This window comes from Miscanthus floridulus, chromosome 15 (assembly GCF_019320115.1).
Source record: "Miscanthus floridulus cultivar M001 chromosome 15, ASM1932011v1, whole genome shotgun sequence".
NCBI classification, from domain to species: domain Eukaryota; kingdom Viridiplantae; phylum Streptophyta; class Magnoliopsida; order Poales; family Poaceae; genus Miscanthus; species Miscanthus floridulus.
In genome coordinates this window covers 22985329-23056930 of record NC_089594.1, presented here as the reverse complement: position 1 = coordinate 23056930, position 71602 = coordinate 22985329, and the positions used below count along the sequence as shown (strand labels likewise).

The window sequence follows — 71602 nt, the reverse complement described above, 5'->3', positions numbered from 1 at the left end:
AGGGTTTACCACCAGACGCTGTGCTGTGTCCGGTCGAGGTGGACTGGACGCGTCCGGTCGAGGAAAACCGGTTTTCAACCCTTACTGTACTCGACCGGACGCTAAGGCTCCAGCGTCCAGTCAGTTTTGCCAGAGCGTCCGGTTAGGTTCGTAGCCGTTGACATCTAACGAATAGCATTTGAAGCCAGTGATGTGTGGCGTCCATTAGTGGACCGGACGCTGAGTCCAGGGTCTGGTCAGTTGGACCAGAGCATCCAGTCAGAGCGCAGTGTACCCAGTGAAGGGGTATAACGGCTCTATTTCATGGGGGCTTCTATTTAAGCCCCATGGCCGGCTATGGCTCATATCTTTGGCCATTTTCATTGACATAGCAACCTTGTGAGCCTAGCCAAAGTCCTCCCACTCATCTCCATCATTGATTCATCATCATAGTGAGATTGGGAGTGAATCCAAGTGCATTGCTTGAGTGATTGCATCTAGAGTCACTTGGTGATCGTGTTTCGCTGCGAATTTCGCTTGTTACTCTTGGTGGTTGCCGCCACCTAGATGACTTGGAGCAGCGAGGATCGTTGAGCGGAGGTGGTGATTGTCTCTGGCTCCGATCATGGTGATTGTGAGGGGTTCTTGACCTTTCCCCGGCGGAGAGCCAAAAGGTACTCTAGTGAATTGCTCGTGGCCCGTGTGATCCTCATCTTGTGTTGGTTGTGCGGCACCCTATTGATGGTTTGACGTGTGAAGCCAATTAGCGCGTGAACCTCCAAGTGAGTGAATCACCACAACGAGGACTAGCTTGCCGGCAAGCAAGTGAACCTTGGTAAAAATCATTGTGTTCATCTTTGATTCCAAGGTGATTGGTCTTCATCGTTATTCATCTTTGTGATTGATTGGTTCATCATCTACACGGTGGTATAACTATCCTAATCACTCTCTTTACATTATCACAAACTAGTTGACAAGCTCTTTAGTGTAGCTAGTTGTGAGAGCTTGCTTGGTTGGTTGGTGTGGCTCTTTAGTTAGCTTTTGAGAGCACACTAACATAGGGTAGTGTCATACCTCTTGTGTGAATTGACACTATCTAAACTAGAATTGTGGTAGGAGGCTTGCATTTTGAGTAGGCTAGTGCAACACTCGCTTCGCCTCATAATTGTCTAACCATTTTGTTAAGTGTTGTTGTAGAAACTTTATTAGGCTATTCACCCCCCCCTCTAGCCATTAGGACCTTTCACAAGGTACTAAGTTATCTATTGTTATCAATAACAAGTATGAAGTATGGCATAATTATTATAGCAACTACCGGTATTCTTACTCCTAATGCTAATTTACGTTATATATGATAAAGCAAGGATAATAGCTACTCTATTTACCATCCTACTCGAGGGCTACAAAATTTATAGCAAGTACATAATAATCTAATGAGCCTAATGTAAAATTTTCATAGCCATATCTATCACCAATCTACCACAAAAATTCCTACAATTATTCATCCACATAATACTAAGCTCTCTAGTTTGAATTTATGACCCCATCACCATCATAGCTAATTGTAATCTAACTATACTAACAGGTAGATGGCATTTTTGTGAACCTAACAAAATTGGTTTTACTATTTTTGGACAACTACACAATTTACTACAATTTCTCAAAGTTCAACTCAAACTAATATTGAATAAACATTCATGAATTTAGTAGAAAATCAAAACTGATTCCTATCTCATGGCCCAACACGAGTGGCTCGTCCCAACTTGGCGCAACGTGTGCGCGCACGGCGTGGCCCACATGGGGGCACGGCCTAGCCGGACGTCGATGGCCCACGGTGGGAAGGACCCGCACGCCGGTCAATATGCAAAAATGCCCTTAGACTACTCTGTAATCACCCGAGTGCTAAGCGCATTGTTCCACCAATCTAACTCTTATAGCTACACCCTCAGAAAATTCTACCTTCACAACAGCGATACCCTCGACACCCACGCGCGCTACGGCATGGCGGCGCTGGCACCGGTGGCTATGCCAGCCATAGCATACCTTCCCTGCCCTAACCTAGGAGTGAACGCGAAGCGCTGGGCGAAGGAAGCGTGAGCCAGGACACTGCAGCGAGGTTAGACCACAGTAGCGGAGATCATGCAGCCACAACGACGGTGTTCTGGTGAATGATAGCAAAGCCAAGGCAAAAGAGGTAACTAGTGAGCTCAAGTGACTCATCATGGAACCCCATGAGGCGGTGGCTCTTTTGGAGATGGTCCGAGCCGAGCTGGCCATGTGCCCACGGGCGGTGCGGTGGCACATGGTAATGGCACGGCCATGTCAGGGAAGGCTGGGCTATGGTAGCACTTCAAATGAGGTGCACAGGGTGCTTAGCACATGGAGACGAGGCTAGCAGCGCAAAGAATTGCCACGTGATGCTTTGGATACGTGGCTTGCTGACGGCGCATGCCCATCCGGTCTTAAGGACCCGGCGGAGCGGCAGCTCCAAATTGGAGCACGGCGAGGCCAGGTTCACTACAAGGTGGGGTCGGTTGGGTGGCTAGATATACCATGGAGCCGATGGCGGAGTTAATTGCACTACGATGGCTTCACTACGGTGAAATTGGAGGAGGAGTCATGGCGACATGGTGACTGGGAAACATGGAAATTAGGCGTGGCTTGGCTCGGCGTTGTCGTGGACGTCAACACAAAGCATAGGCACGCACGGCGATGGGGAACATCAGGGCATGCACAAGATGTTGGTCTCACTGCCCAGCACGCTAGCCGATGGCGGCTCAGCACTGAGCGCCGTAGAGGATGGCAGGTCCAAAAAACGATGGCGTAGCATGGCAGCGGATATGGACATGATGGTGAAGTTAGGCAGCCATCCCATGTGTGTGTAGCCACGAGGCGTCAATGACAATAGTGGCCGCATAGACGGTGTGTGTGAGCGCACTTGGCGAGCAGCGACACCCGTTCGGTGAGGCGGAAGTGAACAGAAGGCGTGGGTGGACGCGACGGTGGCAGAAGCAACCATGCCCATTGGTGCAGTGCGTGTGCATGTGTGTGCCAGTGCACAGTAGCAGTGCGGCAGCGCCAGATGGTGCACAGTGTGAGCAACGCAACGGCGAGCAGTAGCCTTGGGCGGACGTGATGGGGGGGGGGCAGAGCAACCAGGGATGGCCGGGCCCGGCGCGCGCGCATGTCATGTGCTAGAACATGGTAGCTGGAGACCTTGGTCGGTAGCACAGAGCTAACACATGGTGTGCGCATGCAGGCATGATGGGCGGCCGGTGTGGCATGCCGAGAGCCGGGTGGTGACCGCGCCCCAGGCGCTGGCATTGCTAAATGCATGACTTCATGCTTTTTAAAGCCATTCAAAAACTCAAACCCGACGATTCAAAAGTCAAACCAGTTATTCTACACTCAAGAGAGTCTAGGGCCATCGACTAGGCCAAAGCATCATGCCACCTCTTAACCTGATCGCTCTACAAAAATTGCCGAACATGGCTTCGTCGACCCATTTATAGACTTACGCGAAATGACTAAACCTCGAACGGTTTCACGTCGAATTCCATTTTTGAGCTATTTGATATACTAGCTAGCAAACCTTGTTCTCGACCGCACATATTTCATCATCGCCTATGAAGTTTGGGCTACCAACTTTACTATGTTCCGTCGATACGTTTCGTAGCATTTCTGTTTGATAAAAATTCACTTAGAATCCTAAATGATACAAAGAGACGTGAAATGTAACATTTGTTTCTTGTTTCAAATGAGCGTTTCAAGTTTCGAATATTGATGTATACCCTATATTATGCACAGTTACACACAAGTTGATGCTCATGCAATGTTTTAGCAAAAATAGTATAGTGTAACACCGAGAGTGTTACAGGTAGCCAAAGAGCTTCTCTCTACAAAGAGGGATTGGGCTATATCCCCAAGAAAGGTAAGGCGGTCTTTGCTCCTCACAAGACTAGTTTTGTGAAGAACAATGGTCGGTTTTATACTAGTTGCAAGCAAGTTGGTCATAAAGAGCATGAGTGCAAGAACAAGAGCAAAAATGCTAATGTATCCTCTATTAAACTTGATTCTTTCTATATGCTTATCAAGGGTGCAAATGGTGTAAAGGCTAAGTTCATTGGTAAACCATGGATGGGCTCAAAGAAGAAAGCCATTTGGGTGTCAAAGAGCTTGGTCACTAACCTTCAAGGACCCAAGCAAGTTTGGGTACCTAAAAAGAATTGATCTTCTTTTGTAGGTCAATTACAAAGCTAGAGGAAGGCATTGGGTTCTTGATAGTGGGTGCACTCAACACATGACCGGTGATGTAAGAATGTTCAACTCAATCAACATCAATGGCAATGATGGTTATGATAGTATCATATTTGGTGATAATAGCAAAGGCAAGGTCAAAGGGCTTTGTAAGATTGCAATATCCAATGACATGAGCATTTCCAATGTGTTGCTAGTAGAGAGCTTAAACTTCAATTTGCTATCCGTGGCTCAATTATGTGATCTTGGATTCAAATGCATATTTGGGGTAGATGATGTAGAGATCATAAGTATAGATGGCTCTAACTTGATCTTCAAAGGCTTTAGATATGAGAATCTATACTTGGTTGATTTCAATGCTAGTGAAGCTAAATTATCTACATGTTTGTTCACTAAGTCTAGCATGGGTTGGTTATGGCATAGAATGTTTGGTCATGTTGGAATAAAACAATTGAATAGATTGGTTAAGCATGACTTAGTTAGAGGCTTGAAAGATGTTGTGTTTGAAAAGGATAAGCTTTGTAGCTCTTGTCAAGCCGGCAAACAAGTTGGAAACACCCATCCTAAGAAAAGCATGATGAGCACTAGTAAAGCATTTGAGTTGTTGCATATGGACTTGTTTGGGCCAACACAATACACTAGCATTGGTGGTAACAAATATGGCTTTGTAATAGTGGATGATTACACTAGATACATATGAGTATTCTTTCTAGTGGACAAAAGTGATGTATTTCCAACATTCAAATCATTTGTCAATGGCATTCACAATGAGTTTGAAACAACCATCAAGAGAGTTAGAAGTAACAATGATAGTGAGTTCAAGAACACTAGAATTGATGAGTTGTGTGATGAATTTGGAATTAGACATCAATTCTCGACCAAGTACACTCCACAATCAAATGGTCTTGTTGAGAGGAAGAATATGACTCTCATTGATATGGTAAGATCTATGCTTAGTGAGTACAATATGAGTCAATCTTTTTGGGCTGAAGCTATCAACATGGCTTGCTATTGCAACAACCGTCTCTATTGTCACCCATTGAAAGAGAAGACACCATATGAGCTCTTGAATGGTAGAAAGCCCAACATTGCATATTTTCAGGTCTTCGGTTGCAAATGCTATATCTTAAAGAAAGGCACTAGATTGGGCAAGTTTGACAAGAAATGTGATGAAGGATTCCTACTTGGTTATTCCACCACAAGCAAAGCATATAGAGTTTGGAATTTTGATAGTGGTACTTTTGAGGAAGTTCATGATATTGAATTTGATGAAACTAAGGGTTCACAAGTAGAGAATGAGAACTTAGAAGATGTTAGAGGCATTCAACTTTCAAATATCATGAAGAACATGGATGTTGGTGAAGAGGTCTAGGCAAGTGAATGATGATAAAGATGATCAAGTACAAGTGCTCTCTAACTCAAATGTGCAAGATGATACAAATCAAGCTAGTACAAGTGGTTCTCATGAAAATGAATAAGAACAAGTGGCTAGTACATCATCTCAACCCAATAATCAAGCAAGTGCAAGCAATCAAGTTCCAATCCTCCAACCAACCAATATTGCAAGGGATCATTCATTGGACACTATCATTGGTGATATTTCAAGAGGTGTGCAAACTAGATCAAGATTGGCTTCATTTTGAGAGCATTTCTCATTTGTGTTATCCATTGAACCAAAGAAGATAGATAAAGCATTGAACGATGTTGATTGGGTGAATGCTATGCATGAAGAATTGAATAATTTCACAAGAAATCAAGTATGGGAATTAGTAGAGACCAAAGGGACACAATGTGATTGGAACCAAATGGGTCTTTAGAAACAAGCAAGATCAAGATGGGATAGTAGTAAGGAACAAAGCAAGATTGGTAGTATAAGGCTATACACAAGTTGAAGGTCTTGACTTTAGAGAAATATATGCCCCGGTTGCTAGATTAGAAGCAATTAGAATCTTGCTAGCCTATGCTTGTCCCACAACATCAAGCTCTATCAAATAGATATTAAGAGTACATTTCTCAATGGTTATATCAATGAAGAAGTATATGTTGAGCAACCTCTTGATTTTGAAGATAACAAGAAGCCCAACCATGTGTACAAGTTGAAGAAGGCATTGTATGGCTTGAAGTAAGCACCTAGAGCATGGTACGAGAGATTGAGGGACTTCCTACTATCTAAATGGTTCATGATAGGCAAGGTTAACACCACTCTTTTCATCAAGAAGATTGGAAAGGATTTATTTGTATTGCAAATCTATGTTGATGACATCATATTTGGATCAACCAATCAAGACTTATGTGAAGAGTTTGGAAAAATGATGGCTAATGAGTTTGAGATGTCCATGATTGGAGAGTTAAGTTACTTCCTTAGTCTTCAAATCAAGCAATTGAAGAATAGTACTTTTGTGAGTCAAGGCAAGTATATCAAGGACATGATCAAGAAGTTTGGCATGAGTGATAGTAAAGCCATTAGCACACTAATAGGAACAAATGACAACTTGGATAGTGATGCAAGTGGAAATATGGTGGATCAAAAATTGTATCGGTCTATGATTGGAAGCCTACTCTATGTGACCTCATCAAGGCCGGATGTCATGTTTAGTGTATGCATGTGTGCAAGATTTCAAGCCTCACCAAGAGAAAGTCATTTGAGGGCTATAAAGATAATATTGAGGTACTTAAAGCATACACCAAATGTTGGTTTATGGTATCCCAAAGGAGCAAAGTTTGAGCTAGTTGGTTACTCCAACTCGGATTATGCGGGATGCAAGGTTGAAAGGAAGAGCACCTCGGGCACATGTCAATTATTGGGAAGATCACTTGTCTCATGGTCATCAAAGAAGCAAAATAGTGTTGCATTATCAACCGCCGAAGCCAAATACATATCCACCGGTAGTTGTTGTGCACAAGTACTTTGGATAAAGGCCACTTTGAGTGACTTTGGAATCAAGTTCAAGAAAGTGCCATTGCTATATGACAATAAGAGTGCAATCAAGTTGACCAACAATCCAGTTCAACATGCAAGAACAAAGCACATTGATGCCCACCGCCATTTCATAAGAGATCACCAACAAAAAGAGGACATTTGCATTAAGAGTATAGGCACCGAAGATCAACTTGCCGATATATTCACTAAGCCATTGGATGAGAAAAGGTTTTGCAAGCTAAGGAATGAGTTGAACATATTGGATTTCTCAAATATGTGTTGATGCACCCCCACTCATAAGACATGCCTCTCCTTCGAGTAATCCAAGGTAAAAGTTGATTGGCATAGCATACTTTCTTGCTAAGGACATGTTTAGTGCATCTAGACATCTTTCACATTTATTCATGAAAATCAAATGAATTTAATGATTATATGGTACCACTATCGCTTCTATGCTTGTTTTGATCTAGTGGTAGCATATGACATGTTTGTGGGCTTGCTATAATAGAACCAACCAATTATACGAGATTAAGTAAGGAAATCTTCCACCGAAGCAGATAATTTAGCAAACTTAAGCCCATATAACCCGGTAGTCCATGAAACCACGAAGGATTTCAAACCAATCGACATACAAACCAAGATCGTACAAGTTTAGCAATTACCATCACATGTTACATAAAGTTCACAATGATAGTTGGATACATCAGAGTTTAGAACATAAAGTTATTACAACCCAAGTTCAAACTGAAATAGCAGAAGCAAATAATTTTAAAGCCACATAGACACTTTTGATTCAGATACAGTGCCAGTAGGTAGTCATCTCCAACAAAAGCATCATATGAGAGATACGGAGTGACCATTGCCCTTGGTCCTAGTTGTCGCCCATCGTCGGGTATAGACAGTTAATGCAATAATCGTAGTACATTTGACCATCTGCAACAACAATGGGAACAACGCCCTGAGTATGAGAAGGTACTCAGCTAGACTTACCCGTCTTAAACCAAAATAAAGCGGCACCAATGATTATGCAAGGCTTTCTTTAGTGGGCTAGCTGACTTGTTTGCGAAAAGCATAAGCTATCATGAAGAAACCATTTTAAGTGCTTTGCATCATCTTTATTAGGACCTATCCATCTAGGTAAGCACCTGTACTATAGCAATCACTTGATTAACCAATAACATCCAGTTACCAACTTAGATTTAGCATATCCCATACCATTCAGATAACCATCAGTGTTCCATCATAATTACTACGATGCTGTAGCTCGAGTCAAGTGCTCACTATCCAGGAGCGATGGTGATTCAAATCGATTCCTAACCAGCTGGTGATTTATTCCTCACACAAACCACACTCACCGATCAAGTGAGCTACAGATCACCAATGACACTTTCCAAGTAGCCGCGGGATAACAGTCATGGACTGCACTACCCAGGGACCGCCCGACAGCCAGGATGCACCTTGGGCTCACTCTTCGCGTCCCCGTTATACCCCCTTCAGCACCAGTCTGCCAATCCGAGTTTATCCCAGCTCGAATAGTGTCACTAGCTTCGCGGTCGAAAGGTACTTTATTCGGCCAGCTAAATGTGAGGCATGTGTTCAATATGATAAGAGGGACGAGCAACGATCGGTCTTTAATCAACATAGACGAAAAACTAACAGCACCCTAGAACCCTGTTTGGTTGCCTCCAACTTTTTCCGTCCGGTCTCCAATTATCCATCACACATGGTTAATTCTAGGATATCATTCTTTCCATAGCTAAATTCTTCCAGTAACCACCTATAAATGTAGGTGACCGGAAATCACCGATCGCTATCGGTCTAAGCAAGGCTAAGCAGTTATTCGATCCTGACCTAATAGGGTAAATAGGTAATAAGGTAGGCAAGGATAATAATAAATGCATCAACGGTTTCAATCAACTCCTACAACTTAATGCAACAATATATAAACTCATATATATAGAAAGAATTGCTTTTATAAAGTAGAAGGCTTAGAATGCTCCGGGACTTGCCTCGTTCGAACGAACTAGGTTGATGATCCACGCACTCGGGTAAGTCCTCTCCTTGCTCCTCTTCCTCTGGCACCTCCTGTGCCTGGATTTCTTATGGATCTGTCCCGGTCTGCTCTTCCTGAACTGCTACTAGCAACTCCTCCTGCGATCCTATATGATGCAGATGTCTAAGTGCTCATGCATAGGTGCATCGGAGAGATGACATGTAATGATCATGATGCATAGAATGTAGATGAACATATTTACTTTATTGGACATAGTAGAAGTAAAGCTCTTCTACAAGGTAGCCAACATCATCCTAGAACATGTACTACTATACTACTACTACAACCACTGTACTAACATGCCAAGTCACCACAACAAGCTAAGATGTTTCAAAGATACACCAAAGCAAACATTATTAACTAAACATGCATTAAAAAAGATTATTTTATTTCATTTTAAACTAGGGCTACAACAGCAACATATATTTCTGGTGCTCATAAAAATTTGAGAAAATTACAGTAGCATAGTACTACTCTAAGTAGACTACCATAAAATTTTCATGGCATTTGGATAAGTAAAATAGCCTACACAAAAATGACAAGCTATGGTTGATAATTAAGCATGAAAATACTTTGTACTATGAAAAGTGTCAAACAACAGATTTGATATTTTTCCTATGTTATACACAGTAAACAATCACTGCACAAAAATTATCATACACATGTTTTACACAATTTTTGCTCTCTATCAAAATAACAAAATCATCAATTAAAGGCACTAGAACTACACATCAATATTTCTCTACAGAACATGCATGACATATATTTTTCCTACAAAGTACATCACTAAAGGAGATTAACAAAACTGGAACCATATTTTTCTGATAATTATTCTATTTACTAGACATTTTCTAAGAAATCAGCATTTATTCAATTTAAATAAAGCTACACAGAAAAGTATCACAAATTTGACATGCAATATTTTTAACAGATAGATCTACTTCTAAGAAACACAACAAAATTGGTCTCACTTGATTTGGAGCTAAAATAAGCAAACTATGGATTTTTGAAGCCTTTAAAAGCATTTTCCAGAAATCTTTTTCTTTTAAAACGAAAATCCAGCCGACCCTATTTGCTAGATGCACCCGGATCTATACCCAAAACCGCTCCAGAGAGACAGACAGGCGGGACCCAGAGGGTCGATTGACCCCATCGGTCAGTCAAACCCGAGCAGGGCTCGCGGTTGACCGGCGAGATCTCGCTATCGGCGAGGTTGCCGGCGACGAGGTCACCACCATCGTGACCACCGTGCCAAGGCGGACATGGCAGTGCAACGGGCATGGCCAGAGGTGCACGAAGGTGACCTCGCCGGCGTGCATGGCAGCACGGCGGCTCGGCTCTCCGGCGAGAGCACGTCTCCGGCCATGGGGTGGCGCGGGAAGCGGCGTGGGAGCTCCACCGAGCTCGGGCGGTGCTCGTGCGCAAGAAAAGAGAGCAAGAAGGAGGACGGAGGGGCGAGGTCCACGGAGCGGAGCTCTCCGGTGAGCTTGACCATGACTCTGGCGAGGGATTCCCGATCAATGAAGGCTTACCAAGGTGAACCGAGGTGAGCACGGGGTGCGCGAGGTAGAGGCGGAGCTACTGGCAAGATGTTGCGGTCGACGGCGAGTTGTGGTGGTCGGGCGAGCCAACTCTGGCAAGGGAGCTGGTGCGAGCGGTGGTGGAGGCGAGCGCGTGCTCTGCTGCTGCTGTGCTATGGCTGGCGGAGTGGAGAGGCGAGTGGGGAGCGCGGCGCGGTCGGGCAGGTGAAGGCGAGCGCGTGGAGTGGCGGGGGCCACCGGGACGGGGCAGGCTGGCGGTGCCGCGCGGCGATCTCGCCGGCACATGGCCGCCATGCGGCTCGCGTGTCCTGGCGCGGTCGGAGCACGGGCGTGGGCGAGCGGGAGGCGAGGCGTGGGCCTGGGCCGGCGAAGCTGCTGCTGGGCCACGGCGAAGCGCGCGGCGCTGCGGGCCAAATTCACGAGCGGGCCAGAAGGGAGGCGGCGGCCTGTTAAGGTGAAAATGTGATTTTTCCCTTTTTATTTTCTTCTCCAAATTCATTCAAATGAATTTTTGAACCTTTTCAAAGCAGTTTCAAAAGTTGGACCCAAAATAAAAGTTGTTCAGAAAAATGTACTCTATAACTTTGCAAAAAGGAGTGGTCAAAACCCAATTAGATTTTGAACTATAGATTTAAAGTTAATTTAAATCAAAAACCCTATTTTAGAAGATTATTATTAAAAGCAAAATTTGAGAAAACTTTAAATGTACACCTTACTCCAAATTGCATCCTAATTACTTCTAAGTGGTCTAAGTGATCAACCAAGGTACACACATGGCAAACAAACATAGCATCCAATCTATTAAAACAAAACTATGCAACATACATGTTTCATTAGTATGTTTCAATTCTATATTTCATGTCATGCTTATGAATGCATGATGATGATTATGCTCATGATTTGCAAAATGTTAATGCATGCTTAACACCGGGGCGTTATACTTGTAAACCTAGTGTTTGATCTAGAAAATGAGCTCTAAGTGTTTAACTCAACATGGTACAAGATAACCCTTATTTGGAGGTGTGAAAAAGCATATCCTTGGATCAAACCGAGCTAAATATCTTTGGCAAATGATCTAGATTGAACCAAATTTGGAAAAATGATCCTCACCCCATTGATTGACATTGATAATCTCAACCTATCTACATTTTGAACCTTTGTGGTCATTGATGACAAAGGGGGAGAAAAACAAAGATATTAGTGATATTAGTACATGGAGAGAAAAACAAAGATAATAAAAAAACAACAAAGGGGAAGAACTTGACATAGGGGGAGAGATATGATAAAGGAAAGGGATTAATTAAAATTTTGAGCACACAAGTAGGGGGAGCAAGATCATGAACTTGTATAGTACATTTGAATGTGCATTTCATATGTTTGCTTGTATGGCACAAGTTTTAAATTTCAATATCTATGCTTGTGTGGTGTATGCTAGTTGTAGGTTTGAATGATGAAATGAAAAACTAGCATGCATAGGTTATCTAGTGATTTCATTTCCAAGTGGTATAGAGCTAACCATGATGCTAAAGATGGTATATTGGTGCACTTTGATTGGTATCACGCTTCAAAGGTCCATCTTTTATACTTTAGCATCATTTGATAGACATTGTCTCCTATATTTTCAATCTAAGTATATGTGCAAGCTTCAATCCAAACTCTTAGCACATATGTAGGGGGAGCAATTGCTACCATATGGAGTTCATGAAACTTGTCCATATCCTTTTACACATAGTAAATATGCTTGGACAAGCAGCATGGATTCAATTGAATTTCAATTCATATCTTTGTGAAAGGATTGTCATCGATTACCAAAAAGGGGAGATTAAAAGCTCTAGTTTGGTTTTGGTGAATTGATGAAACCCTAAGTGCTAACCTAGTTTATCAAGTGATCATAAGATAGGTAGCACATTCCAAGTGGTGAAGTAAATGAAGATCATGACATGATGATGGTGATGCCATGGTGATGATAAGTGTTTGGACTTGAAAAGAACAAAGAGAAAAACAAAAGGCTCAAGGCAAATGTATAAATGGTAAGAGCTATTTTGTTTTGGTGATCGAAACACTTAGTGAGTGTGATCACATGATGCATGATGCACCCTGCCAAAAATCATTGGGTAGTTATCTCTTATAAATTTTATAGTGCATTTTTTACAACATACATTTGGGATATATATATGTATATATATTTACCAAAATGTCATATGTTCATGCACCAGCCCTTCAACCACCTATGTCTTTTTTACAGGTTCAAAAAAAAGTCTAATGGCGAGTTCTTTGCGTCCGTGTTACCATGCAGAAAGCTAAACTGAAGAACCTGCACAGATAGTTCTGTTCACCATAAATGAAGGTGAAATCATGCCTTCTCTTCCTCCCATCTCAAACTGACACTCGAGTACATTTAGCATGTTACCTTACCAATTCTTTGTATGTTGCTAATACCGATATCCTTCCCATCGCTATTTACATGCACTCATTACCTACATGCTGCTCTCTTGCCAACAATCGTTGCAGAACTGAACTCAGGAGAAGAGATTGTAAAGGTGCTGAGATGCTATCGTAAAGGTGCTGCTTTCGTCTTTATTGACGATTCCATTTACATTTATGCAAAAAACATGCCATCTTAAAATAATTTTTAATTACATCATCCTGGTCACATAACATCTAAATATCTGTGCATAATCCCTATGGACTTAATAACTGCAGTGTTTCCAATCATGTCTTTTAGTGGTTGTTGCGGAATGTTGAAGAGTACATTGCATTTTTGATCCCTCAAAATCCGAAACTATAGCATGCTTTCGTTGTTTCAGATATTATTTCATTTCATGCTTACTTGATGCTTTCACACACGCCTCACCAGCGGAGACGACGATGTGAACTGCTTCTCTCCTTTTCTCCCGCTGAATGGAAAGCTAAACTGAAGAACCTGCACAGATGGTTCTGTTCACCATAAACGAAGGTGAAATCATGCCTTCTCTTCCTCCCATCTCAAACTGACACTCGGGTACATTTAGCATGTTACCTTACCAATTCTTTGTATGTTGCTAATACCGATATCCGTCCCATCGCTATTTACATGCACTCATTACCTACATGCTGCTCTCTTGCCAACAATCGTTGCAGAACTGAACTCACGAGATGAGATTGTAAAGGTGCCACTTATTTTGAAGGTCTCATTAGTATGAATTCATTAGTTATACGAGATGAACCTCCTACGACTCAAAGGCACGTCAATGTATCAAACTGCAGATCCTAATTAGCCACGCCTGGACTCCTACGACTCAAATTCACTGTCAATGTATCAAACTGCAGATCCTAATTAGCCAGACCTGGAATCCACTTGGGTGTGTTTACCCGCTTTAGCTTACCTAGGAAATCTCTTCTCTCTTTTTTTAAAAAAAGGCTGTTTCACTGACAAATTCCAACAGTTACCGAGCTACTATTGTTGTTGGCATTTCACATTCCCACTCCACATTGTATTCCTCAGTAGGTGGATTTGATACTAACAGCTACTTATGTTACATGATCTTTACAGGATGCCCTACAAGTAATATGGGAACTGACAGATTTCTTCAATCCATGTTTCCACCAAAAGTAAGGCTTCATTTTATTTATATCAGGTCACATACTGCCAAAATTGCATCCTTCCTCTGAACTCTGAAGTTTACAGTGCAGGTGACAGAAACTTTTCATTTTTGCCACATTATCTTAGGCCTTGTTTAGTTGGCGTTTTTTTTTTGGGAAATAGTACTGTAGCACTTTTGTTGTTATTTGACAATTAGTGTCCAATCATAGTCTAATTAGGCCTAAAAGATTCGTCTCGTGAATTTCGTTTAAACTGTGTAATTAGTTTTATTTTTTATTTATATTTAATGTTTCATGCATGCTCAAAGATTCGATGTGACGGAGAATCTTGAAAAATTTTGCAAAATTTTAGGAACTAAACGGTACCTTAATGCCTAACTCAAAATGCATGTCTGCAATTTAAAAAGAAAATGCATTGCAAGTATGAAACTCTACTCCTCTAATATGAGAAAAAACTTTATTATGACTTCTTAGTTTCCCGGATTGTATACATGCTCAAAGATATTGTGTAAAAGTGAACTATGAAAAAAAAACATTGATTGTTTTCATGTGCGTCTCCAAGATAAATCTGTTGCGTTAGCACGGACATTATACTAGTAGAATGAAATGGATCGATCTATTATTATCTCACTCGCTCTATAGCCAGACGAATGACTTAGAAGTGCATTCTCTATTGTACTGTAATAGAAGTTTGTGACGAATGTAATAAAGCAGGTAAAAAGGGTATTGTATAGAGTTGAAGACTCCCCCACTATAAATACCCCTGACATGTACTTTTTCCAAACATGAAAACATATGCAATTGAGTTAAATTTGCTCATTGAATATGCTAGCATGTACTCGCTATATCGCAAACGAATTCCTGTAACGTTCTAGTCCGACACGGCGTGGCCGGGCACTGCGCCGTGACCGAGTAGGACACCCGCTCTCACAAACACGGCAGATTTCCCTTCCTATATGTATCGGATGGAGGATGGAGGCTTGGAGCAAGTCGTAGCAATCTCATCTTGGTAACACCAACAGAGGAGGGGCACATGGAGCGCAGAGGCAACGCGAGCCGCAAGCGTCCAAGCACGGCCGAGTTGGAACAGATCGCGCGCCCGTCAAGCAAACGCCGCGGCGGCATCTACGTCCCTCCGTACCGGGCCATCGCTGAAGACGACGACGCCGGCGAGTTTGGCAGCGCCGAATACCAGCGCTGCAGCTGGAATGCGCTGAGGAAGAGCATTACCGGCCTCGTCAACAAGGCCACCGCTGCCAACGTCCGGCAAGTGGCCCCGGAGCTGCTTGCCGAGAACCTGGTGCGCGGGCGCGGCCTCCTCTGCCGCGCCCTCCTCAGGTCCCAGACGGCCTGCCCGGACTTCACGGACGTCTTCGCCGCGCTCGCAGCGGTCGTGAACGCCAGGCTCCCCTGCGTCGGCCGGCTCCTCCTCGTCCGCCTCGTGCTCCGCGTCAGGCGCGCCCACGCCAGCGGCAACAGGCACCAGCTGGCGGCCGCGGCCGCGTTCGTGGCGCACCTGGTGAACCAGGGCGTGGCGCACGACCTGCTGGCGCTCGAGCTCCACGCGCTCCTTCTCGACTGGCCGACGGACGGCTCCGTGGAGGTCGCCGTGGGCTTCGCCAGGGAGTGCGGCGCCGCGCTCGGCGAGTCGTGCCCGCGAGGGCTCGACGCCGTGTTCGACAACCTGCGCGGCATCCTACACGACGGCGACATCGACAAACGCATCCAGTTCATGATCGAGGATCTCTTTGCCATCCGGAAAGCGCGGTTCCGGGGTCACCCTCCCGTCCGGGCAGAGCTGGATCTCATCGAGGCAGACGACCAGGTGACTCATCAGGTGGAGCTCTCCTCCTCCCTCGACCACGGTGATGAGCTCGATCCGGAGGTCCATCTTGACGTGTTTGAGCCCAGCCCATCCTTCGCGCAAGACGAGGCAGCGTACGAGGACCTCAAGAGAACCTTACTCGGATCAGCCGGAGACGAAAGTCTGGATCAGGATCAATGCAGCGACGACGACGAATCATCAGCTGACGAGTCCGAAACCGAGCTGACCATCCGCGATGACACCGACACCGACACCGATCTAATCAACCTCCGGCGGACCATATACCTCACTCTCATGTCGAGCGTCGGGTCCGAGGAAGCCGGGCACAAGCTCCTGTCCGTCGTGCGACCCGGCCAGGAGCTGGAGCTCTGCACCATGCTCGTCGAGTGCTGCAGGAAGGAGAAGGCGTACACGAGCTACTACGCCCGCCTCGCCCAGCGGCTGTGCGCCACCGGCCGCGCGTACCAGGCCGGCTTCGAGGCCTGCTTCGCCGGGCAATACTCGGCAGCGCACCGCATGGCGACCGACGAGCTGCGCGCCACCGCCAGGCTCTACGCGCACCTGCTGGCGCCCGACGCGCTCCCGTGGCATGCCATCCTTGGGCGCGTCAGGGTCACGGAGGACGACACCACGTCGTCGTCACGCATCTTCATCAAGATGCTGTTCCAGGACCTCGCGGAGCAGCTCGGGATACGGGCGCTTAGCAACAAGATGAAGGACGAGGACACCGCGGTGCGAGACGCCCTCTTCCCCAGAGACTGCGCCAAGAACACGCGCTTTGCCATTAATTTCTTCACCGCAATCGGCCTGGGAGGGGTCACCGAAACCGCCAGGAAGCTCATTGTGTAGTATACTGCTCCATCCGTTGCAAATTACAGGCCATTCCCAGAATCTTCTTAATTTTGACAAAAAAATATAGAAAAAATTAAGAAAATTCATAACATCAAATAGCTATACTACGAAAAGCAAGAGGCCGCTAGTCCAGTTGGCTAGCTGCTACCGCGTTGCACCATGCGGCTGGAGTTCAACCCCCACGGGGCGAATTTATCAGCCGGAGGCGAAAAAAAATCATCCACATGTCTAAGGTTAGCCCAGTCTCATGGGAGCTACGGTGCCGCTGTGTATGGGTGGAGCAGGGGTTTAGGAGTCTTCTTCTTAAGCACAATGCCCGGGGTTGTCTTACCCCGCAGGTCAAGTTTTTTTAGTATATTATGAAAATATAATTAATGAATAATTTAATGATACTCAGTTGGTATCATAAATATTATTATTTTATCATATAAATTTGATCAAACTTGAGATCATTTAACTCTTTAAGATTCTTAGAATAACTTATAATTTGGGATGGAGGGAGTAGTAAATTTTACTCTTGGATTCACAGTCCAATTCCTTTATTTACCTCATATTTTTTTGCCATTACACACAACAACAGAGACACTCACAACGCACGCAACGTATGCACACTCATCCCTATGAACACACCCATGTAAATCCTACCCCTATGAACATCTTCGAAGATTAGGCCGGCATGAACATCTTCGAAGACTAGGCCGATAAATCTTCAAGATTGACGAGTCACCACAGACGTCTCGCTGTCGATAGAACGTCGCCTCGCTCCCACGGGGAGTCAAACCCAAGACATGAGATCTACTGAGGCTCTTATAACCACTAGGCTACAGAGCCCTTTCATTACCTTATGATTATGGCCGGTTAGAAATTTATGGATGTTACTTCATAAATAAAGCCCTAACAAAGCATGTAGCAAGCTGGTGATATTTTTTCGCTAATCCTATATCACGGGTGTCTATTCCGCGTCGGTTCGGACGCGGCTAGCTGGGCTGTAGACCGGCCCGCATGCCTGCTCCCCTCATTGGCATACACGGTTTCTCCAAAAAAAAGAGAGCGACATCTTATCTTTCTGATTTGCATCGGCTCCACCGCATTGCCCGCCCTTCGATCGCGTACGCACGAGCTCTGCTAGTGCCCGTGTCCGCCGAGTGCCGCCACCGTCTGCATAAGCACGAGCGTCGAGTGTCACCGCTAGCCGCATAAGCACAAGCTCCACCGGGTGCGCTGCACTGCCCACCCGTGGTGAGGAAGACTGTTGCCACCTCCACCACGGGGGCCGGACGCCTGCTCGGTAGCCATGAAGACCTCCACCTCTGCCTGCCCAGCTTGCTGCGGCCAGGTGTGGCGCTCGCCCATGCACATCTCACGCCCCGCCTACCCAGTTCGTCGTGGCTGGGGCAGAACTCGCCCGCATGCAGCCCGCGACGGTCGAGATAGAACTCCACATGCCGACAAGGATCCATTCTGCCAAGCAGCAAGGAGATGTTTGTGTTGAAACTACATGTTGCAAGCATCTATTTCAAGTGTTTCAAATGTTTCTGAGGTATCTTGCAAGTGTTTTATGTCGATGTTGCAGAAGTAGATCAGAATGTTGCAGATGTTGCAATCGTGTTTTCAAGTGTATGTCCCAAATATTTTATCTGTTTCAGACGTATGTTGCAAGTGCTTCATCTGGATGTTGCAAAAGTAGATCTGGATGTTGCATATACATGCATGTTGCAAGCGTATGTTTTAAGGTGTTTCATACGTATGTTGCAAGTGTTTTATCTGGATGTTGCATATGTTTTGCAATGGCTACAAACGTGTTTTCCTGGTGTTTCAGACGTATGTTCCAAGTATTTTAATTGTTTTGGACGTATGTTGCAAGTGTTTCATTTAGAAGTTACAAAAATAGATTTTGGTGTTACACATGTTGCAGTGGGACCCATCTGCAGCAGCCACTGCTGGGCCCGCCTACATGCGCATGGGTATGGAGGGGGCGCCACGGTGCAAGCGCGTGACACGGAGCAACGCGGGTCCCTACGTGAAGCCGGCACAGCAGGCGCAGGCGTCTAGATGCTAGCCGGACGTCTGGGCCCTAGACATTTCGTATTTTTTCCAAAAAAGTGACGCGCATGTTTTTTTATTAAGAGGAAAAAGAGTGTTTACAACCCTTGGCCGTTCACCGGCGAGCTGCCAGACGCAGCGGTCGATGGGGGCCAAAAAAAAAGATGAGGCGCCACTAAACGGTGGTATGAGATGGACAATTTGCTGTTTGAATTTGCCAATGTATGAATTTGTTTTTTTAATGAAACCGGAGGGGCTGGAGCCCCTACAGGAATTTATTTATAAGAAAAGAACGGTACCAGGCACAAGGAAACAGATTAAGAAAAAAAGAAAGAAAATAAGCACAAACAAGAAGATTACAACAAATTTTTGATCCATAGACCAAAGGTGATAGAAACTTTTGTCTTTGCCCTTAGTGAAAGTAACGTCAACTCCTTCTGAAGACTTCTTTTGCTACATGAACATTTGGTTGCACATTCTTGAATATGAAGTCATTTTGAACTATCCAAATGGCCCAACACATTAGAATTGCCACCATCATGAAGAAGACCGGGTGGGATTGATTTCTGATTTGTAGAATGCAATATGTGAGGCTGGAGCCATTCTGAAAGGTAATGCCAAGCAAGTTCCAGCAGTCTTTGGCAAAAGGGCACTCAAGAAAAAGATGCCCTAAAGTCTCCTCTACTGATAACTGGCAAAGAACACAGAGATAAGAGTCCACGTGCAAAATTATCTTCCTTACAATGTTCCTAGTGCTTAGTTGATCTTTCAAGAGAAGCCAGAAGACCTTGTGTTTTGGCTCACAGAAGCACTTCCACACAGCGGTGGATCCAAAAAAATATTTCAAGGGGGGCTGAACAACACTGCTGCTCGATCTTAAGTCTCAGCCCCCTACATTATAGAATTTTACCTAAAAATTCATGAGGGCTCCACAGGGGGCTCCACTGCTCCGGTATGGGTAGGCCCCCCCCCCCCCCCCCGCCCCACCGTTGGATCCGCCCCTGCTTCCACAACCATTTTTATACCTGGTGTACATGTCTGTGACCAATCAAGAAGTTATATGTCTTTGATGCTGAGAAGTCTCCCCATAGTGATGTCCGTCTGTCTTGTTGATCAGTTAGAGGGAAGTGATCCCTGAAAGACTGAATTATTTAAAGTTGGGCATATGCTTCTGCAGATAGAGGCAAAACAGAATAGGTTCGGAAAGTGTTGTTGGGCATATAGTTTACAAACTAAGATAGTCTTGTTTTTGGCAAAAGAATAGAGCTCAGGATAATCTTCTTTCAGGGGTTGTTGGATCCAATTGTCTTGCCATTTTGAACTTGAATAGGGGAAATATATTTGAAATAGTCCAGCAACTTTAGGATGTCCCTCCACCAGAAGGAGCCTTTTGTGATGTTACTTGAGAGTCTTCCATTTTCATAATACTTTCCCCAAATTAAAGAGACCCAAGGTATGTCCTTATTGTTGAAGAACTTATCTAGATTTTTCATCTGGGAGAGCTTCATTGTGCCTTTTCAAATTGATGACTCCTAAATCTCCCTCAATCTTCGGCAGACAGACCATTTCCCAAGCAGCCTTTGGAGGCTTTTTTGAATTTATGTCAACACATCTCCACAAGCAATAATGTTCCCTATACTTTTCAATTTGCTTAAAAACTCCTTAAGATAAAGATAGGGCACTCAAGTGGAAGGTGGGAATGGCTGAGAGAACTGCATTTGTGAGCTCAAGCCCAAAGTACATAATAAAAAATTGTACTCTCTATCTATTTTGCCATTATGGGGATGTTCTATAGGCCATTGAACTTGGTGCAAAAGACTTAGGTGCTGTTTGGATCAACAAAGGCAACGTTAACGTAAATGTAACGATTCCAGGGCAGCAACGGGAAGGGAATCACAGCCTGTTCGTTTGGCTGTGGCTTGTCGTAAACGATCGTAAATTTTCAGCCGGAACAATATTTTTCTCACACAAACCAGTCAGCAGTACTTCTTCACGAACCAGCAACGATACGAACCAACCAACCGAACAGGCAACGCATCGGGGGCAGTTTTCTTTCTTTTTTTGTTTGGTTCTAGCTGGGGTAATCCATCGGGGGTAGTTTTCTTCTCACATGCGGGCGTAATCCGCTCGTTGAAGGTTTGTCCCGCGGCAATCGATCGCACCGTACGCTAAACAAACAACAAGCAACGCAATCCGTTGGCGCCGTGATCGGATCACACCCTGAAATGTGCGAACCAAACAGCACCTTAATGGCTACCCTTTATGGCCGCATGGTGGTTCATTCCATGCACAATCCCACAACCACCTCAACGATTGCATTTGCTAGTGTTGTTAAGATGTGTATCTCAAATACCATGTAATATCCATGATGACTCTGAATCGGTTTAGGATAGAGAGATGTACAATGTATTGTTGTACTTTTAGAGAGATGATTTCTTTGTAAATAGAATCTAGACTTTTCTGACTGGTCAAGCAATCTTGGTACAACTTATAAACCACGCTAAAGGTATTTTCTTGGCCTATATAAACATGTAGGGTGCAACGCTTTCGTCCCTGGAATTCTCACAAGCGTATCAACACTAGGACGAGCTCCAACACCATCATGCGTGTTTAAGAGGAATCCATGCTAAGTTATTCTACATCTTTATTGTATAAACTTGGGGTGCGTTTGGATCTTATATTTTGCAATTTTTGGACCTCAAGGACACAAAAAATGGAAGGTGGCTTAGGGTGTGTTTGGTTGAACTGTGGCTGTGGGAAAAAACTGTTGTAGGCTGTGAGCTATGAGAAAGCTGTTATGGGCTGTGAGCTGTAGAAAAGCTGAAAGCTGTTTGGTTGAACAAGTATAAAATATACATTCTATCTTTATCTCTCTTAAAACAACTATGGAAGAGATTTTTATTCCATCAATTTTAAAAAGCAGAAAGCCAAAAGCCAAAAGCAAAATCAAACCAGCTTTTAAAAATGTATTACGGAAAAGCAGCTGCTTCTAAAAAAAACAGCCCCTTTGATTGGGCTTTTGACTTTTGAGGCCAAAAGCCAAAGCCAAGAGCCCAACTAAACAGACCCTTAGTCTATACAGTTCTAGTCGGGAAGGAAAGGGTATTTATAGTGTAATTTGTACATGTGGCACAATAAGAAAACCCACAGTTTAAATGTTTATACACCAACGGTACCCTTAAGAAAATTGCTAGTGTAAATATACGATTTACATCGGTGGTCACTTAAGATAACAGTGTAAAATCAAAAAAAATTTACACTGGCGGTAGTGCTAAGTCAACAACCACTATAAATCATATATTTATACTAGCGGTTCACTTAACACTATTTAAAGAGACCCATGGGGATATAGACACAAACAACTCAACCTTGGAAGTTATTCTCGTCTGCGGAGCATCAGAAGTTCAGAACCGCTAACACAAATATATACTGTATTCTGTAACTCGCTCAGGGAGTTGTTTGTGTCTATAATATCCTCAGACGAAAAACTTTGCCATGTAACACTCAACTTTACTTCCGTACCAAGCATTATATCATGTCACTCAAAGACAGATATTTCACCAGTCCAGCTACAAGAAGCAATCACATTAGGCATTACTGGGTGGTAAGCAACATCAGTGCATGCTTCTTTGAAGGCTTCTATTTTCCTTAAAAGCCTTGCCGACTTGTAATCGTAAAAGTAAATACATCCATCGGACGAACCAGATGCTAGTTCTCTTCCTCTGAGGGAAAAGTTGCACTTTACAGGGAAACCCCACACCCCATGTCCTTCAAACCGCATATACTTGTTCAGCTTGAAGGGCGGCCTTGCTGAAAAAATAGCAATGTAGTTCCCATTGGATTGTGCAACAAAAGATGCTTCACGTGGGTGGTATCTTACACATGGGCATGTGAATGCTTCAGTATAAACCTGTGATATACAAATGGTGAATTCTGTTAACTTCCATCCTGCTGGTAGGAGGCCAATCCCTGTTACTGAAAAATACGCTCCCTGGACTAATGACGGAAGAAATAGACTAGAGCGTGATGTTCACCTATAAAAAAAAAAGTAAAAAAAAAAGAAAAAGAAAAAAAAACAAGAAACTGACCAAACATAGAAATTGAGCGTGATGTTTATCTATAAAAAAAGAAAAAAACAAGAAAAGGACCAAAACTCTTCATGGTTTAATATTAGGGCAAGATAAAATTTTACATTTCAGTCTTCAAAATGTGACTTTGATTGTTAATTATCTGTAACTTTACAACATTGTGACTTGTAAAATTTAGTTTAAAATTAAATTTAACAACAAATATAGTAATGGCATTTTCATATATCCAACTTTGACAATTTTAAATATGTTGACGTTCTGATAATGTTTGACCACAGAGATTTGCCAACTTTAAATAAAACTGAAAGGAGATAGTACTACAAAGGCACAGATATAATATGGAACTAACAGTAATAGACTAATCATGTTGGTAATTTGGGGGACCTACTTCAGCAGATACAGCATGGGTTATGAAACAAAGAATTGTAAATCCATTTTTTTTCAAGAATTGGCAGAACAGATATTCAACAGTGAGCAACTTGTAAATCTATACAAACAAACTGCTAAATTAGAACTTCAGTGCAACATACGGTAACAACTTATGATGGTTTCTAGAATATGTTCTGATACAATGCTCCAGTCCCATTAGTGCTGCAGCATGATTAGACGGGTTTTACTTCTCTCATGAATATGCTGAAATACTATGTTCAACTTCTACATATCACAACAGATATATCCAAGTGGAAATTGTAAAAATATAATCTCTAACAGGGCTGATATAACAAAACTAACCAGGTTTCAAATTTTGACCTTTTTTTAAAGTGTTGTACCACATGTTGACTGCATGCAAATAGAAGCAACATGTTCATAAGGTACTAACAAAGATGGCATCAGAACCACATACACTTACGGACTAATATAGAGCTATACGCCTATTACCTGGTTAGATAAAGGAACTTGTCGCATGACATCCCAAACAATTATAGTGTTCTCACTAATATTGCTTCTGGTTGTGTCAGTTGAAGAGATAAATTGTCTCCCATCAGCACTGAAGTCAATGTCAAGGATGGTTCCAAGGTTTCTATGAAATTCTTTTGTTACCAGGCCACATCGAATATCCCAGAGTCTAAGGGAACCCTTGGACCCACCAGATAGGAAGATATCGGGGTTGCTTGGATTGAACTTGATAACCTCCACAGCTTGATCCTCCTTGAATACTTTCATTACTTTTCCCTCAACAACATCAACTAGCTGTACGGAACAATCAAGACCTCCAGAAAGTAAAAAGGGCCTATGAAGGGACCACCTTACATCCTTTACAGCAGCAGTGTGATGTTTCAAAACACGAGCAGTGGTATTCCCTTTGTCCCATACGTTCCATACATGAACCGTGTGATCCATTCCAGCAGAAGCAAGAAGATGCCCTGCAGATACTTTTCTTTGTGAATGTCTATTGAGTGAGACTAATTTAAATAAAAGCCATGCAAAATCATCATGGGTATTTTGTACTGTATGTCAAAAGCAATATCTCAATTAACCAACCAACAAAATTTGAAGCTGGTGATTCTATGAAACAACTCATCTCATGCATTGGTACTTCCTATCAAATCGACATGTGCACCATATTATTAATAGTGTTAGTTAAAAGTGAAGCACGAAGAATAACAAGGAAAATTCCATGAAGATATTGCCAAATGTAATATTTCAAAAGCATCCCTATTTGACACCAAATTACCAAGAAACATGGATTGTAAGCATTTCCATAGAAGATTAGAAGTACAAAATCGAAGGTGAAGATCAAGGGGACAGTGGAGGTGATATATCTTGGTTTGCATAAGATCAGAATTTCAGAATGGTCAGTTCAGTCCTGATAGCCTTCTCTAAAGAGTTAATATAAGCATTCAAAAGCAAAAAGGTGAAAATTCCCTACATGACAACCTTTTGTAGTTTTCTTAGACTTACAATGTTACCGTGTACCTTCATAGCATCATCATTCGTACTGTGAGTTTAGATGGCTCAGTGCTAATCTACTAGGGCTAGTAGCCAGATTGTTGAGAACACTGAGAATGCCAGAAGAACATGTCAAACATGTTAGTAGAGAAATCCATGTTTGTATGGTGGAAGGACAACCCAGTGCAACGTCTAATATTGCCATTTTCTTGTAGAATAGAGGAAAAAAACTTCTCATAGCCAAAATTTATAGATAATACTCTGCCAGTTTCAATTTTAATGTTGGTAACAACATCAATACCAGCACAGCACCGGGCACCCACTTTGTTTCCAGGTTACTATAAGAGAAGTAGAGAAACGTATCATGTTGAACCACCTTATTGTATCTCAAATTGCATACCCCAAATCCCCATGACTGCTGTAAAACCAATGCATTGTCTTGATTAGAAGAGGGAGAATTCTGCATTCTCTTAATATCCTAATGCACAACCCTAGAGAATGGCTAACTCATAAAGATCTAAGAACATTTACTCATTAATAACATAAGTCAAACAGAATAGTAAAGATCATGGAAGCAGAACTATGTAAGAATAATTACTAACCATGACTTGGTGACCAATCTACACAATTGATTGCCTTAGTGTGACCCTTCAAACAAACCGAGAGCTTCAAAGGGAAACTTGTGCTTGGTCCAGGCTTTGGTTGGCATCGCAAGGAATGCAAAATGTCAGCTCGTAGATTTGTATAGGTGATAGAGCCATCTGTAACAACATGTTCACTGTTACAGAAATACAGAAGGTAGAAAATGGGCTGCTCAAGCAACATATAAAAATACTACTAAAGTACAGATGTGTCACTCCCTAAACTAGTTCCTCGTGAAATCATCATGATAACAGAAAACAGGACCCTTGAAACAAAGCACTTCGGTTTTCTCACACAACAATTGGATATTACGAAACAAGCTTTTTATCAGCCTTTATCCAAGACCCCTGAACATTGTTCTTCAAACAGTTTAAACCATTTCAGACATCTAATCATGGAAGATTAAATTCATCCTGGGATCCACTACACTATTACAAATCAATTTATCAGAACTAATCACATAAAACTATCCTGAACCCAGCAAGCAGTCTGGTGAAGCTGGTGTCTTCCCATGGGAGCAGCTAACCAGCAACCCAGGACAAATTTTATGCTAGGATAATCAGCATCTTTCAATCTGCTGCAATGGGGGCCCAAAAAGCTCACCTGCGCAATCAAACTCCGTACTCGTCCGCGGAGGCAGGGGTGATCCGGATTCTACATGTGCCTGCGATGAAGCCAGGAGAGCACGCTCCCTCTTGGAAACGTACCTGCCACTGGATGGAGATGCCAGCGGCGTCGCTGCGTTGAGCAGGGGCTGTTGTGGGAAGCAGTGGGTTGGAGGGAGGTATTGGTGAGATTCCCACCGCGGCCGCTTCAGGGGATGTGGAGCGAAGGAGGCAGACCCGGTGGCAACCGGAGCGGAGGAGGGTGGGCCAGCAGCATCCTCGTCGTCGGAGGTAGCGCCGTACGCAGCGGAGAGGAGATCCATCGGCAGTCGGGGTTTTGAGTACTCCCTCTGCCCAAGAATGCGGGGGTGTTCGGCAAGCTGGCTGCAATAGCCAAGCCAGCAGCAGCTGCAACCAGCCGCAGCAGTCACAGACTATGGCTTTTTTCACCTTCATCAATTTAAACGTGACAGTGACAAATGGTCAAATGGAGGCAATTCAATATTGCTGCAGTAACGTCTTAGCAGACCAAAAACAGATGATTCACAATGGCAGCAGAATTATTAATTGTTGATATTGTAACTCGAGATGAAAGGTCCATGCATCAGGTCCTGCAATGATGGTTTTCAGTTATGGCAAATTTATGTACTCAAGGGTCGATGACCTCTCAGCGAGCAGGAAAGCTTATGTTATTTAAACAGAAGGTAATTCAATTCAGGTTTGTTAAATAGCAAAAGGGTTTATAAATTGAATAATGGGTCTGAAATTATGGTAGGCAGTTTTAGCATAAGGTATCCACATTCGTAGTTTAACATACATTTTAAATCTCTCATACTTTGGTTTATTTCAAATTTGTATCACCTTAGTTCTAGGCCATTTTTTAGCTTAAAAGTTACTACAAGCAACAAAATTAAACTGTAGGCAAGGAACAAGGCGCTGAATTGTGTAGAATAAGGACAGATAATAGAGCTAATCAGAGTTCACCTTAAGTATAAGTCTTTGATAGAAGAAGTTTTCCGTATGTATATTCTACGGAATCAAAATGTTCAAGTTTTTCACGAGTCTATGATGCAGTGCACAATTAAATACTAGTCGATAGTAGTACATTTTCGCAGTTAGTAATAGACATAAAAGTAGACTTCTATACCATATATGGGATTATTAAAGTAGACTAGCATGGTAGTGACAATAATAATCCTCCAGATAATTAATTGTTGTCACTGTACAAGCAAAACAAATTGTAGAACGTAACATACTCTGATTTTGCGGTGACAGGGCTACTGGCACTGACTCTTTGGACAAGGCCAAGATCAAACCTGATAATAGCGAATTGCCAATGAGTAGTTAGAAAAAAGGAACTGACGACCATCACAAGTAGTATATAATCGTTGAATGTACTAGTCCCATGTCAAGGGCGTCGATGCCCAAGACAGCAGGTCCTCGGCTACGGAGCTCGTAGCCTTGACTGGTAATGGCGTCGGGGTTGTTGCCCGGCTGCCCAATGGTGAAGGAGGTGAGATTAGGAAGAAGAGAGAGGATGAGGGTTGGTCATTCTTTCTTAATCCAAAGAGTGCCAATTACATGAATTATATAGGCCCGTGGCCTGCTAACAAATGGAAACAAACTCCTTTATTCTAGCAATCCTTGCATGCCGATCTGCATGCCTGCATGCCTAAATCCACGCCTAGCCACTCGGTGCCGGTGATTGCTGCTCCTGGACGCGCGGCCGACGTCGGTACTGGAGGCCCCACATGACATCTCTCCCCCCCTCGACGAGCAGCTCATCCTCGAGCGGGAACGTGGGGTAGCGGGCGACGAAGTTGTCGAGGTCTTCCCACGATGCTGATGAAGCGGGTTCGCCCTTCCAGTGAACGAGCAGCTGGCGAACGCCATGGGCAAGGCGAGCGCGCGTGACGCGGTCGGGCTCCGGGACCGCCGCTCCGTGGTGAATCGGCGGTAGGGCCGGTCGCGACGTCAGGGGCGTGCCGACGAACTTCTTCAGGAGACCGACGTGGAAGACGTCGTGAAGGCGGGCGCGATCCGGCAGCTCCAGCCGGTAGGCGACGTCGTTGATGACGGCGGCGACGCGGTATGGCCCGTAGAAGCGGGGTTTAAGTTTGCCCGTTGTCGGAGCTTGGAGGGACGTTGCGGCACGCTGACGGAGGCGGAGCCAGACCCAGTCGCCGACGGCGTAGTGGACCTCCCTGTGGTGCTTCTCGTAGTAGGCCTTGTACACCGCCTGAGCCTGCTGAAGCCGGTAGCGGACGTCGGCGAGCAGCTCGTCACGTTCCGCCATGGACTTGGCCACGGCTGCAACCCTAGTGTCGCCGGGCTCGTAGGAGCGGATCGTGGGCGGGTCACGGCCGTAGACGATCTTGAAGGGCGTGTCCTTGAGCGCCGTCTGGAACGCCGTGTTGTAGATGAACTCGGCCCATGGGAGCCAACGTACCCATTGCCGAGGACCATCACCGGTGAGGCAGTGGAGGTACATGACGATGATCTTGTTCGCGGTCTCTGTCTGTCCGTCTGATTGCGGGTGGAACGCCGACGTCATGTGGAGCTTGGTGCCCGTGAGCCGCATGAGTTCGCGCCAGAATGCCGACGTGAAGATGGGATCTCGGTCGGAGACCATAGACTGCGGGATGCCATGGAGACGTACAATCTCTGCGAAGAATGTCCGGGCCACCGACTCCGACGTGTATGGGTGCGCGAGGGGGATGAAGTGGCAGTACTTGCTGAAGCGGTCCACCACCGTTAGGATGACAGACTTGCCGCCCACGCGCGGGAGCGCCTCGATGAAGTCGAGGCCGATATCCGTCCAGACCGCCGTCGAGACGGGCAGCGGTAGAAGGAGACCAGCGGGGTGCAGGTGCTCGGACTTGTACCGCTGGCAGGTGGCGCAGGCGCGAATGTGATCTTGCACCGTCTTGAGAAGGTTGGGCGAGTGGAAGTCCCGTCGGAGGCGATGGAGCATGCGCTGAACACCCTCGTGTCCGTCGTCGTGGACGGCGGTGAGCACCTCGTGAAGCAGTGGCGATGCCGGCGGGATGTAGAGGCGGCCTTTGAATGCAACGAGGCCGTCGAGGAGTGACCAGGGAGACGCGCGTGTACCCGCCGCCAGCTCGTCCCTGAGCGCCACCAGAGCCGGATCGGTGGACGTAGCTTGTCGGAGGCGGTCGATGTAGTCGAAGCGGGGCCCGAGATAGCCAGGGCCACGACCTCCTCCGTGTCGCGGCGAGAAAGGGCGTCAGCGACTGTGTTCGTGTTCCCCGCCTTGTACTCGACGGAGAAGTCAAAGCCGAGGAGCTTGCCCACCCAGTGGTGCTATGGAATGGTGGCCAAGCGCTGATCCAAGAGGAACTTGAGACTGAAATGGTCAGTCCTTACCACGAAACGGCGTCCCCACAAGTATGGCCTCTAATGGCGGATGGTGAGGACGAGGCCGATGAGTTCACGTTCGTACGCCGCCAAGGACGCATGGCGTGGCGCGGTCGGCCTGCTGAAGAACGCCAGCGGGTGCTGGTCCTGGAGGAGCACTGCGCCGAACCCGTAACTGGACGCGTCGCACTCGACGATGAAGGCGCAGTTGAAGTCTGGTAGGGCGAGAACAGGCGCCGTCGTCATGGCTGTCTTGAGGGCGGCGAAAGCCGCAGCAGCTTCCGGCGTCCAGGAGAACCCTTCCTTGCAGAGGAGGGCTGTCAGGGGGGCGGCGATCATGCTGAATTCCCTGACAAACTTGTGGTAGTACCCCGCCAGGCCGAGGAAGCCCCGGACCGCCCGCGCCGAGCGAGGCTGCGGCCAGTCGGCCACTGCTTGGACCTTGGCAGGATCCACGGCGACACCCGCAGCGGAGATGATGTGGTCGAGGTAGGAAATCGAGTCGACCCCGAACGCGCACTTGGATCGCTTGACGAAGGGCTGATGTTGCTGGAGCGTGCTGAGGACGGCGCGCACGTGGCGAAGATGATCGGCCCATGACTCGCTGTAGATGAGGACGTCGTCGAAGAAGACGAGGACGAAGCGGCGTAGGAAAGGGCGCAGGACGTCGTGCATGAGCGCCTGGAACGTCGCCGGTGCGTTGCAGAGGCCAAACGACATGATGAGGAATTCGTAGAGGCCGTTGTGGGTGCGGAAGGCGGTCTTGGCGACGTCATCGGCGCGCATCCGAACCTGGTGGTAACCGGAGCGCAGGTCAAGCTTGGTGAAGAAGCGGGCGTGGCGGAGCTCGTCCAGTAGTTCGTCGACCACCGGAATCGGGAACGCATTCTTGATCGTGATGGCGTTCAGGGCACGATAGTCCACGCAGAATCTCCAGGAGCCATCGGCCTTCCGGACCAAGAGGACCGGCGACGAGAACGCCGAGGAACTGCGGCGAATGATGCCCTGGGCCATCATCACGGCGCATTGGCGCTCCAATTCATTCTTGTGCGCGGCGGGGTAGCGGTACGGCCGGACAGCCACCGGGGCGGATCCCGGCAGAAGGTTGATGCAGTGGTCGCGGGTGCGTTGCCGGAGGCATGCCGGAGGCATGCCGGAGGGCTCGGCGAAGACAGGGGCAAACTCCTCGAGGATGGCGGTGAAGAGATCGACGCCGATGCAGGCCTGGATCGCAGAGCCTGCGGGAGCCGCCGTGCCGCACTAGCGCATCCGGCGGCCGCCACGCCAGAAGGACATGGTGGCGCCGAAATCCAACAGAATCGGCCCCAGCGTTGCCAGCCACTGGGGCCCCAGGACGACATCGTACCCAGCCAACGACAGGGCGTAGAAATCCGCGGTGAACTCCTCCGCATTGATGGAGAACGGCGCGTTGCGGAACACGCCGGGGCACTGGATGCGCTCGCCATTTGCCACTGTGACCCGCAGTTGGCCCTGGGTGAGGGTCGGGAGCGTGGCGTGGGCGGCCGCCTCCTCGGCGATGAAGTTGTGCGTCGAGCCGGAGTCGATCAGGGCGAGGAGGGAGGTGCCGCCCATCGTGATACGCATCTGCATGGTCTCACTGGTGCACACGCCAGCGATGGCGTGGAGTGAGATCTGGGGCTCCCCTGGAGTGGCCTCGTCTGTCTCCGATTCAGTGTCGTCCTCGGCCACCGCCAAATCGAGGAGGAAGATGCGTTGGCAGATGCGGTTGTGGCCTCGCCCAAACTTCTCGTTGCAGTTGAAGCAGAGGCCTAGGCGGCGGCGCTCCTCCATCTCTGCCTGCGACAGGCGCTTGACCTGGCGGCCCTCGACGGTGACCGGCTGTGGCGTTGGCACGGGGGCCGTATTGGGCGCTGGGAGCGCCAGACGGGGCGGTGGCGCCGGTAGGATGCCCCTCTGGGGATCACACCCTAGGCGTAGTGGTGGCGCGGCCGCCGCGGCACACTGATCGCGGAGCTCCAACTTGCGGGCGAGGCTCATGGCGACGGCGAGGGACTGAGGGTTGTGGAGCTCGACGTCGAGGCTAAGGGGCGGCAGCAACCCGGTGGTGAAGATCTGCACCTTCTGGTCCTCGGTGAGGTAGCCCGCGCGAGGCAGGAGAGCTTCGAACCGACCTTGGTAGTCGATGACGGAGCCCGTGCGCTTGCATGCCATCAACTCGCCCAAGGGGTTGGAGCGCAGCGGCGGCCCAAATTGGAGGTTCAGGAGCTCGGTGAAGCGGCGCCACGAGGGAGTGCCTTCTTCCTGCTGAATTTGCATGAACCAGAGGTGGGCGGCGTCGTCCATGTTGTAGGACGCCATCCAGACTTGCTCCTCTGGAATGATACGTTGCTGGCGAAAGTAGGATTCACATCGGTTGATGAAGATGAGAGGGTCCGACTTGCCGTCGTACTTGGGGAAGTCCAATTTCTGGAATCGTGGAGGCCGATCTTGATGGTGTTCGCCGGAGGCGGATTTGTCGACGGAGGACGACGAAGATGGCGGATGTCGCGTGTCGTGCAGGTGCTGGATCGCCAGCGAGTTGGCTTCCACCGAGGCTTGCAGCGACTTGAGGGAGGCGGCCAGGGCGTTCAAGGTGGTTTGGAGGGCGTTGGGATCGCTCATGGCGGCTGTGCGGCGTGGGGTGGGCGGCGTGGGGGAAGGGCGGGACGACGGTGGTGGCGATGTGGGCGGCTGGGAGAGGAAGGTCTGGATCGTGATACCAGGTTGTCAAGGGCGTCGATGCCCAAGACAGCGGGTCCTCGGCTACGGAGCTCGTAGCCTTGACTGGTAATGGCGTCGGGGTTGTTGGCCGGCTGCCCAATGGTGAAGGAGGTGAGATTAGGAAGAAGAGAGAGGATTAGGGTTGGTCATTCTTTCTTAATCCAAAGAGTGCCAATTACATGAATTATATAGGCCCGTGGCCTGCTAACAAATGGAAACAAACTCCTTTATTCTAGCAATCCTTGCATGCCGATCTGCATGCCTGCATGCCTAAATCCACGCCTAGCCACTCGGTGCCGGCGATTGCTGCTCCTGGACGCGCGGCCGACGTCGGTACTGGAAGCCCCACATGACATCCCATCAGTTCATAAGCTGGTAATTTCAACTCTGTTCTTAAAATAATCATGCTCTGTAGGAGTGCATTTGGTCATATAGGCCCTGGCTTGTACGAATCCATTATAGATAAAATTACGTTCATCTATGAAGGTATGTGTATGCTGATGCATGAATAAGTAAGCTGCAGCTAGTTGCATATTTGACAATAGATAAAATTATGTCCGAGTAGTCATCAGCCAGTGATATGAAATGCAAGAAAGGATGAGGTTCGTCTGGGCAAATAATAGTGCTCACCGGGCGGGTCTGTGCGGACGGTGACGGCTTGACGGTGGTGGCCGTTGACAGAGTGCAAACAGGGTCGGGCGATGCTCAGGAAGTGGTGGCCTCAGATCCACACCGGCCAGCCGCAGGGCATCCTCCTTGCGTGAACGCGAAGGTGAAGACAGGCGCGGCGTGGTGGAGAAGATGGCGCAGCTGTCCTCCCCTCGACGTCGGGGAAGCGGCCGCAACAGATCGATTCTCGGGCGTCGCGGGAGGAGGCGACGACGGCGCCACAGCGGCAGGGGAGGGCGGCGGGAGACGGGGAGAGGAGGGAGCGGATAGAGGCGACGGCGCAGCGGGAGGAAGGGGCCGCCGACCGCCAGACCCGAATCCACGGGGTCGACGGGGTTGAGCGTACCCGTTTTATAATGGCATATCGTGGAGTATTAGAGAGAGCGACAGGAATTAGAGTCGTGCCATTCGTTCCGCTTCGCCGCGGCCGCCGCCTCCGTGTCGCCGCCGCCACCATGCGCCGCCTCCCGCCCGTTCCCCGTCCCGCCGCCGCCGTCGCCTCCACATCCACCCCGGACATCGTCGCGGAGCTCGGCCGCGTCATCTCCACGCGCCGCTGGAACAAGGGCCGCGCCTACAAGCGGCTGGCCCCCTCCGTGACGGCCGCGCACGTGGCCGCTCTCTTCCGCACCCCGGTGTCCCCTCTCGACCCGGCCACCGCTCTGGCCTTCTTCGAGTGGGTCGCACGCCGCCCCGGGTTCCACCACACCGCCGCCTCCCACGCCGCGCTGCTCCAGCTCCTCGCCCGCCGCCGCGCGCCCGCTAACTACGACAAGCTCGTCGTCTCCATGATCAGCTGCTCCGGCACCGCAGAGGACATGCGCGAGGCCGTCGACGCAATTCAGGCAATCCGTCGAGTGGGTGGTAAGCGACTCGTGCTGTCCCCAAAGTGCTACAACTTGGCGTTCAGGTCGCTGTTGCGATTCGACATGACCGAGCATATGGGGAAGTTGTACGCGCACCTCGTGCAGGAGGGATTGTTGCCAGACACAGTGACTTACAACACTATGATCATGGCATACTGCAAGAAGGGCAGTCTCACCATAGCGCACCGGTATTTCCGTCTGTTGAGGGAGTCTGGGATGGAGATGGATACATACACTTGTAATGCATTGTTGCTGGGGTACTGCCGAACAGGTGACTTGAGAAAGGCTTGCTGGCTGCTTATGATGATGCTGCTGATGGGTTGCAGGAGGAACGAGTACTCCTACACCATTTTGATTCAGGGGCTCTGTGAAGCAAGGTGTGTACGGGAGGCACTTGTGCTTCTGTTCATGATGGTACAAGATGGGTGCTCCCTGAACCTGCACACATATACACTCTTGATCAAAGGTCTTTGTAAGGAGGGTAGGATTCATGATGCCAGGGGGTTGCTTGATGAAATGCCTCTGAGAGGGGTGGTTCCAAGTGTTTGGACGTATAATGCAATGATTGATGGGTACTGTAAGTCAGGAAGGATGGAGGATGCATTGGGGATTAAGGCACTGATGGAACGAAATGGGTGTAATCCAGATGACTGGACATACAACAGTCTGATTTATGGCCTATGTGGTGGGAAGCCAGACGAAGCCGAAGAATTGCTGAATGGCGCTATTGCGAGGGGCTTCACACCTACAGTTATCACATTCACTAACATCATTAATGGGTATTGCAAGGCTGAAAGAATTGATGATGCACTCAGGGTAAAGAGTTGCATGATATCAAGCAATTGCAAACCTGATTTACAGGCATATGGAGTGTTGATCAATGTCCTCATCAAGAAGTGTAGATTAAAAGAGGCTAAAGAGACGCTGAACGAGATGTTTGCATATGGTTTAGCTCCTAATGTTGTCATCTACACCTCCATAATTGATGGGTATTGCAAGGTTGGGAAGGTTGGTGCTGCACTAGAGGTCTTCAAATTGATGGAACATGAAGGTTGCCGTCCAAATGCCTGGACTTACAGTTCTTTGATATATGGGTTAATTCAGGATCAAAAGCTTCATAAGGCAATGGCTTTAGTAACTAAAATGCAAGAGGATGGGATAACTCCGGGTGTTATCGCTTATACTACTCTGATTCAAGGTCAGTGCAAAAAACATGAATTTGATAATGCTTTCAGGTTATTTGAAATGATGGAGCAGAATGGCTTGACACCTGATGAGCAAGCATACAATGTCCTAACTGATGCACTATGCAAGTCTGGAAGAGCTGAAGAAGCTTATTCATTTCTTGTCAGGAAGCGAGTCGTCCTCACAGAGGTGACATATACATCCTTAGTTGATGGTTTTAGCAAGGCAGGCAATACTGACTTTGCTGCCGTCCTTATAGAGAAGATGGTCAATGAGGGTTGTAAGGCAGATTCGTACACATATAGTGTACTGTTGCAGGCTTTATGTAAACAAAAAAAGCTGAATGAGCTTTGTCTATACTAGATCAGATGACCCTAAGTGGAGTCAAGTGTAACATTGTTGCTTATACAATAATTATCAGTGAAATGATCAAAGAAGGGAAGCATGACCATGCTAAGAGCATGTTCAATGAAATGATTTCATCAGGACATAAGCCTAGTGCAACCACATATACTGTATTCATTAACTCGGACTGCAAGATAGGTCGAATAGAGGAGGCTGAGCATCTAATTGGGGAAATGGAAAGAGACGGTGTCGCACCTGATGTCGTAACCTATAATGTATTCATTAATGGCTGTGGGCATATGGGATATATGGATCGTGCATTTTCTACTCTGAAGCGCATGATAGATGCATCATGTGAGCCAAATTACTGGACTTATTGGCTTTTGCTCAAGCATTTTCTAAAAATGAGTTTGGTTAATGCTCATTATGTAGACACATCTGGCATGTGGAACTGGATTGAGCTGGACACAGTTTGGCAGCTTCTTGAAAGGATGGTGAAGCATGGCTTAAATCCTACGGCAGTGACATACAGTTCTATCATTGCAGGATTCTGCAAAGCAACACGTCTAGAAGAAGCATGTGTGCTTCTTGATCATATGCGTGAAAAAGATATATCTCCCAATGAAGAGATATACACAATGCTTATCAAGTGTTGTTGTGATATCAAGCTCTTTGAAATGGCCATGTCATTTGTTACCGACATGATAGAATTTGGGTTTCAGCCTCATCTCGAGTCCTACCACTATCTTATTATAGGCCTCTGTAATGAGGGGGACTATGACAAGGCTAAATCACTGTTCTGTGACTTACTAGGAATGGACTATAATCATAATGAAGTTGCATGGAAAATTTTGAATGATGGTTTGCTCAAAGCTGGCCATGTGGATTTGTGTTCACAGTTGCTGTCTGCTATGGAGAATAGACATTGTCGGATTGACTCTGAGACATATTCAATGGTGACTGATAACATTCATGAGGCTTCTGGCAGTGTGGTTAATGAACTGAGAGGAGAAGCTGCCTGACCGATGGTAAATTTCATTTTCTATTCTTTCCCACAGTGTGCAATTGTTTTCTGTGGTTAATCAACATTTTGAAAGCATCCATTTCATCTGGATCATCTGATATAATGGTTAGTGGTCCCACAGATCATGTGGAGTATGCTGTTCATACCATAACAATAACAACAACAACAACAAAGCCTTTAAGTCCCAAACAAGTTGGGGTAGGCTAGAGTTTCAAGTCTCCTTTTATTGCCTCTACCCAAGTCAACTTCGGTCTTCCTCTGTCTCTCTTCACGTTACTATCCTGGCTTAGGATTCCACTACGCACCGGTGCCTCTGGAGGTCTCCGTTGGACATGTCCAAACCATCTCAGCCGGTGTTGGACAAGCTTTTCTTCAATTGGTGCTACCCCTAATCTATCACGTATATCATCGTTCCGAACTCGATCCCTTCTTGTATGACTGCAAATCCAACGCAACATACGCATTTCCGCGACACTTATCTGTTAAACATGTCGTCTTTTCGTAGGCCAACATTATGCACCATACAACATAGCAGGTCTAATCGCCGTCCTATAAAACTTACCTTTTAGCTTCTATGGTACCCTTTTGTCACATAGGAAACCAGATGCTTGGCGTCACTTCATCCACCCTGCTTTGATTCTATGCCTAACATCTTCATCAATATCCCCGTCTCTCTGTAGCATTGATCCTAAATATCGAAAGGTATCCTTCCTAGGCACTACTTGACCTTCCAAACTAATATTTTCCTCCTCCCGAGTAGTAGTACCGAAGTCACATCTCATATACTCAGTTTTAGTTCTACTGAGTCTAAAACCTTTGGACTCCAAAGTCTCCCGCCATAACTCCAGTTTCTGATTCACTCCTGTTCGACTTTCATCAACTAGCACTACATCGTCCACGAAAAGCATACACCAAGGGATGTTCCCTTGTATGTCTTTTGTGACCTCATCCATCACTAAGGCAAACAGATAAGGGCTCAAAGCTGGCCCTTGATATAGTCCTATCCTAATCGGGAAGTCATCCGTGTCTCCATCACTTGTTTGAACACTAGTCACAACATTGTTATACATGCCCTTAATGAGCCCGACGTACTTCATTGGGACTTTATGTTTGTCCAAAGTCCACCACATAACATTCCTTGGTATTTTATCATAAGCCTTCTCCAAGTCAATAAAAACCATGTGTAGGTCCTTCTTCTGTGGTTAATCAACATATTTTATCAAAATGCTTGTTGCCTAAAAACTGGAACAACATAGCTCTTTCTTCCATTTTGTTCATGATTCCATTGAAGCCCAAACTTGGGAATATTCCAATTCTTATTGGTCTGTATATCAATCTATAATTCAACATTTGGTAATGTTTTGCTTGGCTGTTAGTCTTGTAAAAGTGTATGCAAAAGCCTTCGGTACAACTAGTTTGAGTAGATTATTCCTTCTCTATGGTTGTGTCGTTCTGGTGCAAGTGGTAATCAGATACTGAAATTCTACTGCTTACGATTTGATGTTTACTACTTAGCTTTATCATATTCATGTTGATTTGATAAACAACCAGGTAGAGAATAGTTTTGATGACATAACTGGCAAAGTGGTAGCTGACTTTGGCTGTGGTGAGTGCTTTACTGGATGGTGAGTCAGTATGTTTAACTTGGTAATTTTAGGCAATCATGTTCTTCTTTCCCTGACAATCCCTCCAGCGTGTAATGTCTACTTCAGTAATTTTTTTTAAAAAACAAACTTCCTGTTTAGTGCTTATGTTTGTATTTTGCACGGTTCTTTTATACGCTGATGGATCTAACAAGAAGTGTTTGCCTCTGTAGTCTGTAACTGTGTCCTGATAGATTGTGCCTAAGTTCTTGTTTGCTAGTAATTGTGCACGTGTCTTGCAGACGAAGCTAAAACAAAGAGTAGTATTCCATGTCATGAAATGATTTTAGATACTGTAGAATACTTTAAACACAATTCCTATCCATCGGGTGCCTGATTATTTTAGTCTGTCAGGCGACATTGCTACCTGCAGTGGCTAGTAGAAACCTGTTTCTTGCCTCTTTTGGTTATCACATCATCTGCCCTCTTGTGATTTATTAATTATTTTTTGTATTATAATATATTATTAAAATTTTGTCCTTGTCTAACTATAGAAATAAATTGTAAATTGTTAATTGTTTTTGTGCTAACACAAATTAAATTTTGTCAGGTTTGTGGTTTTGTTTATTCTCGAACCCGAAAATTGCACATTATATCTATACAAATTGCAACGAACTAAAACTGTAATTTTAACATAAAAATTTATGCTATAACCGTTGTTTGAAAGAAAGTTAAAATTCAAGCACCTGAATTTTAGCAAATCCCAACTTTAAATACTCCTCATTAATATTTATGGCACACAGCTGAACCAAACACACCCATAGTATGCTTCCTGATATGAAATTAGGCTTTACCATTTATTCTGGGTGATATTTATCTCTCTTGTAGCTACAATGCTCAATATTATAGCAGTTCTATTCTCTTTTTTTTCAACAGGTCATGACTGAATAAGCTAACATTTGCCAATTTTCATTACTGTGTACAGCCTGTATAAAATGATATCTAATGTGTGATACTTAGGCTCTGTTTGTTTCAGCCAGCTTCTGCCTTTTGCCTCAGAAGCAGAAAGCTGAAGCAAACAGCTAGCTTTTGAAATCGGCTTTTGGGAAGCAACACTTTATTTTTATTAGAAATTTAGAAGCTAGAAGCTGGTGTAGGAACTTATGTTGACTTCTAAGTTCTAAGGGATGATAATCTGAGGGGTATTACATATATTATACATTTCAAGAAACAGGTTTTCTAGAAGCAGTGACATCATTTAAAAGCCGGTTTTTGAAAAGCATCAGCAGAAACCAACATGCCCTTAGATATGATGCTATTGTTTATTAGTGTGCCAGTGCTAACTGTGATGTACCGTTTTGATATACTTGCTTTAGAAGTTTCTTGGTAGTGTTGGGCGTGCAACCTGCCTTTTCTGTTTCTTTTTTCTTTTTAAAAAAACTTGGGAGTCGAGCATATGATTATCCCTTTTTGAAGATTAAACTACTCCAGAGCAATGAAGCCTCAATTTCATTAATTTTATAGACTTGTTGATTCTTCTGGTATTTATGAACAGGTACATTGCTTAGGAGTGAAAGTAAGAACTTAACCACTGCCACACTTCAGTCAGGACAGGAGGAAGCCATTTCATCTATTGATCATCATTTTCCAGGAAATGACAATGCTAATAAGGGTGATTTAGTTCAAAATGACTTTCATAGATGTCCTGATCCTGATGTAAATCAGACTTCTGGCCAGCATTTGCTCACGTATGCCTACACCCAATCCCGATGTCTCTCTCTCCACCCTCCTCCTCCCCCTTCCTTTCCCCTCTTCCTCTCTCCATTACAGGCATGTGTGTACACAGGCTTTAGTTACTTTGATACACTGGGACCTTCTCACACATTATTACAGGCAGTGTTTCATTTGAATGGATAAATAACTTAATCCTGCTTTTTCCCCATGTAGCATGGATGGTTACTGCTGCTATATTTATCCTGTCATTGAGAAAAGGTTGCAAGGTTTGTGGAGTAATAACTTGGAGCAAACTAATACAGAAAAATGGTTATCATGGTAAATTCCTGCTGCCTCCTTCCTGTCAATTAAACAGAATCCACTGCCTTTCTTTTTTTCACATCTAAAAATCAACTTTATTTTCTTCCAATTTGAGTAGAAGAGTTATCTTGCTCTATTCATGATGAGGACCTTGGTGGTTCATCAGCAAAACTTAGGAATTAGCAGATAAAGCTGCCCTGGATCAAGTCTGTAAAGCAAAATCATCAGATATTCTCAAGCATTCACCTGATGATGAAATAGAAGGGGAAATAGTTTATTTACAATCCAGGCTACTCGACAGTGTTATTTCTATGAAGCAGGGATATGGTAAGTTTTTATTTGTCATGTACATTATTATTCCTTATGCAGCCATACAAGATGGTTTTGGTTGTTGTCCGCTTTATTAATTCCCTTGCTGCTGCAGTACTATCTTAATAATTAGTCTTCGTAGTGCTAAAATGAACTGCTTACATGTGTTTATATTTCTTCAGCTTTCTGAATCGAAATTTCAGTTCGTCTTATATCTTGCATAAGATTTGATACTCAAGGTTGTCCGGAATATTTCTTATGAGTTGGATTCTTTCAATAAAAAAAAGAAAATGGGATCATATCATTGTGAATCAGTTTCTTCGTGATCTGAGGGAAGCTAAGAAGCGCGGAAACTCAGAGAGGAGACAAAGGAAGCTCTAGCTATCCTGGCTGCAACTGCACCTTCTGTTGTACCGACCTCACGAAATGCAACATTGAGAATGTGACATCTGCTAAACGAGAGGTTATCACTGTGCTTTGCTTGTTCAGTTGTTTCTTGTCAGGCATTATCGTTTTTTTATTGACTTATGTTTGTTTCCTGAATATGCCAAGAAGCATTGTTGGATCCTCAAGAATTGGCCAACTATCTTCATCGCCACAAGCAAAGGATTTATCATTTTCCAATAGCAAATTCTAAGAAGAAACTAACTTTGGCATTTTCAATCTGGCAAAATTCTCCAAGAAAAGTGTTCTTACCTGTGATATATGCATGTGATGTGATACTGTATTGAACCGTATTTTTGCCTGCTCCGCCTGTAAGGTGATTTGCAAGTACCTTGCTCACCAGGTTGTGCTTGCCGCCCGCTCGCCGGTCTCAAGGCGCAACTCCTGGGCTCCATGGTCGAAGCCGACATGTCATCCATCACCTTGCGTGTGCTTGTCCTGCCGATGACGAGATTGGGGACTACCTGGCGGATGACAATGTTTCGGCACTTGCTAGCTGCAGCGGACCGGTTCGCGTTGGATCGCCTCAAGATTTTGTGTGCTGGAATGCTGTGGGATGAAATATATAACTCCCCGCAGCTGAAAAAGAAGTGCATTGACTATTGCGGAGGAGAAGAATTTCAAGAAGGCAGTGTTAGGTTTCATTCAGCTGGTGCAACAATTCCCATCGATTCTTGATGAGCTGAGGGTGAAGGTTGGAGCATAGAGGCCGGCAGCATGCCAGCATATATACATGCGTGCTAGCCTATGTGGCTATAGTACTAGGCTTATGGCATTTTAAGTTCGGCAAATGCTATTTAAATCTATTGAGAAGTGCTTGAATTTTCGGTTTCTATGTGTCGCTACTATTATGATACTACTACTACCATGCGCATTTTGTATTACCCAATCAACAATTTGGTATGTGAATTAGAGCTGTGTCGATAGAAATAGAAACATCTGAAGATACGTACGAGTCTTCAACCATGCTCAAGTACGTCTGTGGAATGTTACCTCTATGCTAAGGAGTAGTAGCATTGCACTATAGTTATCCAATTGTAGTAGGAGCAACGTATTAATTATTTATATTAGTTTGGACATTTTTCTCTTTGTTCGTTGTTCGTTTCTAACACAATAGGTATATAAATATTCTCTAAACTGTCTAGTTGCGACAAACTAATCAATTACATATGTATATGTTTGTTTTTTCATCCATAACCGTAGTTTGTTCCCTGACACTTATGTGTATCTTCAATATGGATTTATTTAGTTGAAACCTTATATTAAATTGGTGAGGGTAAAATCAACATTGAGGTCCGGAGTAAGGGCTTAAACATTTCTACCCCTATTTTGAAGCGAATTGGTGATTTTATCCTTGTTTTTTTAACTTTATGATTTCACCCCTGCTATTTCAAAACAAAGAGAGACTTTAACCCTGTTCTGTTAAATCCACCTAACGGTGTTAACTTTTATAAAAAGGACAACTTTGCCCGTGCGTTTTTACTCCTGTTTTATTTTGATATTTGTGTTTTACCCCTATTTTCGTATCTAACAATTTATCAATTTTGATATAAAATTATACAATTCAATCAGTACAAAACTCAATAATTTTAAGGAAACATTCGACATCATTCAGAGAACAATCCGGAGCCAGCATTGACAAACGCAAACACTGGGGAATCATGAGATGACAAGATGAGACTGCAAGTATGCAAGCAGGCAGGCCAAGAAAGATAGCAGCAGCATCTCGTTTGCTTTTGGTCACTGGCCGAGAGCTTATCCATTGACAAGCGCAGCTACAGCCACTTGCGCGGATGGAGGGAGCAGCCTGCCTTGCAGCACCCCAACTCCATGGCGTCCGCGGGAAGGAGCAGCAGCATACACAGCGCGAGCGAGATGCGTCTCCGGCGCCGCAGCGAGAGTGGCTTCGACTTTGGCGGCAGCGGCGGCGGCTGCAGCGCATGCCAGATGCCGACGGCTCCGCGCACGAGCGAGGCGAGGGCGGCTCCGGCAAGCCAAGCGCGAGCGAGAGACGAGTGCGGCTCGGGGGGGGGGGGGGGGGGGGGGGGGGGGGGGGGGGGGGCGAAGTCGCCGAGCGTCGGGACGGCCTGCGCGCGTGAAACCCTGACCGCGCAAGACCTCCCGCGATGCCTATCTGCGCGGCCGAGCGAACATGGCCGAGCCTGGGAGGAAAACTCTTGAGGGTATTGTTGTCTTTTTGTGTGGGTGTCTCTTTTTTTGGCATTTAATCCACTCAGATTAAACTATAGCTGGCCATTCAGGCCGCCCGGCCCGGCACGGGCCCGTGCCAGGCACGCCGTGCCGCCCCAGTCCACCGTGCCTAGCCGACAGCTCAGGCACGGCCCGTCGGGCCACTTTTCGTGCCGGGCCGGCTCGGAAAGCACGGCCTTTTTAACAGGACAGGCCGTCCCGAGGCCCGCATCAACAGGGGAAGGGAGAGAGCCAGAGAGGGTAGGCCAGGCGCTGTGGCCGAGGCGGCCCGGGAGGAGAGCGCGGCGACCTCCTCGCGCCGCAGGCCGCCGCGGCGGGCAGCACGAAGTATATCTGCCCAGCGCGGAGCGCCTCCGCGTCCCGCACCCGCTGCTGTTGGTGGGGAAGGGGCCACCTCCGCCGCTGCTGGTGGTGGGGGAAGGGGCCGCCGCCTCCAGGGGCCGCCATGTGTGCCGCGAGCGCGCCTGGGGTGGGGATGGAGGAGGCGCCGTGGCCGCCGGGCAAGCAGATCAGGGCCGCCCAGCGCCAGCCATGTCTGATGCTGGAGACGGGGAGATGGGGACGGGGAGCAGATGGAGACTGGGAGATGGGGAGGCAGAGGAGATGGAGACGGGGAGTTAGGGTTCGAGGGTGGGAGCGTCCGAGCGTGGTTGGGTTCGGGGGTGAGAGCCGTCGCGACCGCGGCGTGCGGGTGCGGGTGCGGCTCATATATGAGGCGGGGACGGTGGGCCAGCCAGCTGGGGCGCGGGGACGGTGGGCCGGGAGGGGAGGAGTGGAGTGAGGAGGGGGAGGGGGTGGCCGGGCCGCTGCCGGGCCGGATGACGCAGGCGGGGCCGTGCCGTGCCAGCCCACGGGCCTGAGTAGCGGCCTAGGCACAGCCTGCTCCCTCAGGCCAGGCCAGCCTGGGCCCGCATGTCATCGGGCCGTGCCGTGCTCGTGTCAGGCTAAAAAGCGGGCTTCGTGCCGTGCCGTCGTGCCTCGGGCTACATGGACAACTATAGATTAAACGGTGTGAGAAAGTAGAGGTAAACGGCGGCTTTATTCTAAAATTACAAGGGTAAAAATACGAAGTTAAAAAAGTGATGGTAAAATCACCATTGAGGCCTGGAGTAAGCGTAGAAACACCAAATTCCCTATTACGGTGTCTTCTATTGCAGCCCATGCCTCATCACGTGATGATTCTAGATTTTTGTTTTCATTTTAGTTGCAGAATTATCTGTTAATATTTAAACCTTATAATCATTGTTTACCTCAAATGAATCTTAGTATTTACTTCAAAGGAATCTCAAAGACCATGGAGGTATAACCATAACACTCATGATATTGAATTTGTTAGAATTATATGTGTAATAGTTTTGTTTTATAAAAAATATAGAGTGCTTAAAATATAATTACTAGCATTGATATGATATAATATTTTAGGCAAAATGTATGGACTTAATATAAAATGAAAAATTACGAAAATTATTGACATGGAACATTAATATTAAAATTTAATTGTTAGTGCCATTGATACACGATTTGTCATGGGAATATTTCTTTCACGCTTAATAAACTGTTGAAATAAATATTTCCCTTAGTACATGTGTGTTAACTTGGTCTATAGGGTGATACATAGAATTATACCTACTTGTAATTTAAGAAATGTAGAATAGATGATGAAACTTTTAGCCTCAGGAGACATTATTGTTGCAAAGGCGCTAGTCTGACCGCAAAGTGGTGGTGCTCTATATAAGAGCAAGGCTAATACATCTTATAATTCGTACTTTTTCATCGAACCAACGGTATTTTTCTTTCCCAACAAATTAACTAACAGTAGTCATGGCTTATCAGCCAAGTGAATAGGCCAATAATACAGAACCTTTTCTCAGCCTACCCATGTAGTAGTTAGCTCTTCACTATTAATACATGGTCCACTTGTCTCTCTCACAAAGTTTCTCGGTTCTTGTGTCTAAGCTGGTTGTAAGCTTACAGGCCGCTTCTCTTCTCTCTCCTCCACCTCAGCATTTAGCCGCCTTACAACCTGCTATTATACTTGCTCCTAAGTAGGGCTAGGCCCTAGAATTATTACCTGTCGTTGCATTATGAAATCTTGCCGCTTTTGAGTTTGCTATTACGGAGTTTGTTCACGTTTTCACCTGCTGGTTTGCTTCTAACCTTCAGCTAGAGTGATCCTTCTGAAAGGATCAAGATGCCCAAGAGGGGGGTGAATTGGGCTAATTCTAAATTTCTTTTAATAATTAAGTCCTATGTTTAGCCCAATTAACCCCTTGTGCCTATAAAGTGTTTCGAATTGTTCTACCGCACAAAAGACTTGCAACCTAAGTTCTAATCCTACTCTAGCATGACAATTCTAAGAATGTAAAGACATGAATTGAATTGCACAAAGTAAATGCTTAAAGTAAATAGAGGAAAGAACGCGGCGATGTTTTACCGAGGTATCGGAGAGTCATCATTCCCCACTAGTCCTCGTTGGAGCACCCGTACAAGGGTGTAGCTCCCCCTTGATCCACGCAAGGATCAAGTGCTCTCTACGAGTTGATTCTTCGACACTTCGTCATGGTGAATCACCCACAACCGCTCACAACTTGAGTTGGGTCACCCACAAGCTCTGCCGGGTGATCACCAAACTCTCAATCACCACCAAGCCGTCTAGGTGATGGCGATCACCAAGAGTAACAAGCACAAACTCTCACTTGACCACGACAAGCCTAATGAGAAGGTGGATGCACACTTTGCTACTCTTGATCTTCACTAATGAGGGCTCTCTTTGGGATTCTCAAATCTCAATCACCTCACTAGGACCTTACTCTTCTTGGCACTATCTAAGGTGTTTCTCAGCTGTTGGAATGAGTAAAAGTACCCCCACACACGAGTGGAGGTGGTATTTATAACGTGGGCTGAAAAATGAACCGTTATGTGTCTCTACGGGGTGACCGGACGCTTCGGTCATGTCGACCGGACGCTTTTGTAACACCCCAGGTGTTTGCCACCAGTTAAGCAATGGGTTTGAGCTAAAACATGGTATATTAAGTGATGATGAAGATGTCAAGGTCAAACCTATAGAAATGAGCCCCAACCTAAACTTGGAGATTGCACCTTTGCTCGTCTATAGACCCCTTTTCAAGATATATGCTTGGGTGGTGTGATTGGGATATCTCCATGTGTCTCACATCAATACCCATCTATATTGGATACTCGGAAAGTTTCATGAAGTTTGGAATCAAAAAGTCACATGAAATGATAAGTTATATCCTTGTTGAAATGATTTTACTAAGTGCTTGAATTTCACTATTAAGTGAATGAGAACATGAGATGTCAACCAAACCTTGCAACCTTGCCAAAATGACTCTAGATGAACTCTACAATAAAAGTCATGAAAGGTTCATGTTGGACAAATGCCAAGAAAATGCTCCAATGGATCAAAAAGGATAATTTAAGCTTTATCGTGATCCTACTTTGGTCAAAGTAGAACAGCAGGTTCTATACCAGTTTTGAGGTTGGACCTTAAATGAAAGTTGTAGTCCATATCATGTAGAACAAACTTTGTTTTTAGACTAAGAGCTAGATCAGCTTGGAAGTAAGTCAAATCGAGGTCACAAGATCGAATTTGCTGCTGATTTCAGCACTTAGAAATATTCTAAGTGTGGAGTTTCGCTAAGCAACGACGTTGGCATTCCGCGTTCTCCGAAATTCATTAAGCAACTTGAGTTGGTCCAAAAATAAAAGTTGAATGTTATATTATGGAGAAGAGCATGCAAAAAGTTGCACTGAGTTTGACCGAGTTTCGACCTCCGAAAGTGAATTTCCGTGACCGTTATCAAGGCGCTGACACTGTCATTTTATGGCTTAATTACCTGCTGATGAAGAGCTCTAACGACCATACCGCCTTAATCAAGTTTGTAGAGCATCCAGAGTAGAACAACTGTGCTACTGGCGCCAAGGTCCGAATATGCACGAAATATGCCGAAAAACGAACTCCAAGTCGGGCTCCATCGCGCGCGCCACGTGCTCGATAGTTTGTCTTCGTGGACGCCATGCACCAGGGCGCGCTCCCACCATTGCCGCGTGGCCGCAGCTTGCCGACGCGCGTCCTACCCCAGTGCCACGCGTTGCCGCATGACCTACTCCTCCTTAACCAAGCGCCAGAGCTGCCCCGTTCCTTCTCGCTCTCTCACTCGCGCTCTGGCCGCACCAGAGCGGAGCCGCCATGGCCGCCGGTGGTGCTCCCGTGGCCACGGTGCGCTCGCTCTCTCTCTTTCGCCTCTGCCCTACTGGCCACACCCTCGACCTCCCCGCTCGCGCGCTGCCTCCTGTACGCCACCTTTCCGGTCGCGCAGCCACCGGTAGCCGTCGCCGTCGTAATCCGTCGGCTATCGGGCCGCTGCTCGCGTGGTCGCGTGAACTCGGGTAGCCTCAGGCCGAGCTAAGCTGTCCTCTAGGTGCGCACGGACCCCTTGGTGCTTCCCCATCACTCCCCCACCGACGACGTGCCTTCTCCGACCGACAACGACAAGCTCCGGCCATCCTCTGCTCTGTTTTTCTGACCAGGGACCTCGTACAGCAATTCGATGAAAGGGAGGGTCCTATCTGCAATGTCATAGACTCAGGTGAATAGTGTCGTAAGGACTGGTTTGTAATTATTTTGTAGGAACTTTGGAAATTCATAGTAAATCGTAGAAAATTCATAAAATAGTAAATGAGGACTTTTTGGAATCCTTGTGAAATTGTCTATGCAGTGGATCTATAATATGGCATGTTTTAGTTTAAATATTTTGCGGTAAAAATAGATTTGTACAGTAAGGTTGTAATGCTAGTTGAATTTGTTATTTTTCATAACTGTAGATCTAGGGCTCCAAATGAAGTGAAATTTTTGTGGCATGCTACTCATATGATAGTTGATGTGTGGTAAAAATTTCATGAGTATTGGATGAAGTATGAGGGAGTTATTGGTTTATCTTGCTCTCATATGAATTCTTGCTTTAGCAACTTATCTTTTTCATAGAGGTTGCTATACATATCCAAATGGAGTGAAATTTGTACAGTAGACTATTGAGAGGATATGTGAGCCACTGTAATTTTTGTAGAAGTTATTGTGCACTTTTGGTATATATTCATTAAGTCACCTTGTTATCTTAAATAAATTAAGAAATGCATTAAAAGAATTTATTTGGTCATGGACACTAGGTTTTCTGGTGTTCTTTAGTCATGTGTGAAATGTTGGTAAAGTTGGTTTTGCCCAATTATGTATTTGCAACATAAGTTAATAATTATTTTCTTGTCGATGTGGTTTATGGACAGATCTGGGAACTTAGCAACGTTCTTCATGATAATGTGCTTTGTTGTGAAACTTGTTTATACAAAAGTTGTAGATAATTCATGTATCTAGCTTCTATTAAAATTTGGTGTCAGTTGGCCAAGTAGTTTAAGAGTTACAGCTGTTTAAAGTTGGGTTTCAGAAATGGCTGTTTTCTGTCAATTGTGGACCAGTTTCTGTAAATGGATATATTTGACTTAGTTAACTTGAGAATCATGCTAAGATGATTAAAGATGAATTGTAGAAAATTTCATAAGCTTTCCATAATGTCTTCTTGCAAGTCATTTGGATTTGTGTAACTCCAGTTATAGCTAAATCTTGTAGCTGCTGTTTACATGTCCAGAAATTGGCAGATTCCAATTATAGTGCTTGCTTGTATATTGTTAAGTGTGACGTATGCCTTGAATGATGACTGAGTTAGAGCACTTGAGATCTTGGGAAACTTGTGTCATGATTGGTGTTGTCGTCTTCTTTGCCATCTTAGCATGATAGATTGTGTGATGTTTAAGTTAAGCATCGCAAAGTACTTAAGTGTGTTAGTGTAAACTATGCTTGTCTTGCTTGCTATTTTGTGATGTGTCTCATGGTACTATTCTTCATATTTATGTACTTGCATATTGCATCTCATCTAGGTACGCTAGATGAACCACGTGAAGGACATGATGTGGAGCCGAACTCAAAGATTTGGTTTGGTGAATCTATTCCGAAGATAGAAGGACTAAGCAAGTGCTAGAACCGGAGATGTCACCAGGATGGTGCAAGCTAACTGAACTGACTTGTGTCGGATCCTAGGCAAGCCCCGGAGCATTATAAGTCTCCTAATTTATAAAATCAATTCTTTCTATATATGAGTTATATATTGTTGCATTAAGTTGTAGGAGTTGATTGAAACCGTTGATGCATTTATTACTATCCTTGCCTACCTTATCACCTTTTTACCCTGTTAGGTCAGGATCGAATAACTGCTTAGCCTTGCTTAGACCGGTAGCGATCGGTGATATCCGGTCACCTACATTATAGGTGGTTACTAGAAGAATTTAGCTATGGAAAGAATGATATCCTGGAATTAACCATGTGTGATGGATAATTGGAGACCGGACGGAAAAAGTTGGAGGCAACCAGACAGGGTTCTGGGGTGCTGTTAGTTTCTGTCTGTGTCGATTAAGGACCGACCCTTATTGGGCCTCGAGTCATGTTGAACGCATGCCTTACATTTAGCTGGCCGGATAAAGTACCTTCCGACCGCGAAGCTGGGAGATTTTTTGGGCCGAGTAGATTGCCCGCAGCGCACTGTGCCGGAGCAGGTGTGGTAGGACATGGGGGCGAGATGATAAGACCAAAGTGCAGTCGGTCGGCCCCCGGGTACATATGGTTCCTGGCAAACTCGAGATTCCTGGAAAGTTGACTCGGTGATCAATATCTCACTTTAGCGGGTGAGTGAGGTTTGTGTAAGGAATAAATCACCAGCTGGTTAGGAATCGATTCGAATCGCCATCGCTCCTAGATAGTGAGCACTTGACTCGAGTTACTGCATCGTAGTAATTATTATGGAACAATGATGGTTATCTGGATGGTATGGGATATGCTAAATCTAAATTGGTAACTGGATGTTATTGGTTAATCAAGTGATTGCTATAGTACAGGTGCTTACCTAGATGGATAGGTCATAATAAAGATGATGCAAAGTACTTAAAATGGTTTCTTCATGATAGCTTATGCTTTTCGCAAACAAGTCAGCTAGCCCACTAAAGAAAGCCTTGCATGATCCTTGGTATCATTTGTTTTGGTTTCCAATGGGTAAGTCTGGCTGAGTACATTCGAGTACTCAGGGTTTATCCCACCTTGTTGCAGGTGATGTTCTCGACCTGTTGGTGATGGTGGCTAACCACCGGTGGGCTCGGTGATTCTATACTTACTTCTCATCTATATGCTTTTGTCGGATGATGTCACTATGCTAGCAATATATTTGGAACTTATATTAATGTAATCATTTGAAAGCTATGTTGTTTTCACTAAGCGGTTTTGAAACCCAAACTTGTACTAGTATTTGTTAACCCCTTTGTAATATTATTTCCGCTGCAACCCGATGTATGTGATGTGTATTTGCTTAATCACACGATCTTGGTTGTGATGTTGATTTACCGAGGTCTTTCGGGACACTCGGCGGACTACCGGGTTTATATGAGTGAAAGTATGGATGTGTCAACGTGTTAGCAGGGACAACCGTACTTGATCTTATATAAATTGGGCGGTTCTGTCACAACTGGTATCAGAGCGAGATTAAGCATAATACTGTCAGGTACATAGTTTTAAAAGCCAAGTTTTGGTTTTAAAAAGTCTATTTTAACTAAAACTTTAGCTACAGGCAAATTTATCAAAACTTATTTGTAAAACTATGCTAGCGACATCTTCCTTTATACCTAGTTAAGGACTATTAGGTGGCTATCTAAGTACTAACTTTAAGGGATGTACTTTATTGCAATTTTTACTTTCGTCGTCCATATGGCGTGCTATTGTATGGATGCCATTCGCTTGAATGATAATGTATGGATCAATTGCCTCTACGTCCAGGTAAGTGTGAGTTGTGAGAGCATGACCGTCCAACTGTCGGTCTAAGGAAGAGTTAGCTGTGGCTACTGGAATATTTACATATTATACACATGTATATATGAAGGTACTTAATTGCGGGTATATTTATCGGGTAGCTATGGATATCGAAGTATATACATCTGGGGATGTATATATGGAGAGTATCTTAGTTTACTGCTTTCATTGTGTGCTTATTTATCTCTTTATGGGGATGGGCTACAATGAATTTGCCTGCAGGTACGCTAACCACGAATGCGTAGATTGAATGTAGCTGACGACTAGCTATATATCGAGAGAGTACGTGTCATGCCACCGACATAGAACGTGATTGCCACCTTAGGCTGGCAATTTCGTGAGGATGAATAGGACGAGCATGCATCATGATTGTGCTTGTGCATAAATATGCTTTCCTTCCTTTGTTCTAAGTACTAAGTAACTTGTGATCGATGTATTGCACTATCTTCCTTGTGTGGAGTTAAACCAGAATGCCTTGTTCCATGTTGCTTGAATAGGAAGTGCTTGAGAAAAGTGTGTGCTTAGCCTTGCTAGAAATAATTGTGGTTACATGCTTAACCTATAATGTCCTCTAGTTTAGCCAAGTGGTGGGTATATATGCTTGTTATCTAATTAGTGCCATAGTTATCACCCCTTTTATCCTCGGTAAGCATACGAGTGTTGAAGAGCGCTATCCTAGAACCACGTCCAAGTTTTGGTAATCACTTGGTGGACACAAGACGTATATGGAAATTTGGCAAGAAGTCCTCTGCTCAGTTGTCTTTGGCAATTAAGCTATGCTCTCTTGCATTGTGTTTTGATTTTTGGATCCCCTGCTTGTTGACTCCTAACCTTGTGACTACCTTTGTTTGCTATCCCTCCTTCGCATAGTGCTTGCTCCTATGCAACCCAATTTGTGCCATGTGAGATTTCTTGTAGGTTATATGTTCAGTAATGGTGCCACGATTAGCGATCTATGGTGCCGCGACGAAACCGAGAGCCTCCTGTGGGCGCGCACACAAGGTTGTGCTGCTCGGCATGCGCTGGTATCGAGGTTTCTAGTCATGATCCATTGCAGAACTGCACCGATATGTTATTCTCACTTGAGCTCTTCCTTGGTTATCTCTCCTTATTATGTGAAGAGATATATATGTCGAACTAGATGCAATAGGACTCCCTTGTGAAGTCATCCAACGGTTAACCTTTGAAGAGCAGGTCACTAATAGGAACCTAAACAGACTGCAAGAGGGTAGACAAGTGACTCTACTCGATGTGACTGTCCCTGTAATGATGTCGATCATCTAGTGAGCAACTTATGTCCTTTTCATTGGATCAGAAAGGTGCACCACCCTTAAGGTTAAACAAGTTACCAGTCGGATGATAAATGGACCAGGATATTATGTGCTGTAATAGGTCACCTGGTATATATGAGTTCATGTCCAAGTTCTCAATCTTTAGGTGCATAAGGATCACGTAGACGAACCGACCTTCTTTGGTGTGAACCATTTCTGCTGACTTCAATGGCGACCATCTGTAGGCTTCGACCACAAATTTTTATTATCAAGAGTGAAGATTTGGAACCTTTTTAGTGTTGAGTGACAACTGAGTTGTTGCCAGTAGGAAAGTTAGTCTTCAGTTAAGTAACGACTATTTGGTAACTATGAAGGCCAGATCTCACAGAACAATGTTGATCAAGGAAACAGCAAACCTAGCCCCGCAATGCAAGTGCTACTTCTTCTCTAAATGTGCTATCAAGTCAATTCCATCTTTGACAATCATGTATATAGTACAAGACGTTGTATCAGCTAGGTAGGAGCTAGCGAAAGCACGTCCCCAGTTTTAGTCAGCATCTTTATGCCCCAAGGTGCCACTAACACATGTGTCCGAACTCTATTGGATGAAGTGCCGAAGGATATATAGGAATGGTTCCTTGTCAATATAGAAATGGCCTACATGTGGAATAATGTTTTGGGCCCTGCAAAAACATCCCACCAGTTAAATGCTTGCGCATAGTCAAGTTGGTGTCTAGAACGATGGTTGAAGTGTTACCAGAGAAGCATGTGAGGAAAACTCTAGCCTCCATCCTCAGCTAGAGAAAGACTGCTGCTGCTACGAGAAAAGTTAGAGAGTGCAAAACACACACCTCAATGTGTGGGGCGAAGAAAAGAGAGGACACAAAATCTATCCAGATTTTGTGGCACTAAACCGGTTATCTTCAAGCCGACGGTTAGTGACTCAAACGAAGTTGGATTGACCCCAAACTTGGTGATCTCATTCCTTGCTTAGGGCCCTTCAATGTCTTAAGTTGGTTTGAGTATTGGTTGAGTAAAACATCGGATTTGAGAGATATCTTGTCGGCTCGGTTTGCTGCCATTTCAGAACACAACAGTTTTGGTAGATGAATTGTTTGGATGGTCAAATGGTGTTTGGTTGAGTTGAATTTTGGTGAGTAGTTAGAAGACCCATGGATCTACATGCCCACCAAAATTTGTTTATATTGGAGTAGTAGTTTGTGAGATATGAATAGAAAACAAAAGGGTACAGAATCTGCAATTTTGCTGTGACTGCGTTCATCATTTGCATTAGACGGTTGTGTTTGTCATTCCAGCCAAGGAATTACAACTTGTAGGTGTATTGCTGTTAGACAACCCTCCATACCCTTGAGAAGACTAATTGCACCCCTATGTGCCTTGCCTTTACCCTCTTAGATCAGCAATGCATGAGCAGTCAAGGTGTTCTAGAAGTCAAAATTGTGCCCTTACAATTCGAAAGCAATTGGAAAGGTGTCAAACCACAGATTTTCGGATTATGGTTTTTGAGATATTGATTGGCCTAAGAATGGAAGCCTCGATGTCAAATATAGTTCAAGAAAGCTGGTTTTTGCTACGATGCAAGTCAACCCAACTTGCTGTGCAACTGCACCACGAAGGCAAATTGTACTCAACCTGCTTGGTAGTGAACTAGTCCCTAGTTTTGTGATTACTTGCAACTTGTATTGTCCTCCAAACCTCGCTAACATCCTTCTACGTCAATGGTTCTCCAATGCTGACATGCCTTTGGTACCTTATGTGTGTGTTTACCCAAGAGGTTGCATCAGATTCAACCTAGATCACTGTTGCAACTTGGATACGAAGGCTCCCTAAGGAATGATCATCGAGAACGTTGAGCCAATAGAGTCAGCTACTATGTTTACCACTCACTCAGCAGACTCAGACCATACAATATTGTTATCAAAGAAAGAGCACTACGCACATGGAACATTATGTAGCTTTCCATCAGTTGACATCTAAGTGATTGCACCGCTACAACCAGTTTGGATATTGGTTAACTAGCTTCTCATACCCTCAAAGGACGTTTACCCGTTTATGATCACATCCTTTACGAGAAGTTGTGCTCAAGCCATTTTAATAGAGAACTGCTTTTCAAACCTTGGGAGCAAATATAGCACCGTTGCAAGGAATATCCGTCAACCGACTGCGGTCTAGTGCAAAGTCCATATGGTATGTGCTGTATCCACTAGGGAAGTAGATGCTGCAAGTATTTAGTCTATGTTTGTATCGCTCTTCGTACATCATGGACGAAGTACGTAGGACATTGCTATCTTGGATTCCCCCCAAAGTAACAATACATCATGAAGGCCAACGAAAGAAATTCTTCAGATAAAACTTACTATAAAGGACAAGTATTAGAAAGTGTCTTGGCCAAATTAGCCTCTCTTATGCTTGAAGCTATGTAGCCTAAAGCTCTGGCTGATATTGGAAAATGGTAGCATGTCTCTCTTCCATAAAAGTCTTTCGTCCTGAATCTTGGGACATGATTCTTTTAAGGGGGGAGGGCTGTAACACCCCATGTGTTTGCCACCAGTTAAGCAATGGGTTTGAGCTAAAACATGGTATATTAAGTGATGATGAAGATGTCAAGGTCAAACCTATAGAAACGAGCCCCAACCTAAACTTGGAGATTGCACCTTTGCTCGCCTATAGACCCCTTTTCAAGATATATGCTGGAGTGGTGTGATTGGGATATCTTCGTATGTCTCACATCAATACCCATCTATATTGGACACTCAGAAAGTTTCATGAAGTTTGAAATTAAAAAGTCACATGAAATGATAAGTTATATCCTTGTTGAAATGATTTTACTAAGTGCTTGAATTTCACTATTAAGTGAATGAGAATATGAGATGTCAACCAAACCTTGCAACCTTGCCAAAATGATTCTAGATGAACTCTACAACAAAAGTCATGAAAGGTTCATGTTGGGCAAATGCCAAGAAAATGCTCCAATGGATCAAAAAGGATAATTTAAGCTTCATCATGATCCAACTTTGGTCAAAGTAGAACAGCAGGTTCTATACCAGTTTTGAGGTTGGACCTTAAATGAAAGTTGTAGTCCATATCATGTAGAACAAACTTTGTTTTTGGACTAAGAGCTAGATCAGCTTGGAAGTAAGTCAAATCGAGGTCACAAGATCGAATTTGCTGCTGATTTCAGCACTTAGAAATATTCTAAGTCTGGAGTTTCGCTAAGCAACGACGTTGGCATTCCGCGTTCTCCGAAATTCATTAAGCAACTTGAGTTGGTCCAAAAATAAAAGTTGAATGTTATATTATGGAGAAGAGCATGCAAAAAGTTGCACTGAGTTTGACCAAGTTTCGACCTCCAAAAGTGAATTTCCGTGACCGTTATCAAGGTGCTGACACTGTCATTTTATGGCTTAATTACCTGCTGATGAAGAGCTCTAATGACCATACCGCCTTAATCAAGTTTGTAGAGCATCCAGAGTAGAACAACTTTGCTACTGGCGCCAAGGTCCGAATATGCACGGAATATGCCGAAAAACGAACTCCAAGTCGGGCTCCATCGCGCGCGCCACGTGCTCGATAGTTTGTCTTCGTGGACGCCATGCACCAGGGCGCGCTCCCACCATTGCCGCGTGGCCGCAGCTTGCCGACGCGCGTCCTACCCCAGTGCCACGCGTTGCCGCATGACCTACTCCTCCTTAACCAAGCGCCAGAGCTGCCCCGTTCCTTCTCGCTCTCTCACTCGCGCTCTGGCCGCACCAGAGCGGAGCCGCCATGGCCGCCGGTGGTGCTCCCATGGCCACGGTGCGCTCGCTCTCTCTCTTTCGCCTCTGTCCTACTGGCCACACCCTCGACCTCCCCGCTCGTGCGCTGCCTCCTGTACGCCACCTTTCCGGTCGTGCAGCCACCGGTAGCCGTCGCCGTCGTAATCCATGGGCTATCGGGCCGCTGCTCGCGTGGCCGCGCGAACTCGGGCAGCCTCGGCCCGAGCTGAGCTGTCCTCTAGGTGCGCACGGACCCCTTGGTGCTTCCCCATCACTCCCCCACCGACGACGTGCCTTCTCCGGCCGACGACGACAAGCTCCGGCCATCCTCTGCTCTGTTTTTCCGACCAGGGACCTCGTACAGCAATTTGATGAAAGAGAGGGTCCTATCTGCAATGTCATAGACTCAGGTGAATAGTGCCATAAGGACTGGTTTGTAATTATTTTGCAGGAACTTTGGAAATTCATAGTAAATCATAGAAAATTCGTAAAATAGTAAATGAGGACTTTTTGGAATCCTTGTGAAATTGTATATGCAGTGGATCTATAATATGGCATGTTTTAGTTTAAATATTTTGCGGTAAAAATAGATTTGTGCAGTAAGGTTGTAATGCTAGTTGAATTTGTTATTTTTCATAACTGTAGATCTAGGGCTCCAAATGAAGTGAAATTTTTGTGGCATGCTACTCATATGATAGTTGATGTGTGGTAAAAATTTCATGAGTATTGGATGAAGTATGAGTGAGTTATTGGTTTATCTTGCTCTCACATGAATTCTTGCTTTAGCAACTTGTCTTTTTCATAGAGGTTGCTATACATATCCAAATGGAGTGAAATTTGTACAGTAGACTATTGAGAGGATATGTGAGCCACTGTAATTTTTGTAGAAGTTATTGTGCACTTTTGGTATATGTTCATTAAGTCACCTTGTTATCTAAAATAAATTAAGAAATGCATTAAAAGAATTTATTTGGTCATGGACACTAGGTTTTCTGGTGTTCTTTAGTCATGTGTGAAATATTGGTAAAGTTGTTTTTGCCCAATTATGTATTTGCAACATAAGTTAATAATTATTTTCTTGTCGATGTGGTTTATGGACAGATCTGGGAACTTAGCAAAGTTCTTCATGATAATGTGCTTTGTTGTGAAACTTGTTTATACAAAAGTTGTAGATAATTCATTTATCTAGCTTCTATTAAAATTTGGTGTCATTTGGCCAAGTAGTTTAAGAGTTACAACTGTTTAAAGTTGGGTTTCAGAAATGGCTGTTTTCTGTCAATTGTAGACCAGTTTCTGTAAATGGATATATTTGACTTAGTTAACTTGAGAATCATGCTAAGATGATTAAAGATGAATTGTAGAAAATTTCATAAGCTTTCCATAATGTCTTCTTGCAAGTCATTTGGATTTGTGTAACTCCAGTTATAGCTAAATCTTTTAGCTGCTGTTTGCATGTCCAGAAATTGGCAGATTCCAATTATAGTGCTTGCTTGTATATTGTTAAGGGTGATGTATGCCTTGAATGATGACTGAGTTAGAGAACTTGAGATCTTGGGAAACTTGTGTCATGATTGGTGTTGTCGTCTTCTTTGCCATCTTGGCATGATAGATTGTGTGATGTTTAAGTTAAGCATCGCAAAAGTACTTAAGAGTGTTAGTGTAAACTATGCTTGTCTTGCTTGCTATTTTGTGATGTGTCTCATGGTACTATTCTTCGTATTTATGCACTTGCATATTGCATCTCAACTAGGTATGCTAGATGAACCACGTGAAGAACGTGATGTGGAGCCGAACTCAAAGATTTGGTTTGGTGAATCTATTCCGAAGATGGAAGGACTAAGCAAGTGCTAGAACCGGAGATGTCACCAGGATGGTGCAAGCTAACTGAACTGACTTGTGTCAGATCCCAGGCAAGCCCCGGAGCATTATAAGTCTCCTAATTTATAAAAGCAATTCTTTCTATATATGAGTTATATATTGTTGCATTAAGTTGTAGGAGTTGATTGAAACCATTGATGCATTTATTACTATCCTTGCCTACCTTATTACCTTTTTATCCTATTAGGTCAGGATCGAATAACTGCTTAGCCTTGCTTAGACCGGTAGCGATCGGTGATATCCGGTCACCTACATTATAGGTGGTTACTGGAAGAATTTAGCTATGGAAAGAATGATATCCTGGAATTAACCATGTGTGATGGATAATTGGAGACCGGACGGAAAAAGTTGGAGGCAACCAGACAGGGTTCTGGGGTGCTGTTAGTTTCCGTCTGTGTCGATTAAGGACCGATCGTTGTTGGGCCTCGAGTCATGTTGAACGCATGCCTTACATTTAGCTGGCCGGATAAAGTACCTTCCGACCATGAAGCTAGAAGATTTTTCGGGCCGAGTAGATTGCCCACAGCGCCCTGTGCCGGAGCAGGTGTGGTAGGACACGGGGGCGAGATGATAAGACCAAAGTGCAGTCGGTCGACCCCCGGGTACATGTGGTTCCTGGCAAACTTGAGATTCCTAGAAAGTTGACTCGGTGATCAATATCTCACTTTAGCGGGTGAGTGAGGTTTGTGTAAGGAATAAATCACCAGCTGGTTAGGAATCGATTCGAATCACCATCGCTCCTGGATAGTGAGCACTTGACTTGAGTTACTGCATCGTAGTAATTATTATGGAACGATGATGGTTATCTGGATGGTATGGGATATGCTAAATCTAAATTGGTAACTGGATGTTATTGGTTAATCAAGTGATTGCTATAGTACAGGTGCTTACCTAGATGGATAGGTCATAATAAAGATGATGCAAAGTACTTAAAATGGTTTATTCATGATAGCTTATGCTTTTCGCAAACAAGTCAGCTAGCCCACTAAAGAAAGCCTTGCATGATCCTTGGTGTCATTTGTTTTGGTTTTCGACGGGTAAGTCTGGCTGAGTACATTCGAGTACTCAGGGTTTATCCCACCTTGTTGCAGGTGATGTTCTCGACCTGTTGGTGATGGTGGCTAACCACCGGTGGGCTCGGTGATTCTATACTTACTTCTCATCTATATGCTTTTGTCGGATGATGTCACTATGCTAGCAATATATTTGGAACTTATATTAATGTAATCATTTGAAAGCTATATTGTTTTCACTAAGCGGTTTTGAAACCCAAACTTGTACTAGTATTTGTTAACCCCTTTATAATATTATTTCCACTGCAACCCGATGTATGTGATGTGTATTTGCTTAATCACGCGATCTTGGTTGTGATGTTGATTTACCGAGGTCTTTCGGGACACTCGGCGGACTACCGGGTTTATATGAGTGAAAGTATGGGTGTGTCAACGTGTTAGCGGGGACAACCGTACTTGATCTTGTATAAATTGGGCGGTTCTGTCATAGCTTCGGTCAGTATACCCTGAACTCCAGAGTTTATAGTGTGACCGGACGCGTCCGGTCACGATTTTCCCTCTCTGGAGCCTTACTAGAAACGACCGGACACTGGCTCTCAGCATCCGGTCACTTGACCTTATAGCGTCCGGTCACACCGAACGATTTCACCTCAGTCAAATGAACTGACCAGACTCTGCGCCAGCGTCCGGTCACACCAAAGCCAGCGTCCGGTCAGTATTTGACCTTCCATTCACTTCCAACTCTCGATCATACGTGAATGAAGTTTGCTCCATTAGATCTTGGGCATATGTAGGAGCTACCTAGTGCTAGTTTTAATAAGTGTGCACCACACCTAACTCACTAGACTCACCTAGGTCAAGCTACCCATCCATACCCCCCTTAATAGTACGGCCAAAGGAAAAATAAAGTCCTAATCTACTCTAAGTGTCTCTTCAACTTCAATCGACACTTAGAACTAGTCCATCCTTAACCTTGTCGTCCATCCTTTGAAAACCAAAACGATTTCCATCGTAGGGGCATGACCACCTTGATTGCCCAATCGATCTCCATTACCATGACCTAACTTAATTGCCTCTACAAAACACACGTTAGTTATAGTAAACTTGTATTGTCATTAATCACCGAAACCCAACTAGGGGCCTAGATGCTTTCACCTTCGCTCTAAAGTTGGTTCTCGTCTCTTTTGGAGTTGTTTTCATTTTTTGTTTGTTTTATTGGTAATCCTCCTCATAGGCAGTCCGTCCAGACCCTGCCCTTGCGCGCGCCGCCCCACCCGCGTCGGTCGCTAGCTCTACGCGTTGCACTCCCCTGCTCATGGGACGGACCATGCCCTTGTCTGCATCGCGTGGCCTTGCTTGGACTCGTGCCTCCCATCGCGGCCGCGCTCCATCCACCTACCGAGGTCCATGTTACCGACAAGCTCCACACCAGCGACCTTTGCGTCACTCCATGGCATCGAGCTCCATGCCGGCGTCAAGCTTCGCATCGACGGGCCTCCATTTTCGTCCAAGCAGCAAATAGATGTTGCGTTTAAAAGCGCATGTTGCAAGTGTCTCTTTCAGAGGTTTCAGAGGTTTGCAAGTGTTTCATGTGGATATTGCACATGTTACAATGGTTCTACACGTACGTTGCAAGCTTTTGTTCCCAATGTTTTATCTGTTTTTAGACATATGTTTGCAAGTATGCTTATCTGGATATTACATATGTTTCATACATATGTTGCAAGTGTTTTATCTGAATGTTGCGTATGTTTGGCAATAGTTTCCAAGTGTTTTTTAGATGTTTTTGCAAGTGTTTCAGATGCATGTTTCAAGTGTCGCATCTGTCTTCAGACGTATGTTGCAAATGTTGTATCTGGATGTTTTAAAAGAAAGATCGAGTGTTGCACATGTTGCAATGTGACCCACCTGCCGTGACCCCTGCTGCTGCTGGGGCACCACCGTGGGTACGCCTCCGCGGCACACATCCGTAGCTGGGGTGAGGCAGGCGCGGTGGGCGAACTCCTGTCTGTTGCGGCGCTGTGGGGTTACGGGCGCGCTCCTATCTGTTGTGGCGTTGCGAGGTTACGAGGCACGCTTCTGTTATGGGGACGGAACAGGGTGCGCTTCTGGGACGGGACGGGACGGGGACACGATGGATGCACTCGAACGGGAGCAGCGTCTAGACGCCTCATGCGGCCGGACGTCTGAGCGCTAGCCCTTCCGTTGTGTTTATTAATGATTTGTGCTTGTGTATGTTTATTGTTTTTGCGAGATGTCAATGAAGATATTGCTACTCCTGGTTCTAATCCCAGGGAAGAGGATCCGGATATGTTGAGGTTTGGGTGTCGCTCTTATTTCTGATTAGGTGACTTATGGCTGGCGTTGTTTAACCGGATTTAGTTTTTTTTAGATAATGAAAAATTTCCGACTTCAGTCTTCTTACAAGAAGAAGCATCAGTCAAACTTATTACGGTAGCACACCCATAATTAAAACAGGTTCAAAACTAAAGTTCAAGACGGTAAATGAAGGACCATCCATGCGATGTCCATGGCTCTCGACTCTAGTAGCTTGCAAGCGTCAAGAATCTATTCCCTGCCGTCATCCGAGCGCTGCAATAGAGCTCAAAATCGTAACCAGAGTGTCCCCTGAAAAGAACCTGTAAAAAAGTTTTTGTGTGACCTTTAACAAAAACCACATCATCCCCTGTGATCCATATTGCCCAGCAAAACACCACGATGATTATGTTTGGAACCTCCTAGTTTTAGTAAATCACACCCCTATGTAGATTATTTAACGCTGATTTTACGACGCACGACGGTTTTAGCCTACATGATGCCATGTTACATGGTGTCACGTTAACCGTGAGGTAAATTTGATTATGTTAATAGTTAAAGGGGCAAGTAGACTTTCAAGGATAAGTTGTACAAATATTTTTTTAAACAATATTTTTCTAGAAAAAATATGAATTAAAATTCTAAAATCTTGTTTAATCACACAAAAATTATTTTAGCTCAGAGAAATATTAAACCAATTTCATATTCTTTGTAAAATCATAATCTACCTTATGGTGCCTAGCCCAAAAAAATATATACATATGCGCTTTTCAAATCTCCATTATTATATTATGGTGCTTCTAATAGTACAAATTATTGAAATTGATAAAATATCTAAAACCTAGGTGCTAACAATATTGTTCGCAGTATTGAACACATGATACTTGGTTACATAGGATTACCTAGGCACCTGCTGGTGCGATTTGGCACCCACACCCAACCCTCGTTCATCTCGGGCTCCGAGTCAAGAGCCAAGGGTGCAACTTGACACCCCCACACCAGTACACCACGGAGGCGGTAGCAAAAAAAAAAAAAAAAAAACAAAGAAAATATGCATAGAAGATTCAAGTAAATCTCTAATGTTCAAGGTAAAACGGTGGTTCTAAGATTAAACCAAAATTAGGATAATTGTATATTTTTTTCTAAAAACCATTTAATAATCTTTTAAAAACGTATTTTTTTATATAATTCTTATGGTAAAGTCTATTTGGCCCATAAAGACGTAGTCCAAATTATCCTCCTCACGACTGGTGTGGTGCCACATAGACTAAAATCGTTGTGAACCCACAGTTAAAACTAACTTGTCCATAGGGTGCCTAGAATAATAGTATGATTTTATACTTCGAGGGGGGAAATTGGACGGTGTGGGTAGCTGAGAGAGGTAAAATAGTTTTTTTTTCCCACCATTTTATATACACAATAAATTGGGCATCAATCAGTTTGAGGCCCAATATGGCAATATGAAGTCTAATTTGAGTCCAAACTGAATCCAATTTATTGGCACTCAGGCATATTTCCAACAATCTCCATTTCTCCCAGTTTTGATTTGAACATATCAAGGCATATTTCCGTGTCAACTACTTGACTGTTCGGAAAAGAGCAGCTATTCTAGTCTAGTAAATAAAAAGCGATCTTTAATTTACATGGGAATGGAGAAGCAATGAAGTGCAGAATTACAAGGTGGCAGCTTTCTGGGGGATCAGGAGCAGCCATGAGCAAGTATATACATTGCAGAAAGGACGAGGAGCATGCATTGCAGTTTCTTGAGGCTGTTTTGCACACTGCGATCGTGCATGGTTTTACGACGAGATTACGCAGTTGCAGCTGCGGCTTCCTCGGCCACCTGGGACGCCTGCTGCAGCGTGCAGATGAGGTTGCGGTCCCCGTAGACGTTGTCCACACGACCTGGCAAGAGCGCAACAGGGGAAGCAGAGATTAGATTAGCCTCGCTCGAAGTGTTAAGAGACGAGAAGGCTCGCCCTGGAGACGACGGTTGAGCTATTCGTACCTGTTGTTGGCCAGAACTTGGCGCCCCGGAGCCATGCCGCGGGGAACGCAGCGTACTCCCTGGAATACGGCTTGCTCCATGTGTCACCCATCAAGAGTTGCGGTGGGTGAGGAGCGCCCTGCACAAACAAAGCAAAAACACCTGTGAACCTCTCTCTGTAAACATGCAATGCAAGAGGTGTCCTGGCTGTGTGCAAAACCATCTCCTGTGTGGAAGACAGCATGACACATACTCTTTACAGTCAGTGATGACTTCTTTCTTTAAAGTTATTCAGACCCAGTAGGCAAGGAATATGATTCAGAAGGATCTAGAAACCACTGACTATGTGGAGAGAGATACGGCTTCGGCTTGATATGGAACAATTGCTACCTAACTGATAACACCATTTGGCACTAATGGATATTACCTTCAGGACATTGTTGAGCACATCTGCTTTGCCATTTTCTATCTCTGCAATCTCTTCCCTGATGGAGATAAGAGCATCACAGAACCTGTCCAGCTCGGCCTGCCAAGACAAAATGTTATGATATCATAAGCTAATGTGAAATCAACTAACTGATATAATGGGAAGCAAAAGATTGCCAAAAGCTACATATGCTTACCTTGCTCTCACTTTCAGTTGGTTCAATCATAAGTGTGCCAGGAACAGGCCATGACATAGTTGGTGAGTGAAATCCGTAGTCCATCAGGCGCTTTGCCACGTCCTCTGGCTCTATACCAGCAGTCGTCTGACAAAGTTCCAGGAGCCAGTTAGAGACTGCAATGCATCGATGCATGGTTCAATTGCTAATATGATTCATATATAAGTACCTTAAATCCTCTTAAATCAATGATGAATTCATGGGCAACAGTTCCGTTGACTCCACGGAACAGAACTGGGTAGTGTTTCTGCAAAAAGATCATTACCAAGTAAATTTTAGAAACTATTTTGATGAATATAACAAATGTCACTAAGGTATGCTATCATGAATGAAAAAGTACCTCCAGACGTTTTGCCATGTAGTTTGCATTCAAGATCGCGATCTTTGAAGCATCAGTGAGTCCCTGTGAACCCATCATGGCTATATATGCATAGGAAATTGGCAGAATCAAGGCAGATCCCCATGGAGCACCAGAAATGGTACCGAGAGGGTCGGTTTTCTCAGGGAGAGGAAAGCCACCAGTGGGAATCTGATAATAACTGGATTAATCAGATGATGTGGTTGTATTTTCTTTTGGATGAAATAATGGAAGCATGCAGAAATTATGAACAATTTTTCTGGTTTAGTGCTCTGCATTTATAGAACGGGTTGATTTGTTAACACATCACCACTAAATAGTGCAGTAGTATCACCTGCAATGCTTTCAACATGAAAGAAAATGATGCAGACACTTTCTTGCTTCATTAGTTTAGGACAGGACATGAAAATAAGTCCTTAGGTTGCAGAATACGATAGGACAACAAGGGTTCTAGTCTCGAAAGAATAGTGTAAGATTTGTCATAGCATAGAGAAACACATGCAGAATCTATCTTAATCTTCAATCTGAACATCTTAGGAAACTGTTCTTGGAAGTTAAACATGGTTATAATAATCTGTTTTGTGTTGTATGAACATGGAACTTTACAAGCTCGTAAAATTAGAGTGCAAGGTCGTGACACTTTCTATAATACTAAACTTGTCACAAATCAAGTTAACCGTTGAATAATGGGCAGTACTAATATGCCTCAAATCTGAATATACGCCTCAGGTCGGAATATGAACTTTTACAGATTGACAAACGAGAAGATAAAGAATTAAGAGAACTTACCACTGGGTGAGATGGTAAAAACGGTGCCAAATGCTTCTTAACCCCAATAGGACCCATGCCGGGACCACCTCCACCATGTGGAATGCAAAATGTCTTGTGAAGGTTAAGGTGACAAACATCAGCTCCAATAAAACCAGGGCTTGTTAACCCAACCTGTAAAAAGAAAACTTTTGTAAGCTCAAGGAAATTTCTAGTGATCCTATTATTTTGGCAATAGCTATCCAATAAGGGGCATTTAAGTCCTGTACTAGGTTCAGGTGAACTAGGAGAAAATACTTTTCTTATAGAACAAAAAGTAGTTAGGAACATACAGTTTGATAGATTATACACGAAATTTAATATTTTCAAGAGAACCACAGAATTACTTATCTTGCTAATGCTAAGTACTGCACTCTAATAGATTTGTCTCGTAAGTTCACTACACAAGTATTTTCTTTTCAAAAATAAGAAGAATCAAGTTCATCGCATGTTGGAATGCCATCTACACATAGCAATATAAATGTGTCCCATAATTTTTAGAATAATAATTTCTTGAAGAGAGTGCTTGCATAATGAACAAAGTACAGAAGATGGAATAGCAAACTGTGAAAAAATAACCTGAGCATTCATGTTAGCCCCGTCCATGTAGACCTGCCCGCCATTTTCATGAATGATCCTGCAGATCTCATCAACGCCCTCTTCATAGACTCCGTGGGTTGAAGGGTAGGTTACCTGAAAATAAGTTAATATTGTAACACACTGTTATTCTCGACACATAGTGATAATCTTTCAGTATATTAATAGAGATGAAAGAGTAAATGTCCAATGTAAATCCTCATATTTTTTGAACGTGGTGGCAGGAGCTCTGCCTTTCAATTAAGGAAATGGGAAGTAAATCCTCATATTAAAAGGGCATAACAAGAGCAAGAGTACCATCAGAGCAGCCAAGTTGTCCTTGTTTGCTTCTGCAGCTTTCCTCAATTCCTCGATGTTTATGTTACCCTTGGAATCAGTTCCAACAGCAACAATCTTCATTCCAACCATAGCAGCACTTGCAGGATTTGTGCCGTGTGCTGATACAGGAATGATGCAGACATCGCGGTGGTGGTCTCCTCTTGACTGCATTTTATCAGCATAATTCTGTAACAAAGATTACCAGAAAAGCAAGAGAGGAAAAGGCTAGGCCACATAGATCATGACATACGTTGTGGTATGCACGGATAACCATCAATCCAGCATACTCTCCTGCAGCACCAGCATTTGGTTGCAAAGAGAAAGAATCAAAACCTGTGATCGTGCATAACAGGTTGCCCAAGTCATCAAACATTTCCTATGACAGAAAACAAGTTATTTCAGATGTTTGGAAATTCATGCTGCGAATACTTTGCCATCAGGATAGAAACTGAATCATGGTCCTTACATGGTACCCTGCAGCCTGATCAGTGGGGGCAAACGGGTGCAGGTTCGCGAAGTTGGGATATGTAACAGGCATCATCTCAACAGTAGCGTTTAGCTTCATTGTGCAAGAACCAAGAGGGATCATACTGTGGCACAGTGAGAGATCCTTGGACTGCAACTTATGCAGGTAACGAAGAAGCTCATGCTCTGTGTGGTACCTGCAAGTCCACAGCAGCATGGCAAATCAGAAACATTCCGACAAATTAGTGGACCAGACTGGGCTTCAGATTTCAGAGGCACGTACATGTTGAAGATTGGATGCGTTAGGTAGGGGCTCTCGCGAGCAAGGCTGCTAGGAATTGAGCTTGAGACCTCTGGTGCGAGGGATTCAGCTGTGAAGCTGGCCTGAAAGTGTTTGCAATGGCACACCATTTAATTTAATATTTGGGTCTAATTTCACATCGTCATTTAATAACACACGCACATTATACTTTGCAGTGATTGAATGAGTACTTACTGATTTTCCATTGTTGAACACCTTGAACAGCTTGTCAACATCCTCCAGGGTGGAGGTCTCATCAAATGCTACGGTTATCTATAGGAATGCATCACAATTAGGAGTTAATAAATGCTCAGCTCTGAAAATCATCGCGACGAGCTGGAATGAAATAGTGACATATATAGTGATCAATCAAATAAAATCGCACCGTGTTGGCGTCGACAACCCGGAGGTTCATCTCGTTTTTGACAGCTTCCTTGGCAACTGCACGTGCATCAGAGCACGTGACCTTGACCGTGTCGAAGAAGGGCAGGTCCTGCACGGTCACTGTCCCGAGCTTCTTGAGGCCGTGGGCGAAGGTGCCAGCCAGGCCATGAACCCGGTCAGCGATCGCCTTCAGCCCCGCTGGACCATGGTAGACAGCGTACATGGCAGCCATGTTGGCGAGCAAGGCCTGCCAACCACAAGCGTCCTTGTCACTAACTACTACTCTATCACTAACACACTAGTGTACGATCGATCGGGTCCCTGTCAGGCAATTTGGTGAGCGGGGTGGGTGGAGTGCGCTGCGCCGAGAGGTACCTGTGCAGTGCAGATGTTGCTGGTGGCCTTGTCCCGGCGGATGTGCTGCTCCCGGGTCTGCATCGCCATGCGGAGCGCGGGCTTGCCGGTGGAATCGACGCTCACTCCGATGATACGGCCGGGCATGAGTCGCTTGTACTCCTGCGACGTGGCGAGGAACGCGGCGTGCGGGCCGCCGTAGCCCATGGGCACGCCGAAGCGCTGCGCGGAGCCGACGGCGATGTCTGCGCCGATCTCGCCTGGCGGGCGCAGCGTGGTGAGCGCGAGCAGGTCGGTGGCCATGACGACCTTGACGCCGTGGGCGTGCGCGTCCTTGACGAACTGGGCGTAGTCGAGCACCTCGCCCTCGGTGCCCGGGTACTGCACGAGCACGCCGCAGACGTCGCCGCCGCCGTAGTCGAAGTCCTTGGCGTCGGCGACGACGACGCGGATGTCGAAGCCGTCGGCGCGCGTCCGGCACACGTCGATGGTCTGCGGGTGGCAGTTGGAGGCGATGAGGAAAGTCTTCTTCTTTCCCCTAAGGATGCCGTTGCACATGGCCATGGCCTCGGCGGCGGCGGTGGCCTCGTCGAGGAGGGAGGCGTTGGACATGGGCAGGCCGGTCAGGTCGGCGACCATGGTCTGGTAGTTGAGCAGCGACTCGAGGCGGCCCTGCGCGATCTCCGCCTGGTACGGGGTGTACTGGGTGTACCAGGCCGGGTTCTCCATGAGGTTGCGCAGCACCACACCGGGGACGTGCGTGCCGTAGTACCCCATCCCGATGAAGGACTTGTACGCCTTGTTCATGGACGCCAGCCGCTGCATGTGGTCCAGCATCTGCGACTCGGTGAACCCGGCGTCGAACCTCCCGGAGAACCGCATCGGCGGGGCGCGGATGGCGGCCGGCACCGTGGCGTCAATCAGCGCGTCGACGCCGCCGGGGAACCCGCAGACGGACGCCATGGCCGCCTGCTCGGCGGGCGTGGCCGAGTTGTGCCGCCGCGGGAACGTGTCGCTCGGCTGCAGCGCCGACACCGACACCGGCCGCCCCTGCGCGTGCTGATGGGGAGGAGGCCGGGGAGCACGGCGCTGCTGGTTCTGCTGCTGCTGCCTCCCCGCGGGCGCCGCCGGCGACAGGGTGGAGATGCCGCGGGACGACGACGTGGTGGGCGAGGCCGCGGCCGCCGCGAGCAGGCGCCGCAGCAGCGCGCGGCTGGCGTGGCGGCGTGCGCGCTCCATCTGGTCGGGTGGGGTGGGGAGGCGAGGGGGGAGGGGGCGCGACGCGAGGCGAGGCAGGCGCAGGAATGGGAAGTGGCCCGCCCCGCGGTGGGAGAGGACTCGGCTTCCGCTCCTGCCGAGAAGAGCGGGCGGCGGCTGGGGTGCTGCCTGCCTGGCTTGGCTAGTAATGCATGCAGGAGAGCAGAGCAGCTGTCCGCCAAGCTGCTGCTAGTATAGTGGAGGTGGAGTCAGCACGCACGCGTGACGCTGACGCAACTGATCGGCAACGGGAGGCGGAGCGCGCGGATGGCGTTTGGATGGACGTGGAGCGTGGCAGGTAGCGGAGGCCCAGCCACAGAAATCGGCAATCGGGGGTTGGCACGGGCGCCCATCCGCTCCGGCGGCTGCAGAAGATTTTCGCCGAGCGCCTTGGCGGTCTCTGAGGTGGTGTTCAGATACATACAACGTTAAGCGGGCTGTTCATATACTAATAAAAAAATAAATTATAGAATTTATCGGTAAACCTAGAGACGAATTTATTAAGTCTAATTAATTCGTCATCAGCATATGTGTTAATGTAGCATTTTATTGTCAAATCACGAACTAATTAGGCTTAAAAGATTCGTCTCGTAAAGTAGTCGTAATTTGTGTAATTAATTATTTTTTAAATCTATATTTAATACTCTATACATGTGTCTAAATATTTGATGTGACAATAGGTAAAGTTTTGAACGGAGGAACTAAACGAGAGGGCTAATTTTTGCGGCGCCCGCTGCCTCGTCGCTGATGGCCGGGCACGGTGCCTGTCGAAGTCGGCAAACCCGTGCTGGCAACCGCGCCGGGACGGGGATCTGGGGGCCGGATTCTAGCCCCCGGCGAAGCACGTTGGGTGGCGCCTGGCGGCGGGTGGACGGATGCGGTGATGGGCGCGCGGATTGGGTATGCTGCGTCAGTCGGTCAGTGGTTCCGGTGGGGACAGGATTTTTGTTGGGATCCATCACCTACCGCCAAAGAATCTCTGGGAACCCGTGGGGGTCGTTGGAGGAGCGGACCGGTGTCCTTGTTCCACCAACCGCGTAGAGCAATCTCCTATGTTCACCTCGTTCCACCAATTTCAGCTAGGGCCACGTTTAGTTCCTAAAAAGTTTCTCAAAAAGTGTGACAGTAGCTATTATATCGAATCTTGCGATACGTGCATGGAGCATTAAATGTAGACGAAAAAAACTAATTGCACAATTTGGTTGGAAATCGCGAGACGAACGTTTTGAGCCTAATTAGTCCATGATTGAACACTAATTGTCAAATAAAAACTAAGTGCTACAGTAACCAAATTCAAAAAAAAGAGGTAGGTTCACAGGAGCAAAAATCAAATCTGGGTCTACCTCCGTCTTTGCCATTTTAGATCCACTGGTGCTAATAGTTACCTTCACTATTCCTAATTATATGGTGTTTTGATTTTTCTAGATACAGAGATTTTAGATATACACTATGTCTAAATGTATAGTTAAAGCAATATATATAGAAAAGCTAAAACTTCTTATAATTTGGAATGAAATGAGTAACAGTTAAAATTAGCAAATCAGAATTCAAACAAGGCTTCTAACAATTAGCCCATTAGTTAGTGGAGGGGTGATAATAGTTCATATACGTCTGTGGTGACTTCGTTAATCTCGAGGAATTACCGGCTTAGTCTTCGAAAATGCTCATGGGGATACGGTTTGCATGCATGTGTTTATAGGGGTAAGTGTACGTGTGTTGTGAGTGTCTCCGTTGTATCGTGTAATCACAAAAAAACTAAGGTCCCATTTAAGATCCACTAAATTAATTATTAGTCGTATTAACTAGAAAACAATCAACTAATAGCTAGTTGTTAGCTAGGTGCCAGGTAAGACATTAGCTGTGACATTAGCTGAGGATCCAATTATAACCTTGGACAATTTTAGCATCTACTTATATTAGTTACATACGACTCAATACCCTAATTATCCAACCACCTAGGAGGTGCATCCAAACGGACCCCAGCTATCCAACCACCTAGTTCGTAGCTATTAGCTGCTAACTATTAGTTATTAGTTAACTATTTGTGAAGCTTCTTAAGGATGCTAAAAAACACTAGTTCCAGTTTCTAATCTTCATATAGAGTTAGAAACAAACTATCCGACACTCACTAATTACACATGCCATATTTCTTTGCACCAATTTAGGCCTTTGGCCCTTGAACTATCTCCTTGTTCGACAACGACATCATCCTTAGTGCCGACTCCTTTCAATATAGCCGCCAAGGGCTCTTCACCAATGAGGTGACCACTGGGATGGATTGAACTGGTGATCCTCCATCGGTCAACACCGTTTTTCTATCCACTACACTTTCGTCGCAATTCCTCTCAGCACCCAAAGGGCCTTCACACAAGGCGACATTGGTTGCTTTATTCTCCCATCGCACTGCCACCATATATTGGGCTTGCTCAACCAACCATGAACCACTAGTTGCTAGCCCAGGCCTGGTCATTGCCTCTATCGCCCCAGCTAGCTAGCCTCGACTAGGGGCTACCCTGTGTCTAGGGTCGGTCACAGCCACCCAGTCCACTACTAGGCAAGAATTTGCCAACCAAGGACCATTAGCGATCTTTAGCAATAGGGATCATAGTGATTCGCAAGGGTTCTCTTAAATATCTAGAAAGTTAAATTTGCCCTCAAGAGCATGTGCATTCTCCCAGAGTGCACACATTCCATATATATCTAATGGTGACGTACAATGAGCACATGCCCTTGAGAGCAAAAAACAGTGTTCCTAAAGCCTTTAGCAAGTTGTCTGTATGCAGTATGCTTGTTCATCGGACAACATCAGTTCAGCCAAATGCTAATACGCTATGGGCTCATTTGTATGAAGCCCTGGATAGAAATTGCCT

The 71602-nt window shown here is 45.3% G+C and overlaps 3 protein-coding genes and 1 pseudogene across 7 annotated transcripts; 2 read left to right on the top strand and 2 right to left on the bottom strand.

Moving 5' to 3' along the window:
- Positions 1-15365: 15365 nt before the first annotated feature.
- Positions 15366-17006, top strand: LOC136507217 (pre-mRNA-splicing factor cwc22-like). The gene has a single exon (XM_066502010.1). The coding sequence runs from the start codon at positions 15366-15368 to the stop codon at positions 17004-17006; it is 1641 nt and encodes a 546-aa protein (XP_066358107.1).
- Positions 17007-22208: 5202 nt separating this feature from the next.
- On the bottom strand, positions 22209-33391 carry LOC136508734 (uncharacterized). 5 transcript variants are annotated; one of them, XM_066503506.1, is made up of 6 exons: positions 33028-33391; positions 27534-27593; positions 26276-26727; positions 25633-25791; positions 24020-24504; positions 22209-22962 (listed from the first exon to the last, which is right to left on the bottom strand). In XM_066503506.1, the coding sequence occupies exons 3-6, from the start codon at positions 26598-26600 to the stop codon at positions 22591-22593; spliced, it is 1341 nt and encodes a 446-aa protein (XP_066359603.1). In that variant the 5' UTR covers positions 26601-26727; positions 27534-27593; positions 33028-33391; the 3' UTR covers positions 22209-22590. The 5 variants fall into 5 exon arrangements, 3 of the variants coding, with proteins under 3 accessions (XP_066359603.1, XP_066359604.1, XP_066359602.1); XM_066503507.1 differs by lacking the exon at positions 27534-27593; XR_010772104.1 differs by lacking the exons at positions 22209-22962; positions 25633-25791; positions 26276-26727; positions 27534-27593; positions 33028-33391 and adding an exon at positions 25043-25444 and having other exon boundaries at positions 24375-24504.
- A 21-nt stretch (positions 33392-33412) lies between these two features.
- LOC136508733 (pentatricopeptide repeat-containing protein At5g65560-like) lies at positions 33413-41759 on the top strand (annotated as a pseudogene).
- Positions 41760-62713: 20954 nt separating this feature from the next.
- LOC136506465 (glycine dehydrogenase (decarboxylating), mitochondrial-like) lies at positions 62714-68906 on the bottom strand. Its single transcript, XM_066501397.1, has 15 exons — positions 67497-68906; positions 67123-67368; positions 66933-67010; positions 66720-66820; positions 66438-66633; positions 66222-66347; positions 65951-66136; positions 65636-65749; positions 65039-65191; positions 64232-64420; positions 64061-64138; positions 63853-63978; positions 63657-63755; positions 63251-63368; positions 62714-63147 (listed from the first exon to the last, which is right to left on the bottom strand). Exons 1-15 carry the CDS (start codon positions 68712-68714, stop codon positions 63053-63055), a joined length of 3123 nt encoding a protein of 1040 aa, XP_066357494.1. The 5' UTR covers positions 68715-68906; the 3' UTR covers positions 62714-63052.
- Between the last annotated feature and the right edge of the window lie 2696 nt (positions 68907-71602).

Excerpts from the sequence above, each read along its gene's own strand:
- LOC136508734 (XM_066503505.1), bottom strand. The coding sequence starts at position 32,298 with ATGAGCGATCCCAACGCCCTCCAAACCACCTTGAACGCCCTGGCCGCC.
- LOC136506465 (XM_066501397.1), bottom strand. The coding sequence starts at position 68,714 with ATGGAGCGCGCACGCCGCCACGCCAGCCGCGCGCTGCTGCGGCGCCTG. Across the intron at positions 67,011-67,122 it reads GGGTTGTCGACGCCAACACG|ATAACCGTAGCATTTGATGA; the intron begins GTGCGATTTTAT and ends GCATTCCTATAG. Across the intron at positions 63,369-63,656 it reads TGCTCAACAATGTCCTGAAG|GGCGCTCCTCACCCACCGCA; the intron begins GTAATATCCATT and ends TTGTTTGTGCAG.
- LOC136507217 (XM_066502010.1), top strand. The coding sequence starts at position 15,366 with ATGGAGCGCAGAGGCAACGCGAGCCGCAAGCGTCCAAGCACGGCCGAG.